The sequence below is a fragment of the Apium graveolens genome, chromosome 8, assembly GCF_009905375.1.
Source record: "Apium graveolens cultivar Ventura chromosome 8, ASM990537v1, whole genome shotgun sequence".
NCBI lineage: Eukaryota > Viridiplantae > Streptophyta > Magnoliopsida > Apiales > Apiaceae > Apium > Apium graveolens.
In genome coordinates, this window is record NC_133654.1 from 92,149,793 (window position 1) to 92,221,881 (window position 72,089).

Below are 72,089 nucleotides of genomic sequence, written 5' to 3' on the forward strand. Positions count from 1 at the left end.
AATACATTTTAAACACGTAACACGTATCATATTGGATCATATCGGATCAAAAAATAGGTTACTTAGCCGCTAAGTAACTGATATAACGATATAATTCAATACCAGAGTTGGATAATTAACAAAACCGAGCTTTTTATAAAACACTATATACGAAAATAATATAACAATATATCGTCTTTCGAGAATACGAGTTTTGTTGATGTATCGAAATGCGTATCGTATCGTAAATATTGCGCCGGGCCGCGCACGGGTCAAACCGTAATCCGGATCGAGTTTTGTTGAAGGAGTTTTCGGAAGAGTTTCGGGTTGTAAAAACGCAAAAACGGTTGAAGTCGGACGATTCCCGGCTTTATAAAATAATTTTGGTAATTATTCAGAAAATAATTAATAATTTATAAATCATTATAAAATCATCTAACAGTCCAAAAATTACCAGAAAAATATCACAATTATCTATATTTTATTCTGGACATATAAAAATTCAAATACTCAAATAATATCACATCTAAACACCCAAACATCAATTCCACTTATCAGATAATTCACTAAAATTCACATAAAATCACACAAATAATTCCAAATAATTATTATAATAATATTTGAAAATATGGGATATTACAACAGAGCCGGATCCCTCAGGTTTTGAGCGAGTATTTAAATCCCCTTCGAAAGGAGGATCTTAAATATAAAAATGAGTTTTGGGATCCGCTCTAACTTTTAAAATCATTTTGAAGACTCGCAAAACATTTTTAAGAATGTTTGGAGTGATGCTGATTTAATAAAATAAACCAGTCCCAATATATTAGAAAATATCTGAATATTATTATTTAAATAATATTCCCATAAAGAATAATCTTTATAAAAAAATAATTGAAGTAGAAGTTTTAAAACTTATACTTGCAATGAATATTAAATAACCAAAGATATACTTAAACGAAAGTACTATCTTTATTTTAGAATAATCAAAAGTAAGTTTGATTATCGACACATTATTCCTTAATAAAATAAAGAATAATAATTAGTAATTAATCGGAGTCATAAGTCCTCGAATGAATATTCAAAATAATATTCAATAATAAACTAAACGGGGTCATAAACCCTCGAATGAATATTCAAAATAATATTCAATAATAAAATAAACGGGGTCATAAACCCTCGAATGAATATTCAAAATAATATTCATTAATAAAATAAACGGAGTCATAAGCCCTCGAATGAATATTCAAAATAATATTCATTAATGAAATAAAGTTATCGAATAAACCTTATTTGATTCATAGTTTTAAAAACTATTCATATATATATATAAATATATATATATATATTATACTCGGAAGCATCGACTCCCGGTTTTAGAAAAATGTTCACCTTTGGGTCCCCTATACTAAGGGTATATGCAAATTACTGCTTATCTCTAGCATAGGTATTATCAACATATATATGTATCAAGAATACGAAACAGGCATGCATATATACCATATCACATGCTACAATATATCGCAAGAATTTGCTAAATAACCATTATACATCTATCACAAGATAATGCATGTACATATGTATACATCACAACAACAGTATAACGGGTAGAAAACTTGCCTGAGCGACTCGGGGTTATAAATGGCTTGGGACGAGTCTGGTAACCTATAAACAACATATAAGTTGGAATTAAACCAAAGTCACTTATAAATCTATACTTTAACCCATTTAGACTCTAACACTCGCTTTGCGCTTACTGATTCTCTTAAGTCGCTCGAGTACCCTCGGCTCCACCATTTTTAATAAATTAACCATTACGAGTTTTAAGGCGATTCTTTCGCGAGTGTCTTACCAACTGCCTAACACACTTTACACAAATGTTTCATACTCCAATTAGTCCTTTTAGGTCTTTAACCTAAGTTTCAAAGTAAGGCGAGGGGTAATGGTTCGGTCGCGAAACGCCATTACTTAAAACGGCCGTTTCTCCTAAACCGTACATCGGAATCAAACGAACTACATATCAAAACGAAGATCGTAACATGAACTATCTAATCATGGCAATGGTCAAAACCTAGCAGTGAGTTCACGGGTCCTAATGTTAAGAACAAAAACAGCCTAAAGTAAATCGGACATTACGACGGCTATGTTTACGCGATTACCCAAATTTAAACCACTCCAAATCATCTCACAATCAACTCACAATCAATCATCCCAACCAAACTCCATCCATATTTCATCATAACAGCCCCAACAACTCCATATTATCAATTTATACTATTCTTATACATGAATTAAACTACACTTAAGTTCATTAATCAATAATCCAAGAATTACCACTCCATAAACTTCACAAAACCAACTAATCTCTACATTCACAACAAACAAGCCTCTCATGAATTATAACAACAAAACTAAACCTAATTACTCAAATAAAGTTAGGGTTTGGAGGGGTTATACCTTCCTTGGAGAGTGGAGAATCAAGTAACTAGCTTGGAACCACCCTTAAAGTCCTTATCCAAGCTTAATCTAAACAAAATTTCAAGAACAAAAATTTTAGTTCTTGAAAAACACTATTCACCATCTTCTTCCATGATTTTTAGGAAGAGATTGTGAATGATTTAGGAGCTCAAACTTATAGGATATCCATAACTATGCATAAGGAGTCTTAGATAATTACCTTGCAATTTAACAAAGCTTGGAACTAGGATTTTGATTTTTCTTTCTTTGGAAAAGAAGAAAAGCCGAGAGCTTTGATGAAGGAGATGAAAAATTTTGTGTTTTTGGTGAAAATGAAATGTTTTGGCTTGGTTGGTTGACAATTTGATTTGTTTTGTTTTCTTACCTTTTTACCATGGTAACTTTTGTGTGGTTCTAATTCAACCAACCACACACTTTGCTTGGTCATGCTTATGTCACCATGTGATGTCACCCTCCCTCCTTTGTCCTCTTCTTATTGGTTTGATGACATCATCCCCACTAATCTCTTTGATTAGCTTTTAATTATTTGGCTAATGACCGCTGATCTGTTATACGGTTCGCTTAACTTTCGTTTTCGTTTATCGTTTGAGGGATCATACCCGAGATCTTATTACTTGGGTTCCCTTAAACTTTCTCAATACATTATATTCCTTTTATGATCCTCTCTTAAAATCCTTGAATTTAAATCCTTTTTATCCTGTCACCTTATACTCAATTCTTTCGATATCTGGTGGATTTTCGGAAAAAATCAAAGTGTTCGGATTTGGATTCTGACGATCTTTACATACACTTATATACCACATAGAGTACTAATAATATCCCAGAAGATCAATAAAAGAACCCCTACATAGTGTGGCATGAAAAGTTTTCTTATTCATCATAATCAGCAAAACACTATTCATAAGGGTTTCAAAAATTCCAAAAATTGGGGTTATTACAGTCTCCCCTCCTTAAAAGGATTCTGTCCCGGAATCAGATAGAAAATGAGTAGGGATAATTTCTTAGCATTGCACTTTCTAACTCTTACGTAATTTTCCCACATTGTGGCTCTACCATCAAAATCTGACTAGTTTGATAACTCTTCTCCTAAGCATTTGTCCATTTTTGATCTATAACCCTTCCTGGTTGCTCCATGTAGGTTACGTCTGGTTGCATGTCTATGCGCTCATATGCCCCTATTTATCTGGCATCCGAATTACACTTCCTTAACATTGATACGTGAAACATATTATGACTTACTACATGTTCGGGGGTAGGGCTAGCTCGTATGCTAACTTCCCAATACGTCTTAATACCTCAAAGGGTCCAACAATTCGTAGGCTTAGCTTTCCTTTCTTTTTGAACCTCATCAATCATTTCCAAGGGATACCTTTAACATTACTAGGTCCCCTATTTCCTATTCTTTATCCTTTCGTGTCAAATCAAATACTTTTTATGTCCATCTTGGACTACTACCAGCCGTCCTCTGATTAGATCTATTATATCCTTGGTCCTTTGGACCACTACTGGTCTTAGCATCTTGCGCTCTGCAACATCATCCTAACATAAGGGAGATCGACATTGTCTTCCCTCAAGGATCTCATAAGGCAATACCTCGATACTGACATACGATCGATTATCGTGAGATAACTTAATCCGCGTTAAGTGATCATTCCAAATTCTTTCCAAGTCTATTGAACAGACTCTCATTATAACTTTTAGCATTAGAGCTTTTGCTTCTCAATACCCATTCTTTTCCAGTTCGTAATCGCTACTACCTTACGTTCCTAATATTATACTGGTTATACTTTTGCTCGTTAGCGTTCTATAACCTTTTAATAACCACGTCAACCTTAGTATCACTAACGCGTTAGAATCGGAATACCACCGTACTGATACTACTTCCTTTAGCTGCTTCCATCTTCGAAAGCTTGATCCATCATATAGAAGTAAAGGAATTTGTTGAGAGATCACTATGATCATGAACACTTGTTCTATTGCATAGTTAGTACAGAAGGTGGCCAGCCTTTAGTACTTGACAAGCAATTAAACAACATGTGGTATCCTACTAGGCTTCTATCACACAGATAGATAGTCATTCGGCAATACCTCCCCTTCTGGAAGGGTTGTTCTTCTCAGCTTATATGAAATGAAAAGAAGAGAAAAGAACGAATTGAAGAGAATTGTATATATGAAAAAAGTACTGCCACAAAATATCTGGCTTGGAACCTACCTCTGAACTATAGAGGTTTGTCATAGGAGAACAAAACATATGTGTATATATATCAACATCAAGTATTATCGCATCACATTTCGCATGCCTAAATATTTTTGCTATTCCGTCCATCATTCTATGGACCCATGCTCTTCCTCAAGCTTATACTCAATCACCTTTGAAACTCCCTCGACATCAAAAATCTAATCTGGAATCTCATTTTATACATCATCGTTACTAGAATTCTATGCTTGTATCGCAACCTTCCTCGTATAGTAATACGACTCTCTATTAATAAGAAGGAATAAATATTTAATAGGTAGATAATCTACTTAATTAGTCTATCAATGATAACTTATACACCACCACGACCCTATTAGTGGTACTCAATCCCAACATCCATTCCAATACAACTCTCCCGGTTGTAATCGACTCATTACTCACAGAATCATTGTTGCATTACTGTGGTCCATCGCTGACCTACTGTAGTTATTCATTTTCTATGAAATCTTAATAGCTAACCATACGGAGTCCATACATGTCGTATCCAATTCTTCTAAGGAGTTAACATAATCACCATTCATAATTCATGAAGAACACTCCAAATTCTGACGTACTTTCATGACATGAAGCATATACAATTGCAGAAGAGTTTCAATCAAAGCAACGATAGCAGGTTAATACCATTCTCAATCATATGCCTTAAATAGAAGACTTAACTCAAAGGTTCTTCTAGTCCTTTTTAAAACATGGTCCTGGATTTTCTCAAGATAGTACCTTCTGAGATAGATAGCCCGCTCATGGCGATTACACGAATTAAACCTTTACCAACTACTATTACGGTTGGGTATTGCACAATCATCAGAAGGAATGTCAATCTTCTAACCCATAATACAACCATCACAGCTTTAACCATCATCACTGTATTCCTTTGGCACAAGAGCCTATAATTATCCTCTTACCTTTAAAGTGTCAGCCACCTCTTTGGCCTTTCCTGATAGTAAAATTTCCTTACAGTCAATGTCATTTTAACCACCTCCAAATAAATTTTTCTACCTCATTTCAATCACTACTTGTGTGAAGATGTTTTCCTTAAAATTTGATGGGTAAAAAAAATATCACCATTTTTCCATAAGTTATTGCCTCAGTCTTTAGAGGTTAATCACTGTCACGACTGACTCTCAATCATACTTAGAACATCTTTTATCTTAGGCCCTAATTGCCCTGAACAATTTCAACCTTTACTGGTTCGATCCATACTTTCTCGTGGTTTAACACGTGCCCCACTTGGCATCATTATAATTATGTCATATTTCCTTTATCAACATTTTTACTCTTGAGAATTTTGAATATTACCTTTCTCCTTGTAAAACCTCTAGGGTTATCCTTGAATCGTATTCCCTAGATACAGGGCATATCAAGATACCATTTATTAATACCAGAATCATTGTCTATATATTTCTGAAAAATTTCTTTACTGATCTTTAAAGGTTGTTGCTACCTTGATCCTTTCCAATTCATACTGTCAAAACTCATGCTGTCCCTATTAAGGGTGAAATGCCAACCTTTATGCATTCCCCTAGGATTCGTCTCAAGTTATCGAAGTTATATCCGTAATCCCACCTTTAAAAGGTACTTGCATCCTTCCATGGATGAATCAAGTCATATATCCTTGATAGATTATCTTATTCATCATTCCCACCTCGATAGTCTATACCTAATTTCATAATAGCATCCTTATTCAAATTGAGGTCAATCCATATGGCCTCCAAAAGATAACAATGGTCATCCGCTTTTCGTTTCTGATTTGGTAATGATAACATGGGTGTTCTGGAAGATATTGGTCGTGTTCAACGTGAACATCTTCTTAATAAATCCTCATTTTCTTTTGTTGTTTATCTCAACAGTCATCTCAATGTTGGGATATCTTTCATACCTGGCGTCTCCCTTTCTGGGTATCATGCCACCGGTCTTACACTTCACATTCTTGAAGGTCACTTCCTTCATCCAATTTTCCTAATTTCTTACTTTCTTGTCTCCTCAGTCTATCCGCGTCTCATAATTTATCCTTCGAACTATCTCAAGGTTTCCTTGAATCCTCCCAACTTACAGGGGATAAAATATATGTATCTCTTATTCCTTCAATCATCATCTTTAACTCATGGTGAATCACCCTCATCATGATGATTACATACTTTTCTATTTCTATTGCTACGAGTCTTTAGGGTTTCCTCATACCCAACTCCCTTATCATTCCTCAAACTCTATTGCCTTTATATTCCTTTCCACTTCAGTTTCTTTTTTTTTTATTTTCTTTTCTATTACAATCATTTCATGAACCCACTACTCATTGACTTCAAACATCACGTCGTTCTGGGATTCTTGTCATCAGAACAAATCTTGACAACTTTTACAACTTAGCTTCATAATTCATCATACTCGTCCGCCTTTGTTCTGGCTCTAAAGCTTTTACACTATCTCCATAACCTTGGGAATTACTTTCCCGAAAACAATTGACTGAACTTTAATCATTTTATTGTAACCTCCGGCTCCGTGCCTTCCTTGGACTTTCACCAGCGGGTGGCCTCTCTCTTAGGAAGGTAAGTGACAAAAATAGTCTTTTGTGATTCGTCAATCATTTAGAATCTCAAATGATTCCTATATTTCCTTTAGCCAGGCTCTCGCCTCTACTGGGTTCGCTTGTTCCTGGGAATTCTGAGAGCTTAGCGACTTAAAGGTCCTGAAAGAATTTCCCACCGCACTGTATCCTCAGGGTGGTGGTTGGGGATAATAGTCTAAGTTCTTTTTAGACAGGTCCATGAATTGCCGTATAGGAGTACCGTCTCGGGTTTACTTTCCTTACTTGACCTTCTGTTTCCTTAGTATGAAATGTTTCATCCTTCTCCCATACTTGGAGTTATCTTATACGTTAAAATCCTTGTTTTCCACTTCATTATGTTCTGGGTTCCTTATATCTTAATTGCGACCTCCCTGATTATCACATTCAAGGTTTGCCCCTAATCTTATTCCTTGTGGGGGCATAATACTTGGAAATTTTTTGAGAATCTCTGGATATTTGTCTTACTTACTTTGCTTAAGTCTTTCCCTCGTTCAGTCCTTGCATGATTACAAATTATGAATTCTCAAGTTCTATAAACTTCATGACACTCTCTTAAGTGTTAATAGTACAATTAACAATATGAACTTATCACAAACAAACTGATCTGAACTGAAATTAACGAATATATACATAACCATTTGTTCGAGGGTACAACAACTGAACACATTAAAGAGAATTACATCATTTGATCCGATCGCTTCTATCCCAAAAGTACTACCATAGATAATCATCTAGTCATTAAAACTAATCATTCATAACTTAGGCTAATCCTCCAAAAGCGGTGCTACATGAAATTCTTGTCAGATTGCTCAGACTCTGCACACTATTATGGATCAAGAAATGCGGGCACGCACGACATCCCTAACCTGCTCCATTAAAGCGGTGATGAGGTCTAGGATAGTTGCAAGTATAGCTGGATCAATCTGACCCTCAAGATGGCCTCTAGCTGTAACACGGGTAGTAGCCTCAATCCTTTCCATGCTATAAGCTAATCCTGCCGGAAGTACCCCACCCTCAATCCTCGGTGCAGTAAGTCGATCCAACAGATCACTCCTAACATTACGGGCCTCATACAGGCCACCCAAAGTCATATAATAATTGGCGATAAGAGAAGCCTGAGTGGTAGCATCTAGCAGTCCATGGGGTGCAGGTGGTGCAGGCCCAAGGGATCCAAATGGATAACCAAGCACGGTATCAGGTGACAATGGTGCAGGAGATAAAGGTGGCATTTCCTCAGTAGGTGCTGGGCTCTGTACAGGGGAGGGAACAGGAATTTGTGGAACCTCATGGATGTCTACAGGAGCCTCTGGGAGAGGGTCTGATACTGGTATGATTGGTGCTGTGGAAGGCCCCACTCCTTCTGCCCTCATTATCCTCTGTGCCCTTGGTAACTCTTCATCGTCTAGTGCCACCCTCGCGGCCATCCTAGCTCTGGTAGTCACCCTGACTACGGTCATCAATTTCTCAACGGTCCTGTCTTCATTCTCATCAGGATCCTCCACGAGATCCTCCTCAGCAATAATCGCTTCTGGGATAACATCCTCAACCGCAACATTCTCAACATGAATCTCATCTGGTCCCTCATTAGGGTACTCTATTGGATTCACAATTTGATCCCCAACATGTAGTAAAACATCCTCAGGCTGATGCTCCTGAACCTCAGGGTTCGGTGCCCCGCTGCCCTATACAAGAACGAACTATGTTACTACCATGATATTTATAAGGGTTCCCGTAAGGGTTTTAACTGTCAGTACTATGTTAGGTAGCCCAACTATGAACTTGGCAAGAGTTCTTATTATCTTTGTGAACTTATTATCTTAACGTCACTTCATCTCCGAGGTTTATAACGCTTAGTTCTGATACCATTTCTGTAACACCCCCAGATCCGGGGTCGGGGATCCGGGTCGTCACGAGTTCCATTTCCCTTAATAATACTTAATCTTAACAATCAACCAACTGCTGCGAACTGTGACCCCATAATATACACACACACACCACAAGTTATAGTCCCAGAGATGACTACCAAAAATAACACAAGTCATTTTATTCCACAATTATAAGCCATTACACCTCAAAAAGGTTTCTGAATAAATTTACATTTCTTTGCCATTATTACAATTCATATTATACATAAGTCTGGTTCATCAATAGTTGAAAACCTAGCCTATTGGTAGCTCCTACCTCAGCTACGGCGGCATCAATGCTTCCAGAAAACTGCGGAACGTTTTCTAACCGCTTGCGAATTGGAAGCTTGGTCTTGTTCATCTTTTCTATCTGTTGTTGTGTGATAAAAGAAGAAAGCAAGGGTGAGCAACAAGCCCACCAAAATAATGTGTATAATGATTAATAATATATGAGCATTCTCATAGTACTCAAGAAAGTCTTGGTCAAGTAGAAATGAACCAAGTTTGATATCTTAACGCGACCAAGTCGCAAAATATTCAGTATATATATATACATATACTTTTCACAATATTTGAAATCCTCTGACAGGTATAACATCCACAGAGTTCCAGTTTATAACTTTATAAAAATATCGTTGCAAGGTGATCTCATATATTTAACCTTGTCTCAACGTTTTTCTGAAACCTTTGTCATTCATAAGACAATCATTAACTAGATATAAGTTTAAAAAATGAAGTTACAAGATACTCCAATATACTTATATCTTTTCCGGATACTACTTGAACTACCACCGTTCAATGTATAAATAGTTCATCCCATAGATTAAGCTACAAGACAAAACTTGTATAGAATCAATCTTTAAAATATCATCAAAATAAAATGAAGTTATGAGATACTTCATTTGATGCAAACATCATTTTGAAAACTTGACCCTGCCAACACTCAACAATCGCCCAACCGTAGCCTTTCTATCGAAGTGCTCTGGGTAGTGTTGCAGAAATATCCAATTGGATGATGAACTCATTACGAGAGTTTGCCGCGCCAGGAAGACCACTTACGATGATCAGTCGTAGTAGTACAACCCCACCATTTTCTACATGTAGAGGGGAACCTGTCGGATTTACTTGTCAACCGAACACTGGACTCCTAAGGAATGGACCGTCTTAGCGGAACTTCCAGGCCATTTTGGGCCAATATAATAAGTCTGGGCCGGCGCCACTCGACCACTTACGCCACTCCTAGTTCAGATGAAATCCATGACTCTGAAACGTAAAGCTCGTCCCCCTTTCCCCAAGTAGAAACTTGTTGATACGGCTCCACCAAGAAGTCGTATCTAGTTGGAAAGGAGAACTCACCGATATTTCCCAGGCGATGCCTGTTAATGGATTAACTTGTTCCAAGAATTTTACTTCCCGAGTGTTGGGTAAGTAATCAAAAATTCTTTTATCAAAATAGCAACCTTGTTGCGAATATACAATACACCACAGAGCCGGATCCCTCAGGTTTTGAGCGAGTATTTAAATCCCCTTCGAAAGGAGGATCTTAAATATAAAAATGAGTTTTGGGATCCGCTCTAACTTTTAAAATCATTTTGAAGACTCGCAAAACATTTTTAAGAATGTTTGGAGTGATGCTGATTTAATAAAATAAACCAGTCCCAATATATTAGAAAATATCTGAATATTATTATTTAAATAATATTCCCATAAAGAATAATCTTTTTAAAAAAATAATTGAAGTAGAAGTTTTAAAACTTGTACTTGCAATGAATATTAAATAACCAAAGATATACTTAAACGAAAGTACTATCTTTATTTGAATAATCAAAAGTAAGTTTGATTATCGACACATTATTCCTTAATAAAATAAAGAATAATAATTAGTAATTAATCGGAGTCATAAGTCCTCGAATGAATATTCAAAATAATATTCAATAATAAACTAAACGGGGTCATAAGCCCTCGAATGAATATTCAAAATAATATTTAATAATAAAATAAACGGGGTCATAAGCCCTCGAATGAATATTCAAAATAATATTCATTAATAAAATAAACGGAGTCATAAGCCCTCGAATGAATATTCAAAATAATATTCATTAATGAAATAAAGTTATCGAATAAACCTTATTTGATTCATAGTTTTAAAAATTATTCATATATATATATAAATAAATATATATATATATATATTATCCTCGGAAGCATCGACTCCCGGTTTTAGAAAAATGTTCACCTTTGGGTCCCCTATACTAAGGGTATATGCAAATTACCGCTTATCTCTAGCATAGGTATTATCAACTGAATCAACATATATATGTATCAAGAATACGAAACAGGCATGCATATATACCATATCACATGCTACAATATATCGGAAGAATTTGCTAAATAACCATTATGCATCTATCACAAGATAATGCATGTACATATGTATACATCACAACAACAGTATAACGGGTAGAATACTTGCCTGAGCGACTGGGGTTATAAATGGCTTGGGACGAGTCTGGTAACCTATAAACAACATATAAGTTGGAATTAAACCAAAGTCACTTATAAATCTATACTTTAACCCATTTAGACTCTAACGCTCGCTTTGCGCTTACTGATTCTCTTAAGTCGCTCGAGTACCCTCGGCTCCACCATTTTTAATAAATTAACCATTACGAGTTTTAAGGCGATTCTTTCGCGAGTGTCTTACCAACTGCCTAACACACTTTACACAAATGTTTCATACTCCAATTAGTCCTTTTAGGTCTTTAACCTAAGTTTCAAAGTAAGGCGAGGGGTAATGGTTCGGTCGCTAAATGCCGTTACTTAAAACGGCCGTTTCTCCTAAACCGTACATCGGAATCAAACGAACTACATATCAAAACGAAGCTCGTAACATGAAATATCTAATCATGGAAATGGTAAAAGCCTAGCAGTGAGTTCAAGGGTCCTAATGTTAAGAACAAAATAGCCTAAAGTAAATCGGACATTACGACGGCTATGTTTACACGATTACCCAAATTTAAACCACTCCAAATCATCTCACAATCAACTCACAATCAATCATCCCAACCAAACTCCATCCATATTTCATCATAACAGCCCCAACAACTCCACATTATCAATTTATACTATTCTTAAACATGAATTTAAACTACACTTAAGTTCATTAATCAACAATCCAAGAATTACCACTCCAAAAACTTCACAAAACCAACTAATCTCTACATTCACAACAAACAAGCCTCTCATGAATTATAATAACAAAACTAAACCTAATTACTCAAATAAAGTTAGGGTTTGGAGGGGTTATACCTTCCTTGGAGAGTGGAGAATCAAGTAACTAGCTTGGAATCACCCTTAAAGTCCTTATCCAAGCTTAATCTAAACAAAACTTCAAGAACAAAAATTTTAGTTCTTGAAAAACACTATTCACCATCTTCTTCCATGATTTTTAGGAAGAGATTGTGAATGATTTAGGAGCTCAAACTTATAGGATATCCATAACTATGCATAAGGAGTCTTAGATAATTATCTTGTAATTTAACAAAGCTTGGAACTAGGATTTTGATTTTTCTTTCTTTGGAAAAGAAGAAAAGCCGAGAGATTTGATGAAGGAGATGAAATTTTTTTCTGTTTTTTGGTGAAAATGAAATGTTTTGGCTTGGTTGGTTGACAATTTGATTTGTTTTGTTTTCTTACCTTTTTACCATGGTAACTTTTGTGTGGTTCTAATTCAACCAACCACACACTTTGCTTGGTCATGCTTATGTCACCATGTGATGTCACCCTCCCTCCTTTGTCCTCTTCTTATTGGTTTGATGACATCATTCCCACTAATCTCTTTGATTAGCTTTTAATTATTTGGCTAATGACCGCTGATCTGTTATACGGTTCGCTTAACTTTTGTTTTCGTTTATCGTTTGAGGGATCATACCCGAGATCTTATTACTTGGGTTCCCTTAACCTTTCTCAATACATTATATTCCTTTTATGATCCTCTCTTAAAATTCTTGAATTTAAATCCTTTTTATCCTGTCACCTTATACTCAATTCTTTCGATATTTGGTGGATTTTCGGGAAAAATCAAAGTGTTCGGATTTGGATTCTGACGATCTTTACATACATTTATATACCACATAGAGTACTAATAATATCCCAGAAGATCAATAAAAGAACCCCTACATAGTGTGGCATGAAAAGTTTTCTTATTCAGCATAATCAGCAAAACACTATTCATAAGGGTTTCAAAAATTCCAAAAATTGGGGTTATTACATTATGTGTCGGAGTGCAATCCAGAAAATCCAGGATATACTTGTTACAATTGTGGGAAGGTTGAGCATATTGCGAGGAGTTGTGGAACGGTTACTCAAGGTACTACATCCCAAGGGCCAACATCCAGCACAGCTAGAGGCAGAATTTAGAGTGATCAAGAGATCGAACGCCTAGGACTCGGACGTAGTTGCAGGTGCGTTTTCTCCAAACTCCATACATGTTAAAGTTTTATTTGATTCAGAAGTGTCTGATCCTTTATACCAAATAAATGTGTGAGTAAAGCGAATTTGATATTGAAAGATTTAGCCGAGCCTTTAATCATAAAAGTGGTCAATCAAGATGGACTTTCAGTGAGTCACTTCTGTCATAACTGTGGCACCCTCCAAACCAGGGTCAGAAGTTTGGGGTCCACACACACACACACTATTTATAACCTGCTTATAACAATAATAAGGATAATAATAATAATATGTAGTGACCCTACTTACCAACTATCACGGACCGCAACAGGTTAAAGTATGCACACAAGCCAAACATACTTACTTATATTACAAACATTCGAATCCCAACTATTCCAACTCAGAACTAAGTATTAAACACTATTACAAACTTTTACAAACTTAAATTATTCCAAAAGAAGCTTACTAGCTCAACTTGATCAACCTGAACCCCTAGCTCTCGCGCTGGACTGGGGATCCTCGCTACCAACTGGTTCCTTTTTAACTGGAAAAGAACATAAACAACATCACACAAATGAGCTAACTAGCTCAGCAAGTCATAATGACAAAACTGAGAATAATGATCATCAGGTGAAAATGGTTATGGTATCAAGAGAACAACAGATTATGATTTAGAATTGGATATTATATTTTCATTTTAAAAACCAAGGTTAGGCTGCTGATCACTCATGCACTAACCCCGAGCAAAGCACACAACACTGCTCTAACTACTGGATCCAAGGCACACACTGGCCTAACTTGACCATTATATGGTCTGACCATGAATCTGGTCCAAAATTTTATAAAAATAATCCAATTCTAACATAATAACAGAATAGTCAGTAATAAACAATAAACAGGATCATTACCAACATTGGACATTCAATAATGAAATGGTTTCAATCTGCATAGGGATCAATATGGCATTTTCAAAGCATGGATGCTAGGTAATGAAAGAATTGGATAGCAAAGGAAATAATGTTTCAAGGTTTCAAGGATTTGGCCTTTCAAAGCATAAGATACAATGGTTTGAGTGTGTAAACAATCTGGTTCAGTGTTTGATATTTAGTTTGTATGTATTTGTGGAGTAGTATCATATATTTGAGGTTCGTATTTGGGTATACAACAATCAATGGTCTAGAAAGAATCATATTTACGGCTCAAGATCAATAACTGGAATCATGGTTTAGGGTTCAGTGCTTCAAAGCACTTGCAATATCAAACAGGACTATCAATCACTACAATATCTCGAGAAAGTTCAGAACACTTGCCTGGTACTAGCTTATTATACTGCACTCGCTTTCAATCACGACTGTCTTACTCCTCGACTACATGTTTCCCTTTCCTACGCCTTGCCTCTTCTACTCACATATCATAAGCATCTATCAATATTCAACTTATACGATTCTATTCGACACATACTTCTATCTACCCTTCATTTCACCCAAATCCGATTAACGGATTGAAAGTTACGCAATAAACAAGTAAACATCGAATATATAGACCGACAGTTAACCAACAAGTCACATACAACACATAACACATCACATAATCAATGATATAACATTTATAAAGAAGTCTCGGGTCATAAACAGGCTTTCAGATATTTAAAATGATTTTTAAAACATTTTTTGGAATTAAAACGGATCGTTGGATCAATTTTAGAGTAATAAACAGGGTTCGGTTGGCCAATTCTGGCTTCAAATCAATTTTATAATAATTATCGGGCCTTAAAACAATTTAAAATAATATTTTAAAGCTCGAAACTATTTTTCGGAATTTTTAAATCATTTTTAAATAATTAAATCTAATTAAATAATTAATTAAAATCAATTAATAATTAATTAAATCAATTAATCAATTAACTTTTGAATTAATTGACTAATTAATCAATTAAAAATTAACTGAAATTAATTAACTAATTAATTCAGATTTATTTTTCAATTAAAAATAATTTTTGGAATTAAAATAATAATTTTTGGAATTTTCAGAAATTAAAACAAATTTTTATAATAAAAATAAATAGGGAATATGATTTTTGAATATTTTTAAAACAGGAATCATATTTTTAAAAACTCTGGAAAGTTCAGGGACTGAACTTCATCGTTTTCAAAAGTCAGGGTACTAAACTGCAATTATTTACACCCCCGTCGCCGGAAAATACAGGGGTGGCCGGAGAACTCGATTTCGGCACCCTCACCTCACCATCTGCTCCAGATTTACACTACACAACACCAGGAATCTATTCGTGCAATCAAAACACATCAATCATACCTGTCCTGGCCGGAAATTGGCCAAGAACATCACCGGTTTTCGGCGAACATCGTAAATCTTCAAAATACAACTCCCTTCGATTCACTAATCCTCTTTTAACGAGCTATATACCGAGCGATTGTAAATTTCATAAGGAACACAACCCACTATAAATCAACAGCTAATAACCCCTAAGTCAAAAAGCCCCAAATTTCAATTGAAAACATTCATACGGGTTATAAACCCTAATTTTAAAATTCGAGAATTAAATTCAATTTTGAACATGTTATTGAACTCCAAATCAGACATATGACATATGAAAATCATCAGGAAAACAAGCTCTACAACATGCAATCATCAAATCATACAAACAATCATCCGAACAAAAATTCATATTTTTAATAAAAATAATTTGAAATTAAATAAAAATATAGAAAAATAACCTTGATTTCTGCAGGTGTATGGATAACAGAATCTGATAGAGCTCTTCAAGACCTTCAAATTGGTTACTCGAGCTTTCCAAACAAAGATCAATAACACCTCCAAAAGTTGGTTTGATTTTCAGAAGATTATATGAATATAAGGTTTTTCTCTGGAAAATTATATTTTTAGCAGACTGCAAATGATTTTGATACGAAACAAAGATTAGGCTTGCAAACTCTAATCTCCAATTCTAGCTTTTGAAATTCCTTATATATCTCTTCAGGTACTAATAACACATTTAACTTTTCCTTCCGACTTAACGCGTCTGCTACAACATTCGCTTTACCGGGATGATAATTAATCGAGCATTCGTAATCCTTGATCAATTCTAACCATCTCCTTTGCCTCATATTAAGCTCCTTCTGTGTGAATATGTACTTCAAAATTTTGTGATCCGTGTAAATCTCACACTTTTCTCCATTCAGATAATGTCTCCAAATTTTCAAAGCAAAAACTATGGCTGCTAGCTCCAAATCATGAGTAGGATATTTCTGTTCGTGTGGTTTCAATTGCCTTGACGCATACGCAATCACCTTATCGTGCTGCATCAGAACACATCCGAGTCCTTTATGAGAAGCATCGCTACAAATTACGAAATTCCCTTGATCGTCTGGAAGTGACAAAATAGGTGCCGTAATTAATCTTCGCTTTAATTCCTGAAAACTTTCTTCGCATTTATCGTTCCATATAAACTTTTCATTCTTCCGTGTAAGCTTTGTCAATGGTGTTGCAATCCTTGAGAAATTTTGAACGAATCGACGATAATATCCCGCTAATCCCAAGAAACTTCTTACCTCAGTGATGTTCTCGGTCTTTCCCAATTTGTAATGGCCTCAATCTTTGGTGGGTCCACCTTGATCCCTTCATTACTGACTATATGTCCTAAGAACTGAACCTCCTGTAACCAAAACTCACACTTTGAGAATTTAGCATATAACTTCTTTTTCCTTAAAATCTTCAAAGCTGTTCTCAATTGTTCCACATGATCCTCTTCCTTCTTTGAATAAATCAAAATATCGTCTATAAACACAATAACGAACTTGTCCAAGTATTCCTTGAAAATTCTATTCATTAAATCCATAAACGCTGCCAGAGCATTGGTCAATCCAAAAGACATCACTAAAAATTCATAATGTCCATACCTTGTTTTAAAAGCTGTCTTCGGTATATCTTCTGGCTTAATCTTTAGTTGATGATATCCGGATCTCAAATCGATCTTGGAGAAGTACTTGGCTCCTTTCAATTTGTCAAACAAATCATCAATTCTGGGTAACGGGTACTTGTTCTTGATTGTAAGCTTGTTGAGCTCCCTATAGTCAATGCATAGTCTCATGCTTCCATCTTTCTTCTTGACAAATAATACCGGTGCACCCCACGGGGATACACTGGGTCTGATTACTCCATTCTCTAACAACTCCTGCAATTGCTTCGCTAGCTCTTTCATCTCAACGGGCGCCATTCTGTACGGGGCCTTGGATATTGGTTCTGTTCCAGGTGCTAAGTCGATTGCAAACTCAATTTCTCTATCTGGAGGAAGTCCTGGTAACTCATCGGGAAACACGTCTGGAAATTCATTCACTACTGGAATATCTTTAAGTTTTTCTGGCTCCTGACTTCTGTCAATCACATATGCCACGAAATGCTCACATCCTTGTCGTAGTAACTTCTTGGCTTGAATCATCGTTAAGAACTTCTTTACTTGTTTCTGGCCCTTGAACATTACTATTCTTTCATCTGGCATTTTCACCATTACCTTCTTATTTTGACAATCTATCTGGGCATCGTGCTTAGATAACCAATTCATTCCTATGATAACGTCAAATTCTCCTAACTTAAATGGTATCAAATCTACACAAAATTTACTACCAGAAATCTCAATCTCACAATTCCCACAAACTTGATTAACAGATACTCGTTCTTGATTTGCTAATTCCACAGTCATTATTTCTTTAAATACTCAACTGGACAATTTAACTTACTAACAAAATCTTGTGAAACAAATGATCGAGTTGCTCCCGAATCTATTAACACTTTGGCACATAAAGAATTCACATTAAGCGTACCTGCCACGACATCAGTATCCTGGATAGCGTTCTTCACAGATATGTCAAAAACTTTAGCCCTTGGAGTCTCATTCACTGCTGGGGTAGATCCCATAATCCTCAATGCATTACTGATTGGGGCTGGTGTCTTGCAATCTCATGCAATATGTCCTGGCTTTCCACATTTAAAGCACGTAAATCCAATGGCTGAAACCTTCACTGCTGGATTCCGGATAGGCTGATTCTTACTTGCTGGCTCTCTTGCTGGCTGATTTCGGCACTCCCTCGAATAGTGCCCTTTCTGGTTACACTTGAAACAAACTACATTCAATTTATTACAAACTCCTCCATGTTTCTTTCCATATACCTGACAATCTGGAAAAGTTAACCTCAACTGATTCAGTTGATTCGCATTAACTGGACGGTTGCCCTGGCCTCCGTCACCTGCACTCTGTCTCTTGAAATTAAAATTCCTCCCCGGCTGAAACTTGCCCTTCTTAAAATTTGGAAACTTCCCTGGTTGTGACTGACCTTCATTCCCTTCAAAAATCCTTTTCTTGTTTTCTTTCTCCTTCTGTGACATCTCACTCTCTATCTCTGCGATCATAACCTTCTGTACAACTCCTGCATAGGTATCCAATTCAAAAATGGCTACCTTCCCTCTGATCCATGCCTTCAAACCTTGCTGGAATCTCTTAGCCTTCTTCCTGTCAGTATCCACATACGACGGCACATACCTTGACAATTCCTCAAACTTACTCTCATAATCTGCCACCGACATATTTCTTGCTTTAATTCTAAAAAATTCAACTCCATCTGATCCTGAACAAACTGAGGAAAATACTTTTGTAAAAACAATTCCTTAAACCTCTCCCAAGTAATTACATTCGTACCTTCCAATGTCTTCACCATTTCCCACCAATAGGTGGCCTCATTCTTCAAATAGTAACTTGCAAACTCAACCTTCTGTTCCTCTTTCACTTTCACTAAGGTGAATGCCTTCTCTATTTCCTTTAACCAAACATTTGCTTCAATCGGTTCTAAGGAACCCTTGAATTCCGGTGGGTTTCCCGCCTGAAAAGTTTTGAAAGTTACCTGGGGATTGGTCTGTCTTTGTTGTTGTTGTGCCAGGTGAACTATTTGTTGGGCCAAGATTTGGAGAATCTGGGCTATTGCTAGGTCTATGGGTCCTGGGTTTGCATTCTAGTTTGTATCATCTTGGTTTTTATTGTTGTTGTTGTTGTTGGTTTCTTCATTTTGGGTGTTGGTGCGAGTATTTCTTCTGGGAGGCATTTTTCTGTAAAGAATCAAACAACTTATTTAGCTTTTAAATCAAATCCTTTGCATAAAAAAAAGTTTTGCAAAACAAATCTCTTTTTGAAAACGGTTGTAACAGTGAACTAAGTAAATTGCATGCTTCTTTACAGAATATAAACAGTTATGGAAAACAGGGTACATGGTATCACAGGGGTATAACTGGTGCAATAAATAAGGTAAAGTAATACAGGTGCAATAAAGTAATTGACAGTGCTGGAAAAGAAAAGGTACTGATATATATAGATCAAAAGTTTTGGGTAGTACAAGCGTAAAAATGCTTCAGAAGTAAAAGCAAAAGGGTACAACAACCTACTCACTAGTCATCATATCTAATCTATAAATACAACTCAAAAGTCTACTGATACACACTACACACTACTGTACATACTACACAACCATAATAACACTGCTCAGCATCTCTGTCTCTGGATCTCTGACTCATGGCAAGTCTGGACCTCCAATCTCCTCAAGCTCCTCTAGAACCCACTAAGCCCACTCCACTAGGAAATCAGGGGTGATGTCCTCATGTGTAGCCTCAGCAATCCTCACAGAAGCTGCTCTACGAAACACCTGGAGCCTCTCTCTAAATCACCTCTCACCACTCCCAACCTCTCTGGTACGCATGATATGTAGTAACTCCTGAATCTGACCCTGTAGGAATCGCTGCTCCATAAGGCAAGCCTCAAACTGATGATATGGGACAGGATAAGAAGAGAACTGGAAAGGTACTCCTGTAACTGAATGACCAGTAAAGCCTGAATCAGCAGGTAGGGGTCCTCTAATAGGTGGCTTCATGCCTGGGGGTGGAATAGCCTGCAATGGTACGGGCTGCAACACCGGTGGAGGTAGAATAGCTAATGCTGGTGGAACAACAGGACGTGGATCTGATAATGGTACTCCAACTGAAGGCTCTGAGTGATCAGCTGATACGGGGATGAAAGAGTCGGCCATCGCTGCTATCTGAAATCATATCGCAATATAAGAATCTCGAACCACGACGCGAATTATACTAATACCTGTTATACTGTAGCATTCAACCTCTCAACGTTCTATCTTTCTATTCCCTACTTCTAATCCTAACCCTCTACCCATTCCCGTCAACCTAGGCTTGTGTCAGTGACTTATAACCTGTAGCTCTGATACCAAACCTGTGGCACCCTCCAAACCCGGGTCAGAAGTTTGGGGTCCACACACACACACACTATTTATAACTTGCTTATAACAATAATTAGGATAATAATAATAATATGCAGTGACCCTACTTACCAACTACCACGGACCGCAACAGGGTAAAGTATGCACACAAGCCAAACATACTTACTTATATTACAAACATTCAAATCCCAACTATTCCAACTCAGAACTGAGTATTAAACAATATTACAAACTTTTACAAACTTAAATTATTCCAAAAGAAGCCTACTAGCTCAACTTGATCAACCTGAACCCCTAGCTCTCGCGCTGGACTGGGGATCCTCGCTACCAACTGGTTCCTTTTTAACTGGAAAAGAACATAAACAACATCGCACAAATGAGCTAACTAGCTCAGCAAGTCACAATGACAAAACTGAGAATAATGATCATCAGGTGAAAATTGTTATGGTATCAAGTGAACAATAGATTATGATTTAGAATTGGATATTATATTTTCATTTTAAAAACCAAGGTTAGGCTGCTGATCAGTCATGCACTAACCCCGAGCAAAGCATACAGCACTGCTCTAACTACTGGATCCAAGGCACACATTGGCCTAACTTGACCATTATATGGTCTGACCACGAATCTGGTCCACAATTTTATAAAAACAATCAAATTCTAACATAATAATAGAATAAGCAGTAATAAACAATAAACAGAATCATTAACAACATTGGACATTCAATAATGAAATGGTTTCAATCTGCATAAGGATCAATATGGCATTTTCAAAGCGTGGATGCTAGGTAATGAAAGAATTGGGTAGCAAAGGAAATAATGTTTCAAGGTTTCAAGGATTTGGCCTTTCAAACATAAGATACAATGGTTTGAGTGTGTAAACAATCTGGTTCAGTGTTTGATATTTAGTTTGTATATATTTGTGGAGTAGTATCGTATATTTGAGGTTCGTATTTGGGTATACAACAATCAATGGTCTAGAAAGAATCAGGTTTTCGGCTCAAGATCAATAACTGGAATCATGGTTTAGGGTTCAGTTCTTCAAAGCACTTGCAATATCAAACAGGACTATCAATCACTACAATATCTCGAGAAAGTTCAGAACACTTGCCTGGTACTAGCTTATTATACTGCACTCGCTTTCAGTCACGACTGTCTTATTCCTCGACTACATGTTTCCCTTTCCTACGCCTTGCCTCTTCTGCTCACATATCATAAACATCTATCAATATTCAACTTATACGATTCTATTCGACACATACTTCTATCTACCCTTCGTTTCACCCAAATCCGATTAACGGATTGAAAGTTACGCAATAAACAAGTAAACATCGAATATATAGACCGACAGTTAACCAACAAGTCACATACAGCACATAACACGTCACATAATCAATGATATAACGTTTATAAAGAAGTCTCGGGTCATAAACATGCTTTCAAATATTTAAAATGATTTTTAAAACATTTTTCAGAATTAAAACGAATCGTTGGATCGATTTTGGAGTAATAAATAGGGTTCGGTTGGCCAATTCTGGCTTCAAAATAATTTTATAATAATTATCGGGCCTTAAAACAATTTAAAATAATATTTTAAAGCTCAAAACTATTTTTCGGAATTTTTAAATCATTTTTAAATAATTAAATCTAATTAAATAATTAATTCAAATCAATTAATAATTAATTAAATCAATTAATCAATTAATTTTTGAATTAATTAACTAATTAATCAATTAAAAATTAACTGAAATTAATTAACTAATTAATTCAGATTTATATTTGAATTAAAAATAATTTTTGGAATTAAAATAATAATTTTTGGAATTTTCAGAAATTAAAAACAAATTTTTATAATAAAAATAAATAGGGAATATGATTTTTGAATATTTTTAAAATAGGAATCCTATTTTTGAAAACTCTGGAAAGTTCAAGGACTGAACTTCATCGTTTTCAAAAGTCAGGGTACTAAACTGCAATTATTTACACCCCCGTCGCCGGAAAATATAGGGGTGGCCGGAGAACTCGATTCAGGCACCCTCACCTCACCATTTGCTCCAGATTTACACTACACAACACCAAGAATCTATTCGTGCAATCAAAACACGTCAATCATTCCTGTCCTGGCCGGAAATTGGCCAAGAACATCGCCGGTTTCCGGTGAACATCGTAAATCTTCAAAACACAACTCCCTTCGATTCACTAATCCTCTGTTAACGAGCTATATACCAATCGATTGCAAATTTCATAAGGAACACAACCCACTATAAATCAACAGCTAATAACCCCTAAGTCAAAAAGCCCCAAATTTCAGTTGAAAACATTCATACAGGTTATAAACCCTAATTTTAAAATTCGAGAATTAAACTCAATTTTGAACATGTTATTGAACTCCAAATCAGACGTATGACATATGAAAATTATCAGGAAAACAAGCTTTACAACATGCAATCATCAAATTATACAAACAATCATCCGAACAGAAACTCATATTTTTAATTAAAATAATTCGAAATTAAATAAAAATATAGAAAAATAAACTTGATTTCTGCAGGTGTATGGATCACAGAATCTGATAGAGCTCTTCAAGACCAAATTGGTTACTCGAGCTTTCCAAACAAAGATCAATAACACCTCCAAAAGTTGGTTTGATTTTCAGAAGATTATATGAATATAAGGTTTTTCTCTGGAAAATTATATTTTTAGCTGACTGCAAATGATTTTGATACGAAATAAAATACGGTAAAAGGCTATTTATAATTACGGAAAATTAGTATCTCGTTGGATCATTCCGGATATAAAACGGTACGTTTATTTGTAAAAACTGATCCAAACGGTATCGGTTTTCGGGATAATTATCCAAATCAGTACAATTTGTACTGCGGTCTTGGTCTCAGCGCCTGGTTACACGTACTACGAGGTGATAATTATGATAGTTTAATAAAAAGCTCATGTTTATCGAAAATACGAGTTTTATTGATTTACCGAAATGAATATTGTATCGAAAATGTTGCGCCGGGACCCGCGTAGGACAAACCGTACGCCGGATCGAAAAAGTCGAAATATAGAAAATGCTCGGAATATTACAATTAGGTTATGAAGGAGTTCTCGGAAGAGTTTCGGGTTCTAAAAATGTAACAACGGATGACGTCGGTTGGTTCCCGTTTTATAAAATAGATTTTAAATACCCGAAAAAAGATTTGATAAAATTCATATGATTCCTATAAATTCATAAATCATCATAAAAATAATTAGGAAGATATGACAATTATCTATATTTTATTTTGGACATATAAAAATTAAAATACTCAATTAATATTATTTTTAATATCCAAACACAGATAACACTTAACAAATAATTCACAGAATATATAATGAACACATATAATAATTATTTATTAGTAAAATAATTATACGATATATCTAGGATATTACAGTAACTGTCAGTTAGAATCCATGAGTATTATTTTCACCTAAGCTGACACCCTTTGAGTTAAAAGAGTTCGATGTGATTTTAGTAAAGGATTTGTTGTCATGTCATAAGGCAAAAGTTGATTTTCAGAAGAAGCGAACTGTAAAGTGTACGGAAGCCAATAGTAAGGTAAGTTTGTAGGGGCAAGAGCAAAATAAGAGGTTCTTCCGAACATGCGAGAAAAAGATTTAATAAGCCAGGAATATAAGGTAGATCCACCATATGTAAAGATACGAAGAAGAAAGTACCTAAGCTGGAAGAAGTTCAGGTAATAAATGAATGCCCTGGAGTCTCTCCAGCGGCCAGTAGGAATGGAGTACTTACAGAAGTTATTAGAAAAGAGGCGATCATACCAAAAATATCCCCGTGGGGCGCACCAGTGATGCCATGAGAGAAGAGAAATGAACTTATGAGATTTTGTATTGTTTATCAAGAGATTAACAAAATGACGAATAAGAATAAGCCACCCTTATCTAAAACTGATTACTTTTGTGACCTAATTTAAAGAGCGTGTTATTCCTCGAGGGTTGACTTAAGATCCAGCCTGAGGACGTATCAAAGATGGTGATTAGAATGAGTTATGAGCATTGTAAGTTCTGGTGATATTATATGGAGTAGCAAGTGTATCCATTGTCTATAAGGAATTGAGGAACATGGTGTATAAGGAGTACTTGGATAAGCGAATTGTATTTATTGATAACATCCTCGGCTATTTAAAGATTAAGAAAGTCTATGTAGAACGCTCAAAGATTTCCCTATGAAGATTAGAAGGGAAGAAACTATACGCTAAAATTTCCAGAATGAAATGTAGCTGAGATAAACAAGGGATTTCGATCATTTCATCAAAGATCACCTGAGCAAAGTCAGTGTAGTAACAGATGCCCTGCATAAAAGGAAAGGATTGAATGTGATTAAGATCACTGAGGAGTTAACAAAAGAATTGGAAAGAGTGGAATGTGAAGTTCAAATACCTAAAGGTGAGAAGAAGTGAAGATATGAAATTATTTTCTAGTCTTAATGGATGGAAATGAGTAAGAAGTGTTCGAATGTTTGAAAATTAAGTTGAACGTGAGTACCATCTATTATCCGTAGACGAAGGGCCAAAGTGAAAAGATGATTCAGACAATATAAGATATATTGAGGATATATATTTTGGATCTAAAAGGAAGCTAAGGTAATCACCTACCACTAATTAAGCTTTCTATGTTAATAGTTATCATGCTAGTAAGGAAATGCTACCTTGTGAAACCCTATATAAACATAAGTGTGGGTACCCCTCTATTACGAGAAAGTAGGAGTAGGAATGTTGTTAAATCCTGAGTTAATTTAGCGCACCAAGGATGCAGTGGTGTTGATTCGGAAAGAGCTGGAACAACTCGGGATAAATAAAGAAAGAAGACGGATTTGCATCGAAAGAGTATGGATATAGAAATAGAATCATAAGTATTGACAAAAGTTTCACTTTGAAGGAGATTGGTTAGGTTTAATTAGAAGGGGCGAGTTGCGTCATAAATATATGAAACCATTCGAGGTATCAAGGAAGATAGAAAAAGTCGCTCATGAGTTAGTGTTGCTGCAGCAGTTGTAGCAAATTTATAGTGTGTTTCACGTGTCTATGCTAAAGCAATATGTTTCTAATTCGAACCAAGTCGTTAATTAGGGGCCAATGGGCTCTCATCCAAATTTTTCTGTGGAGAATGATCGATTCAAATCCTAGATTGTTAAGAGCGAGTCCTTAGGATTGAGTTCATGTCTATAGTGAGCATGCTTTGAATGAATCCTCGAGCTGAAGAGTCTACTTGGGAGTTAAAGTCAGATATGCTTGACAAATATCCTCACTTGTTTGGTTAAAAATCAGATTCTGAAGACAAAATCTTTTTAAGGGGGGAAGATTATAAGAACTCGTATATTTTTATATTGTTTAAATGTGTAATTAATAAATAATTAAATAAATAAACTATGTGTATGGGTTCTGTCAGCTGAAGAATATCTTGTTATTAATTATGTGTGATCGTTGGTGTTCATGGATTATCTGTATAATAGTTTATTGAGCTACATTGTCTCGTTATTACTTTTAAAGGTGGATTTAATGCAAATTTATTTGCATAAATATTTGAATTGTCTCTAAAATTGTTTTTATGATTTTATAATTACAATAATTATTTTTGGGATTAATTTCACCCGCGCGTTGATTCTTTTAATTGATAAAAGCGGGTATAAATTGCATTTAAGAAATTATTTTAAAATTATGAAATTTAAGTTTTTATAAACTTCGGGGTATTTATAACATTTTAAGACTAATTTCGTGATTTTTTGAGTTTGATTTAAGTGCAGCTCGGTTTGTTAATTCTGAAATGCGGGCACGAGTTACGTTTTAAATGTACTTTAAAAAAATTTTGAACAATTTATTTTTAATAATTTTGAATTTTCGTGACACTTTAAAATTTTATTTGAAATTTATTTGGTTATTTTTGGGTGTTATTTACCGGCGCATTTAGTCATTAAATTGTGAAGTACGGTCGTCTCTCAGAATTGTGGACACGTGTTAATCTTTCGTGCTTTTGTTGAAATGTGTCAATTGCAGAACATTTATATAGAAATAAATAATAAACAACAAAAACCAACCCCATCCCTGTTGTCTCTCTCTCGTCTCTAACCTCTCTCTCGATCTATCTCTCTCTATCCCTCATCTCTCTCTCGATTCTTCTCTCTCTCTCTCTATCAATCTCTTCCTCCTTTTTCTCTTCTTCCCTTCTCTGTTCCCGTTTCCCCTGTTATATTTGTTCTTCGGTGGAATTATTTCTGCCACATGTTATCTCCGGTCATTTTATTGGTGTTGTTCCGGTCTTCTCCTGTATTGGTGCGTGTATATGCATATGGTTGTATACATATATTCGCTATGTTGTGTGGTTACTATGTGTGCGGTGCATCTGTTGTGCCCCGTAGATGCGCCTGTAGGTTTGTTTTTCCCGGCTTGTTGTTATCTTTTCGATTGGTTCTCTGTTGTTGCGCAGTTACTAATTTTAACTTTATATATTTCTGCAGAAAAATTATTTGATTCACTTTCGTAAAAAAAATTTAATTGCATACGGAAAATTTTTATTTAACGGTGAAACCCGTGATTGGAAATCCGATTCGGGTACCTCCGGGTTTTGCCGTCGTCAGCAATGAAATTCGATGAGCTGACGGTGGACTGTGATGAATTAATTCTGAGTCCTACCATTATAAAACAATATTTAATTAGTGTTGAGAATTTGTGAATTGACGTCGTTGATTGAAATCAGTAGTTGGGAATTGGATTGTGATTGATTGGGTTATTTGTTGATTGTGACTTCGAATTATTTCGACGGATAGTCCGATAAACAAAAGAGGCGCTGCCCGATTTCCGGGAAATCGAACTACGGAAATACGGGAACGTAGCTGGCAATTATCGGGATGTCGAACGAATATGTATAAATATATATAAATATTTTATGTGAAACCTGATTGTATGTTGTGATGAAATGTTTCGCCAAAACTAATAACCCTATTTTCGTAAAATGATGAGTATGCGTATTTTCTGAAAACAAACATCGAACCGACTTTCAAGAACATGAACCCTAATTGATACGGGTATTATTATATGAAGTATGTTACGAGTCGGGTTTTGTTAACGTTCGGGTAGATTGTTAGCGAGGATATGTCAAGCATAATCGAACGTCTAAGTTAGGGTGTTTCAACTTTGTAGGTTCTAGTCGGAAAGCCCAAGAGTTGGCATTGGTGTAAAGATAGCCTAGTGGACAGTCGACGAGCTCAGTAAGGTTCCAATCAAAGGACTCCGTGTCAGCTCAAGGTCAATCGATAATATTTGTAGAGCTCTGCAAGGCAAGTACCCCTGAACAAATCTTTTACGGTTCAGTATATATGAATAATTGTTAATTTAAATTACGTACTGGAACAAAATGATTTAAGTTACGTATTCCCTGGGTTTCAAATTGTTTTGTTAGCTTGTGTTTTGGGGGAAAGGTAACTTCTGAGAATACCTATCTCTAAATTTTGAATAAAATGAAAATGTTTTGGAAGTGTGTTGTGCTATAATTGTTTTGACTAGAGATAGGTAAGTGATTTGGAAAACTGGATAAAAATTATCAGATAATTGGATGAGTGTGCGCAGGAGGCCCGTAACGGCCTAGAAGATAGCGTAAGAGGCGAAGTGTTTGCGCACCCTATTATAACCACCAGCCCAACGTGACAGGGACCTAGCTAGTCTCTTAGTTCCGAAACAAGTTTTCATAGGATAGCCAAGATAGAGTTATCCTATGGAGATAGCCTGATCAGTTGTCTCACCAGGGATCATCCAATACTTTTATATCTGAGGACGAAAGATTTGAAAATGAAAGTAGCATGCTAAAATTGAACTCTGGTATTTATGCACAGCATACAACTGTTGATTTGGTTTTACAGAGCATGCTAGTTTTGATATCCAGTTCAAAAATGTTTTACTTGTTTTCTAGCAAGTTATTAATTTTGTTCCTATAACTGTTTATCATAAACTATTTTTGGTTATTATTCATATATTGGTACTGCTGAGCAATTGATTGTTCACCCTTGCAAAAATATTTTATATATGTATTGCAGATGCCTAGGAGATTCTTCCGTGTTAGTTGGGGCAGAGTTCCAGTTCCTTCCGTGTCAGGCTTCTTTGAGATAGTTGTGTCAGACCAGAAGTGGTCTACTGAGTTGCTGTATTAAGATAGTATTGTCAAGGTGGTTGTAATAAATTAGTTTTCTGGTAAATTATGACCTAAGTCATACTTAAACCTGGAAAAGATCTTGGTAAGAGGGGTCCTGATTATGTTTTATCAGTGAAATGAATTTTATTATGTTATTTGTTGTGTTGGGGATGACGTCAACTCCTGACCCCGGGGTTGAGGCCGTCACAACACCACTGCCGCGACTCCTTCACCTCTTCGAGTCTTACGTACACCAATAAATATAGTACTTCTCTTTAAGGAAGACCATTAATAAAAAAATGTATGTTCTCAACGATAAAGCAAAATTTGAGTTTTGTACACTAAAACAAATTAAAAAACACAAATTTAAAACACATAAAATTAAAAAAAATACAAACCAAATAACATCCGTGTACGACACCACTGCCCCGACTCCTTCACCTCTTCGAGTCTTACGTACACCAATAAATATAGTACTTCTCTTTAAGGAAGAACATTAATAAAAAAATGTATGTTCTCAAAGAAAAAGGAAAATTTGAATTTGAGTTTTGTACCCTAAAATTTTAGTTATAAAATATAGATTTTAAGGTGTAAGTATGGAAAGTCCTTCTAAAGTATAATAATTTAAAACTCTTTTGAATAATCAAAACTTTAATACCTATTTATTTGGGTAATAACTATATTTTTCAAAACTTATAAGGTCCGGGTTTTTAACTTTATTATAGAGGCGTGCATTCAGTTCGGTTAGGTGACAACCGAACCGAATAATCGAAATAAATTCGATACGGTTAACCAAATTTGATATTACGGTCCGATTTCCAGTAGCAAAATTTGTTAAAGTTTAATTTTTGGGTAATTCGGTTTTTAACCGCGATTAACGAAAAACAGGGTTAATAACCGAATATTAACAAAAATATAAAACATTTATTATTTATTAGTAATACGTTAATAACTTATATACTCTCTGCTCTAATTTCTTGACTATCTTATTACTTACAAGTTACAGGCGACAATCAGATAATGCACACAACCAGACAACTTAAAATTTACTTCGATTATATATCATCATCTAGTATCCTGTCACTTCGATTCACCATCAGTTTGCCTAGATCTGATAATCATCTACACGCTTGGATTCGATTGATTATCTTAAGGTAATCCACTTTAACTCTCTTTGGAAGTTTGGAAGTTTTAAATGCAAACTTATGAAACACTAGTACATTTCTTAAACCTAAACTTATATTTCTTTTCTGATTTTCTTTTGCAATTTTAACATTATTTTCTTAAATTTCGGTTTTACATTGCAGTGTTTGGTAATAACCAAATTATTTATTTCAGTTTCGGTTTAAAACCGAACACAATTCGGTTCAATTTTTATTAGGGTTTTTTCAATAATTTGTTTTCGATTAACCGATAAAGTTCGGTTCGGATCGGTTGTAAATGAATGCACATCCATACTTTTATATTTAAAACCTATTTTAATGGTTTTATTTATTTTAAAAAATCATTAATTGATCGGTTAGTTACCACCTTCTTAAAAAATAGTTAACATACATATTCCAAAAAAATATTAATATTAAAAATATGTATTCTTTGACTTCTAAATTATTCATGTTATAATTCTCACCGAGTCGGATTCCTAATAAATATTCATAATCTCATAATCAATTAATTCTTAGTTAATACATATCAAATGAACACAAATACTATATTAAATAAATAAATTAAAAACACCTGAAATTAAAAAAATGCAAAACAAACAATACCCCATTATACCATAGATAGGATTTCGCAACCATATTTGTAAAAATTATCTAAAAAAGCTGCTATTAAAAGATGAGTTTAAGTTTATTACAAGGGATTTTAAAAATATTGCAATGTAATCAACAAAATTTGAAGATTGTTACAAAATGCATGCCATTGCACTGCATAACATAACATAATTGTTGTAATAGATAGCAGATTTGGGCCAAATATCTAGGCGAGATTTTTGAAAATTTTAAGCGGCCTACCAAATTTTAAACAGACATTTTTTTCCTCGCTAAATATAAAAAGCAATTAAACAATAAAAACACAGACACTCAGCCACAATACTCTACTCCCTCAACAGACACAGGAATACATACACTACTCGAACACAATTGAGAAGACAAACACAACGGGGAGGATGAGGGAGATTTAAAGAAGAGAGAAGTTTAAAGCTCGAAAAGGTATGTAGTTTTCCCCCCAAAAAAAATTCATAAATATATTCGATTATTGTTAGATGGGTGTGCGATTATTGTTAAATATGTGTTAATTCTTGCTTCTTTGTTTATGTTTTCACTTAATTGAGTGTCAATTTGTACGTTGTGTTAATTAGGGTTTATTTTTTATTCTTCTTTAGTTTTTAGATGCATGTGTTAATTTAAGTTCATTTGTTAAATCTTGTGTATGTGTAATGATTTGTTAAATCTTTTGTGTTAAGTTGTATTTATTTGTGTCTCCTTTCTTTTTATGTTTGTTAGCTCTCGTAAGTATTTGTAAGTGTAAATTAATTGAAATTTAAATATTATTAGCCAAGCGCTTACAAGGAATATACAAAGGTGTTAAACTTACTTTCCGGCCTAATTAAGAAGGTGAGAAGGTTGGATGACAAGTTTTCACTTGTGGATATTGATCTTCTAGAGAGCAAAATTCATTTCTCAATGAGAAACCTTCCGAAAGCGAAAGATGTCATCACAATATCAAGCTAATGCCATTTATGTGCCTCATTTAGGCTGGTAAGAACATGAATGTTTTTAAGCTTCATTTATAGTCGAGATCACTCATATAGCAGAATTAATTGAATTACTTGAAGACCATGTAGAGAAGAAATTGTCGTAAATGATTTTGGATAAAAAAATTGCAGGGACTTTAGATCGGACGCCGGATGCCTGAGGATATTTGATAATCCTAAATCAGATACAATATACCACAAAACACTAGAAACCATTTCAAATATTGGCAATATTGTTGACAACCTCTTCACAAGGTTTGCCAAAATTATGGCATTATATTACTGCATTATTCTTCTTTCACTTTTTGTTTTAATTTTTGTTCTTCACTAGACTCATACCTCAGGCTTGCTGACAAATTTTAGCTTAGTTAACTTATTATTAATTTTTTTTCCATAATTCGATGCTATATTTAAATATTTAATATGTAGTTGGAAATTTTATTCTATCACACCTTACAAATATATCTTCTCTATGTTATTATCTGCACCAAACAAGCATTACAATTTACAAACTGGTATATACTAGAATAGTTAAAGATAAAATAGATGACATCATTTAAAAATCTTATGCTACGCAATGACACCTTCTGTGTTCATATACTAATTACAAAACTACAATCTCTTAACCGCCAAGATTTCAAAGGAGATACTCAAAATAGTTAAATTATGTACTTTATTTTATTAAAAAAAATAAGCAAGTACAAACTAAATTTACCGCAATCATTTTTTAATTTACTGGTGCTTTAATTATATACTAAAATATTTCCTTGACAGGCTTTCAGGTATTCAACTCTTTCAAAGACAAATTTATATATGTCCAAGACCCCACATGCCATGTACTTTTTGAAGGCATCTATTATTTGGAATAAAATTTTATCGTATTGTTATAATTTGTTGCATTTTATTTTTGTGTTTAATACTTATGTGCATAATAGATAAAATAAAGTGAATAATATATGAATTTTTTAAGTATGAAGCATTGACGTTTATTAGACAGTTTTTTCTCAACTTTTGTAACACTTACATTCTATTTGATGTACAAGAAGTTTCTGATCCTGAGATAATGGTTACTTTCCGAATTGTTGATGATTCAGATGGTGCCACCTTTGTGGCATGGACGACTACACCATAGATGCTTCCCTAGTGAACTTTCCCTTCGTGTAGATGCCAATTTTGTGTAAATGAAGGTGAGGCTCCTATTACCAATTGATAGATATACACTATGGAAATATGCTGACATCAGAGTTACCATTTTATATTAAATATTTAACCATCATGTTATGTATATAAATAATATAGAGAACTTACCAAAAGTATAGACTAAAGTAATGCGGTGAAAATGAACGCACCCTTTAGAACTGAAAAGAAAATTTCTAGCTATATAGAAGGTAATTTGTGACTTTATGTTCTCATGATAGAACTGTCCCCACAAAATCTATTGATGTAGGTATGTTATTATTTAATTTTTTATATTCTGCTTTTTATAAATTTTATTGATAAGTATTTGTCTTCATGTTGCTTATTTTATAAACTTGATTGCAGATCTTACAAAGTGCAGATGACATATATATTGAGAATTGATGTTGTTGACCATGAACCAAATCAAAAAGAAATATAAGATTCGAGTAAAATTGGTCGAGAAAAAATCATCACTGGATATAAATATTAAAGAGTTGTGTGTTGCCACTTTCATCAATGATAGAAACCATACAAATGCAGATGGAGAGGAAGCAATAGTATAAGAAGATGATTAACTTAGAATTTGGTCTATGTATAATTAATTTTTAATTAAGTTAGATCTTGTACGACACAAAAATTGTTATTTTTCTAGAACTTTGTTATTTTGCTTTGACTTAAATTATGTGATGATGTTGGAACAACAATAAAATATATTGCTTGTTAGATTGTGTTGTTGATATACCAATGAAATTTTGTGGATGTCAAAAGCTAAAGGTCATGCCCAATATTTTTAAAAAATATTGTGTTGTAGTAGGGGGTAAAATGGTTGCCTTATATTTCAAATTTGTTAATACAATTTGTTGCAATTAACTCGAAATATTTTACAAAAGTCCATGACTTGTAACAATTATCACAAAAAATTTCTCAAAACAATGTTTCCATAGAGAGCCTCATGTATTGCAATACTTTTATATGCATTACTATAAATATAAAAATGTTGCTTTAAACCTAATTTACAACTTTTTTACTCTGTTGTAATATGGTCCTAAATTCATTACCATAAAACCTTATGGCAACAAGACCAAATGTTACCCTATTTTTTCAAAATACATTTTCATAGACCCAATTGTAATGGATTTATGCCATATAGTAACAATTTTTTAGGGCTGCTATAGGCAATCTATGGTGTACTGTCCACATAAATCACCATTGCGTGCCCTGAACTCCTTTATGCCTATTATAGTATTAAGTATACCAACTAATATAGTACTTCGCCTTAAGCAATATTGATAATAAAAAAAGGTTGATTTCAAATATTTTTTGCTTTTAGAGTTTTGTACATAATAATTATAATGATAAAAAAAGAGTTTAAGATGTAAGTATTAAAATATAAGTAATACGCTATATAATTTTAATATCTTACGATTTTAATATTATAGTAGAGATATAGGATAATATATTTTAAAATAAAATATATGAAAATTCTTAGTTTCAATATAAACGATATTCTAAAATTTAATATTTTAACTATCGAAATTTGAATCTATCAATTGAATAAAATAAAAACTATTTGTATCATTAATTTAAATAATACATATTTATTATACTATATTTTATTGTCTTTTACAATTTATTTATTTTTAATGAATAAGAATTATTATATAGACAATAATATTAAAATTGCTATAATCGACCGGTGCATCACACGAGTTACAGGCTAATATAATCTTAATTTCGAAACAAAGAAAAATATCTTGGGTTACCCGTGTTTAAAAGGGAAAAACCTACGCTCTTTTTACAAAGAAAAAAAATACATTTTATAATATGACCAATATTCAAGTAAATATCCAATTTTTATAATTGGATCCCAAATTCTAATCGGGTTTTAACCACATCAGATTAACAAAAAAATAATACATTTTTTTACCCGACTCGGCGACTCATGGTAACTACATATTTTTTTAAAAAATGTACGCAGGTCGAGCATTCTAATATTTTTTATCTAGTAATAAAGTTTAACATTATCTTTTTTGCAGGTTTTCGGTCTATCATATTTTACCGACTTAATGAATACTAATTTTAGGTTTAATTAGTTGTTGACGATTCAAATCTTGATCCTCATATTTTATATATTCATGTTTTCATTTTGTATTTTGCAGATTGATGGGTGTTTACATTTTTATATTTTTACATTGTTCTAGTACTCATACGCAAAATGTTTTACATGTTCACAATACGAATAATGTTAAGCAACTAAACATGACATTACTATAACCACAATCAAAGTACTAAAAAAATATTGGTCACGCGATATTAGATAATTGTATGCAAATATTAAAATTTAAAATACGATATTAATTTTTCACACAAATTTGGAGAGAGACAGAGGCTGAGAGTGAGAAAGAGAAAGACAGAGAAAGAGAGAGGGAAATAGAGAGAAAGAGATATAAAGATAGATAGATAGAGAGATATAGAGAGAGAGTGTGCGGAGATGAACACATGCATACTTCAATACACAGAATATACACACAAACATACATGAATACACAAAACTCTATCAAAACCCTAATTTGAATAACTAGTACGAGCTCAATTTAAGAATAATACCTGATGAAATAAGAAAATGCTAGTTCAACTCAATCGAAAACTAAAACTTGAAGAACTTCAACTCCAATTAGAGAATCCCTAAACTGGAACCCCGAATCGAAACCCTAGTTAACACCAATCGAAATCCTGATTAGCCCCGCTCGAAACACCTAAATCTTGAAGCGAGCGCGAAATGAACAACTTGAAAACCCCAAATATTCAATAGAGAGTGTGTGAGATTTAGGTTTTTGAGTTTGAAATGTGAGTGTATGAGATTTAGGTTTATTTTAACATTTAATTATTAAATAATAAATTAATTCATCAATATATTATAAATTACAAAAGGGTATTAATTCATCAATATATTGTAAGTCACTCCACTAATGATTTGTTAATTTTTAGAACTTTCAATTCATTAATATATTATAAATTACCCCACTAAAATAATTAAATTTAAAAAATAAATAATATATTTCACTTAATGTAAATAAATATTAATTAATTAAAATAAAAAAAATATCTTTGTATGATATGGTACCATATTGTAACTATATGGCAACATTAAAAAGTGGTGTTGAAATAGGCATTTATTTTAAAGCATACTATAACGTTTTATTTACAACACCAGGATGAAGTGTTGGAGTAGGCCATCTATGGTGTAGTGGTCTTAGCTTGCTGAGAAGGAGTTAATCAACTATTAATTAAGCCCTGGAAAATAGAGTTTAGAAAACACACAAATAACTAGCTATATAATACAGTTACAATATTATCAGCTTGATGACAGAGTCATCAGAAACACTATAGAGTTATCAATCTCCCCCATTTTGATGATTACTCAAAAATTTATAGGAGAGTGAAACTCCTTTTAAATCCATGCTTACTTAAAAAAAGATAAGATAATAAAGTATGAAATGTTCATAAGCAACATTTGTATTCATCATCAAAACATCATTACTAAAAATCTCTCATTTTTTGATGATGACATACTTAAATACATTGAAGAGATTATGTTGCTTCCCTAAAATAATTCTCCCCATGATTAACATAATATCTTAACATATAATCAGATTAACATTTATCATCATATGCAATAAGATATAAACGTTATTCATCCCAGCATGAAACGGTAGTTGGTAACCTAAACATGTATAAATATAACATTATAGCCCTTTTTATCTCATGTATTCATGTTCTTCTCCCTCATGACATCATTAGGAAAGGGTTTAACAAGATAAATAATATAATCATAAAACATGTCATAAAACATTGAATAAGAAAGAGGATGGTAATAACAATTCTTCCATTGAATTGTATCACAACTTGCTGATTAGAAGATACACATTCCAAATGATCATAAATATCACTTCATCCCTTTTCACCAATCAATCGGGCACATCAATATTTTCTTTTTCTATATCCTGCATAATACAATGTATATATATACATATATTTGTCCCATCTATTTATTAGAGGAATCTTGTTAATACCCCATTAATAATACAATCATATTCAAAGAAATGTGCACGGAAAAATATTATATTTACTGCTTTGGTACCCAATTTTGGTTGGAGCCACCATGATTTTGTAGATTGAACATAAAGAACATGTAAATCAGATTTCCTGATGTTTTTTTGGATCACTTTTTGTTCTCTTTATTTTGCCAGCTTGTTGTTTGTAAGCTGTTTGTCTATTCCAGCTTGTTGGGTCTAAATTTTGGAATTTGCAATGCTTTGACAAATGACCCTTCTTTCCACATTTGTAACAAATTCTCCATGACATAACATAGTCATATAGAATACCAGATGTCCCATCATATTTGAGAACATTTTCCTTTAAAGTTAAAGCTATTCTGAGTCCTTCCTTGTCGAGAAGAGCTTTAGTTTGCTTCAACAAAGATTTAAGCACTTTTATCCTTTGGAAATATTTTTTTATTCCTTTCTAGAGATTTGCAACCTCTTCATCCAATAATTTATCATTTCAGCTTGCTGAGATGATTCATTTATTACAAATTCTTTATGTTTAAATGTATCAATTTATGATTTCAAGGCTTAGATTTTCTCTAAATGTTGGGAAAACTCATGTAAAGTAGATTGCCCAATCTTGAATGTCTCAAGACATACATCTTTTGCTTTAGCTCGCTCATTTATTTGTGCAAAATAACATTTCTTTTAAGCATGACCATATTGAGTCCTTCCAGTTAAATAACTTTAGTGTTATGATCAAAAAATTCACCATGTGTATATTCTGGAACATTTTTAGCCATAAGATCTGAAACCACCTTTTTAAGATGCGCATTCTTTTCATTTAGCTTGATATTCTCAACTTTTAGTGCTAAGAAATTCTCCATTGACACATTACTATGTTCCTACATAGTTAGCTCATCTATTATAGGACTACTAGAAGATAAAATATAACTAAATGAGTTTACCTCACAACTATTGTTATTAAATCGAATACATAATGTGACGGTCTCAACCCCGGGGTCAGGAGTTGACGTCACTAACAATGTCAACTACAAATTTAATACAATCAACTCATTTTTATTTCAATATAAACAACCCCTTCACAAAATCTTTTCCTGGTTCAAGTATAATTTAGGTTACATATTTGCTACAAACCAACTTATTTAAAATAACCTGATGTTTCTAACTTTCTACAGCAACTCACAGACCACACCTGGTCTGAAACAACACACTCACAGGAGCTCAACACGAGAGGAACTGGAAACTGGCCCTTCCTAGGACAACACAATCTCCTAGGCATCTGCAATATGAAAATATACAAAATATTTTGCAAGAGTGAGCGATCAATCGCTTAGCAGTACCACTATCTGAATAATAATCAAACATAGTTTATGATAAACAATTATAGGAACAGAAATCATAACTTGTTATTAGAAAATAAGTAAAACAGGTGAAAACAGATGAAAACCGAAGAAAACTGGATATCAATAACTAACATGCTCTATAAAACATCTTATTAATTGTGTTGTGTAAATACCAGAGTTTAATTTTAGCATGCTACTTTCATTTTTAAATCTTCCATTCCATTACAGGAACCATAAAACCATTTGTCCCGTTACGGGGACCCAAAATAATTTGTTCTGTTACGGGAACCATAAAATCTCGCTCAGATATAAAAGTATTGGATGATCCCGGGTGAGACAGCTGATTAGGCTATCTCCATAGGACAACTCTCTTGGCCATCCTATGAAACTCGTTCCGGAACTCAGAGTCTAGCTAGGTCCCTATCACGCTGGGCTGGTGGTTATAATAGGGTGCGCAACCACTTCGCCTCTTGCGCTATCTTCCTGGCCGTTATGGGCCCTTGCGCACATTCATCCAATTATCTGATCAACTTTATCCAGTTTTCCAAACCACTTACCTATCTCTTTTCAAAACAATTCTATCACAACACACTTTCCAAAACATTTTTATTTTATTTAAAGTTTAGAGATAGGTACTTTCAGAAGTTACTTTTCCCCCAAAACACAAGTAAACAAAGCAATTTGAACACATGTGATACGTAACTTAAAACGTTATGTTCCTGTACATAAATTTAAATCAAAAACTATTTATATATTACTGAACCATAAAGATATGGTCAGGGGTACTTGCCTCAATAAGCTTTAACAACTATTACTGGCTAGCTTTGTACCGACCGGGATGCTCGGGATTTCGACTGGAACCTACAAAATCGAAATACCCTAAATTAGACGTCCGAATATGCTTGACTTATCCTCACTAACAGTCTGCCCGTACGTTAACAAAACCCGACTAGTAACATACTTCATATTATAATATACGTATCAATTAGGGTTCACGTCCTCGAAAGTTAGTTCGGTGTTTATTTTCAGAAAATATGTATATTTGTCCTTTTATGAAATTAGGGTTATTATTTTTGGCAAAACATTTCACCACAACATACAATTAGGTTCGCATGAAATATTTACATATAATCGCTCGACGTCCCGATAATTACTGGATACGCCCCCGTATTTCCGTAATTTGATTTTTTGGAAATCGGGCAGCACCTCCTTTATTTATCGGACTATCCCGTCGAACAACTCGACGTCAAACCAATTCACAACAACAACTACAAACCAATCACAATCCAATTGTATAAATCCCAATCACCGATTCATACCAATTATTAATTATTATTATCCTTATTTTATAATTTTATTCGTATTTTATATATTAATCCGTAGGACTCAGATTATATCATCACTGTCCACCGTCGGCTCGCCGAAGCTCATCACCGACGGCGATAAAATTTATTGGTGCCCGACACTTGTCGGGTTTCCAAATAAATTCTATCGATTAAAATATCCTTGCAATTAATTAATTCAAATAATTACGGGAATTTATTCGAAAGATAATACCAATTAATTCGAGTAAATACCTTAAATATTTACTTCGAATCTATAGGAATTAATCGAATAATAACCAAATAACCATTCAAATTTCATCACTTAATTCATCAGAAAAATCAAAGATGATAAAAAAACAGGGAATCGGAACAAGAACGGAAGAAACGAAGCAGCCTGCCGGAAAAGAAGGCTAGAAGAACAGAGAAATCAGGTAGCAACCTTAACAGTCACCAGCCTAACTTCATACTCTTGCATATATATACATATATAAGGACGTATATATACATACAAAACCGCACAAAACCACCGCCATTCCTTGCCGGAAAAACGGAAAGGCGGCAACGGAAAGAAAACTCACCAGAACAGGGGAAATCGGGGAAAGTATCACAGGGAATAGGGAGATAGAGACAAGAGAGGAATTAGATAGAAAGAATCGAGAGTTTTGACAGAGAGAGAGACGATCGATAGACACAGGGAATAGAGAGACAATATCGAGGTAATAAAAGGGTAATGATTAGAGTAATAATCTGATTATTTTATCCTAGAACCCAAAATTTGGTATCAGAATTTATTAGTTTAACGAGAAATTAGTGGGTAAAATAACTCTAAAATTTACCCAAACAATTCTAAAATTCTCAAAATATTTAAAAATTAATAAAATGAAATTTCCATGATTTAATACTCATTTCTTAAACGTACCAAATGTCCGTATTTAACAAATTACCGAATAAAGATGCGGTTGAATAAAAGTCATAAAGTTCCCGAAATAATTTTAAAATTCTCAGAATATTATAAACTACATAAAATATGAATTTCGTAATTTTTGAAGAATTCCGGAATTAAATACGGATTTTACTATTAAATACAATCAGAAAATTATTTAAAGATAAATAATCAATAAAATATTGATTTCTAAATTTTATAAACTCCTAAAAATAATAACTGTGATTATAAAGCAATAAAAAATGATTTTTGAGATAATCCAAGTATTTATGGAATTAATTCTTTAATAAAATTACTTTTAAACATAAAAACAAAAAACACAGTTCACAAATAATTACTCAAATGAATCTCGAACACCAATAATCACTTATAACTCATCACAAGATAATATCCAGCTGACAGAACCCACACACATATTTTATTTATTTAATTACTTAATAATTATACATTTAAATAATATAAAAAATACACGAGTCATTATATCCTTCCCCCTTACAAAAATTATGTCCTCAGAATCTGATTTAATTAAACAAGTGAGGATATTCGTCAAGCATATCTAACTTTAACCCCCACGTGGACTCTTACACTCAAGGATTCCTCCATAGTACTTTAACTATGGGAATAGACTTATTTCTAAGGACTCGCTCTTTGTGATCTAGGATTTGGATCGGCCATTCCACATAGGACAAATCTGGTTGAAGATCGACTGGTTCATACTCAAAACCTGATTCGAATCGGGAATATGATGCTTTAACATAGATACGTGGAACACGTTATGGATATGCTGCAACTGCGGCGATAATGCCAAATCATAGGCCACTTTACCAACTTTTCTCAATTCTTCAAAGGGTCCGATATACCTAGGACTCAACTTGCCTTTCTGTCCAAATCTAACCAATCCTTTCCAGGGCGATACTTTCAGCAATACCAACGACCCTATTTCCATATCCATGTCTTTTCCATGAAGGTCCGCGTTCTTATTCTGTCTATCTTGAGCTGCTTCTAACCTTTTTCAAATCAATATAATTGTGTCCTTGGTCTGTTGAACTAACTCAGGGCCTAATAACTTCTTTTCTCCTACCTCATCCCAATAGAGAGGGGATCTTCACTTACGTCCATATAAAGCTTCGTAGGGCGGTATTCCTATGCTGGCATGGTAACTGTTATTATAGGAAAACTCAATCAACGACAAGTGATCATCCCAGTTTCCTTTAAAATCCAAAGCACAAACCCTTAACATATCTTCTATTGTCTGAATTGTTCTTTCACCTTGGCCATCTGTCTGGGGATGGTAAGCGGTACTCATTTTCAACTTAGTCCCTAAACATTCCTGAAACTTTGTCCAAAATCTTGAAGTAAATCTTGGACCTCGATCTGACACAATTGACACAGGGACTCCATGCTTGGTCATAATTTCATCCAAATACAGCTTGACTAGCTTATCCAAGGAATACCTTTCATTGATCGGAAGAAAATGTGTAGAATTCGTTAATCTATCAATAATTACCCAAATAGCATCATGGTTCGACTTCGTCTATGGTAGTCCTACTACAAAATCCATTGCAATTTCTTCTCATTTCCACTGTGGAATCTCCAAAGGTTGCAACAATCCACTTGGTCTTTGATTATCTGCCTTCACTGTTTGACATACATGGCATTTGCTAACCCAATTTGCAATTTCCTTCTTCAATCCTGGCCACCAAAATTTCTTCTTCAAATCTTGATACATCTTAGTGCTTCCCGGGTGAATGGAAAACCTAGAATTATAAGCTTCCAGTAAAATCTCGTTCTTCAGTTCAGTCACATTAGGGATCCATATTCTTGAGGAAAACTTGAACATACCCTTGCTATCCTTTTGAGTACAAAGTTCTTCTCCAGTCAAACTATCTAGTCCTTGATCCATAATTTCTTCCTGACATTTCTTAATCTTGTCCATCAATTCTGACTGAAAAGTGATCTCATACAATTGCTCTTTATTCTCCTCTAGCACTCGTACTTCAATTTCTAGCTTTTCCAATTCTTTTGCGAGTTTCTCAGAAACTTTGATCGCATTCAATCTTTCCTTCCTGCTCAGGGTGTCTGCCACTACATTAGCTTTTCCTGGGTGGTACTTAATAGAACAATCATAATCCTTAATCAGTTCTAGCCATCTCTGTTGTCTCATGTTTAGATCCTTCTGGGTGAATATATATTTTAAGCTCTTATGATCTATGTAAATCTCGCATTTTTCTCCGTACAAGTAATGTCTCCACAGCTTCAACGCGAACACGATCGCTGCTAACTACAAATCATGCACTGGATACTTTTGCTCATGAGGTTTTAACTGTCTAGAGGCATAATCAATAACTTTATCATGTTGCATCAACACACAACCCAAACCTTTCAAAAAAGCATTATTGTAGATTACGAAGTTTCCCGTCTCATCTGGAAATGCTAGCACTGGAGCTGTTACTAACCTCTTTTTCAATTCTTGGAAGCTTTCCTCACATTTCTCTGTCCAGATAAACTTCTCGTTCTTCTTGGTCAGCTTGGTTAATGGAGTCGCAATCTTAGCAAAATCCTTTACAAATCTTCGGTTATAACCTACTAACCCAAGAAAACTTCTAACTTCCGTCGGTGTCTTTGGTTGTTCCCACTTGGATACAGCCTCAATCTTTATAGGATCCACCTTAATTCCATCATTTCCTACTACATGACCTAAGAATTGGACTTCACCTAACCAAAATTTGTACTTCGAAAACTTAGCATACAACTGCTTCTTTCTTAGCCTTTGCAGGGCAATCCTTATATGTTCTACATGATCTTCTTTAGTCTTCGAGTATATGAGGATGTCATCAATAAATACAATCACAAATTTATCCAAGTACTCCTTGTACACCCAGTTCATTAGATCCATGAAAGCAGTTGGTGTATTGGTCAATCCAAACGACATCACTAAGAACTCATAATGTCCATATCTGCATCTGAATGCAGTCTTTGGTATGTCTTAAAGCTTAATCTTCAACTGATGGTAGCCCGATCTCAAGTCAATCTTCAAAAAATAGCACACTCCTTTTAGCTGGTCAAACAAGTCGTCTATTCTTGGTAGGGGATACTTATTCTTAATGGTCAACTTATTTAACTCCCGATAATCAATACACAACCTCATACTTCCATCCTTCTTTTTCACAAATAGCATTGGTGCACCCCACGGGGACACACTTGGCCTAATCATACCTTTATCCAATAATTCCTGAATTTGCTTAGCTAGTTCTTTCATTTCTAATGGAGCCATGCGATAAGGAGCCTTTGAAATTGGTTCTGTTCCGGGAACTAAATCAATAGAAAACTCAATCTCACGATCTGGTGGCAATCCTGACAACTTGTCTGGGAAAACATCTAGAAATTCTCTTACAATTGGAATCTTGTCCAGATTAGGTACTTTTTTCTAAGTGTCTATTACATATGCTGGGTAAGCTTCGCATCCTTGTCTTAATAATATCTTTGCCTTTAATATCGAGATGAATTTCTTTTCTTGTCTTTGTCCTTGATAAGTCACCTTAATGTTATCCTCGGTAACCATCACAATCTTCTTCTTTTTACAGTCAATATTTACCTTATACTGGGACAACCAATCCATACCTAAAACCACGTCAAACTCTCCTAGCTCGAAGGGTATTAGGTCAGCCAAAAAAGAATGCCCGTGGATTTCTAATTGACACTTAGGGCAAAACTGACTCACTGAAACTCTATCCTAATTGGCTACTTCTATAGTCAAAGATTCAGCCAAATCTTCTAACATTAAGTCCATTTTAATCACACAATCCTTTGATATAAAAGACTTAGATGCTCCCGAATCAAATAAAACTTTGACAGGTACAGAGTTGAGAGAGAGCCTACCTGCCACTACGTCCGAGTCCTGAGCATTGGACCTTTTAGTCATCTTGAAGGTTCTGGCTTTAGCTGTGCTGGATGCCGGTCCTTGAGATGCAATACCTTGAGTAGCTGTCTTATAATTCCGAGCAAGATGCCCCACCTTTCCACAGGTATAACAAGTAACTGCGGGTTTCTCTGAATTCCATTCCGATGCATAATGACCCTTTTGATAACATTTGAAACACTGAACATCCCTTTTGCATGAGCCACTATGGCTTTTCCCACATACCTTACAATCCATCACTGAGTTTGCTGACTAGGCTGGAGTGGAGGCAACTGAGGTGGTAGTGGGTCTGGCCTGAGAGAAATTATGTATTATGAATCTTTTATTCCTGTTTTGGCCAAACCGCTTCTGAAACCTCTAACTAGACCCCCCTGGATTCGTTTCACCAGTAATACCTTCAGACTTCCTCTTCTTATCACCTTTTTCCTTGGCAGCCAATTTCTGATCACTTTCGATTACTAGGGCGGCCTGAACTACAGAGGGATATGTCTTGAGCTGTAAGGCTACAACCTCACTACGGATTTCTGGCTTCAATCCCAGCTGGAACCTTTTCACTTTCTAAGCTTTAGTACTCACATACACGGGTACCAATCGGGCCAATTCCGTAAACTTGGCCTCGTACTCGGCCACACTTTTTTCATCCTGCTTCAATTCTAAAAACTACATCTCTAACTGGTTTTGCAAACAATCCGGAAAATACTTTTCCAAAAACAATTCTGTAAACCTGGTCCATGGAACAGGACCTTCTCCTTCCAAGGAACGAGTGGATTCCCACCAATAATTTGCCTCACCCTTCAGAAAATAACTTGCATAGTCTGATATGAGATTATCACTTACTTGCGTGAGGGTGAAAGCTTTCTCCATTTCTTTTAGCCAAGTTCTGGCAGCAACTGGGTCCACCTCGCCCTTAAACTCTAGTGGATTTACCAAATAAAAAGATTTAAAACTCACAGTTTAATTCCCTTCTCTTTGTTGAGGTTGCTGCTGAAATTGCAGCTGTTGCTATTGAATTTGTTGCTGTTGCTGTTATATGAACTGTCGTTGTTGCAGTTGTTGCTATTGAATTTGTTACTGTTGCTGTTATATGAACTGTCGTTGTTGTTGCTGTTGTTATAGAAATTGTTGCTCCTGCTGAGATTGTTCTTGCTACTGAGCCATTTGATTAGACTGTTGGCACAACAAATCTATCCACTTACCCATAACTGGGCCCCCTTCAGAAGCTCTACTAGAGGAATTGGACGGGATATTCTTCTTGGGTGACATTCTCCTGAAACATAACAAATGAATTTAGTTTAAAAGAATTGCCCCTGGGTAGCAACATTTTTATGTGCCAAGAGAATGATGCCGCAATAAAATATTCTCACCCTCATTTAGTTGGGGTCCGACTGTAATGAGTGGGTAAATTTAACAAAATCAACAACAAATGCAATAATAAAAGTAACAACAAAATAACAGTGCATTACTAACAGCACAAGCCAATACTCCTAACAACGCTGACTATTATAGCAACTTACTAACTAAACTCACATGGTCCGCCTCGTTCTCGTAAGAGGGATAACTAAGAATCTCTATTGGCCATTGCCAATAACACCTATACCAGGGAGACACATTACAGATCAGGGCAATGCCAGGATCCTCAGTATGCCAGGGTTACACCTTCGAACCCTCAACTAAACTCTTAAACTTGCTCCTCTAGATGTGAGTTGCTGATTCACACCCTATACACCAATTCTACACCTTTCCAACTCTATTCCTAACCTAAATCAGGGACTTAAACCTATAGCTCTGATACCAACCTGTGACGGCCTCAACCCCCGGGTCTGGAGTTGACGTCACTAACATTGTCAACTACAAATTTAATATAATCAACTCATTTTTATTTCAATATAAACAACCCCTTCACAAGATCTTTTCCAGGTTCAAGTATAATTTAGGTTATTTATTTTCTACAAACCAACTTATTTAAAATAACATGACATTTCTAACTTTCTACAGCAACTCACAGACCACACCTGGTCTGACACAACACACTCAGAGGAGCTCAACATGAGAGGAACTGGAAACTGACCCTTCCTAGGACAGGACAGTCTCCTAGGCATCTACAATATGAGAATATACAAAATATTTTGCAAGAGTGAGTGATCAATCACTCAGCAGTATCACTATATGAATAATAATCAAAAACAGTTTATGATAAACAATTATAGGAACAGAAATCATAACTTGTTATTAGAAAACAAGTAAAACAGGTAAAAACAGATGAAAACCGAAGAAAACTGGATATGAATAACTAGAATGATCTATAAAACATCTCATTAATTGTGCTGTGTAAATACCAGAGTTCAATTTTAGCATATGCTACTTTCATTTTCGAATCTTCAGTTCCATTACAGGAACCATAAAACCATTTGTCCCGTTACAGGGACCCAAAACTATTTGTTCCGTTACGGGAACCATAAAATGTCGCTCAGATATAAAAGTATTGGATGATCCCTGGTGAGAAAGCTGATCTTGCTATATCCATAGGACGACTCTTTTGGCTATCCCATGAAACTCGTTCCGGAACTCAGAGACTAGCTAGGTGTAATATTCCATATTTGCAGATATTATTATTATTATTGTTATTTGGAATTGTTTATGTGATTTTATGTGAATTTTGGTGAATTATCCGATAATTGGAATTGATGTTTGGGTGTTTATATGTGATATTATTTGAGTATTTGAATTTTTATATGTGCAGAATAAAATATAGATAATTGTGATATTTTTCTAGTAATTTTTGGATTGTTAGATGATTTTATAATAATTTATGGATTTATTAATTATTTTCTGAGTAATTATAAAACTATTTTATAAAGCCGGGAATCGTCCAACCTCAACTGTTTTTGCGTTTTTACAACCGAAACTCTTTCGAAAACTCCTTCCTAACCTAATCTGGTAATTCCGGACATTTTCCGTGTTTTGACTTTTTCGATCCGGATTACGGTTTGACTCGTGCGCGGCCCGGCGCAAGATTTTCAATACAATAGTTATTTCGATAAATCAACAAAACCCGTATTATTGAGAGACGGGATATTATTACATTATCTTCATATAAAGTATTTTGTAGGAAGCCCAGTTTTGATAATTATCAAAATCTGATATTAAATTGTATCATTTTATAGTTAGCGGCTAAGTAATGTATTTACGGATCCGATATGATCCAATGGGATACTCGTTACTTGTTTAAATTGCATCTATATGAATCGATCCGTAATTTGGACGCGTATTTATTTGCGTTACTCGCTTTATCTCGTTTTATGTGCGTTTAAATATATTTCATGTGTTTTCGGGATTTTCAGTTAATTTAGAAATCTTTCTGTTTTTCAAAAATCAACGGATCGGGACCCCACCGGGACGTCAAAGCCCACAAATTTCACGTTTGTATTTTTATAGAATCATTCGTATTTCAAATATTCAGTATTTTTTTATATTTTTGAATTATTCTCAATTTTTGGGGAATTTTAATATAAATTTTATATTTTATTATTTTTAAAATTATTCCCCGTAATTATTTTTTTGGGGCCTAATTATTTTAATTAGGGGATAAAAACACCCTTATGTAATTTTGGGGTATTTAATTTATGATAATATAAATAGCAGCAGTTTTTTTTTGTTGTTTTATTTATTTTATTAAAATTTCAGAAAATTCAAGAACTTGACTTTGGGGGTAAAATTTCATTCTTGTTCTTCAATCAATGATTCCAGAAGTTATATTGATCTATTGTCGACACTCGAATATCCAAATTAAATCTCTCATCGAGCTTTTCATGTTGATATCAGTTTCATTAGCTAAAGGTAACCGAATCTTAAATTCGATTTTTCATGCTCATGAACATGAATTCGATTTTTTGGGATTTCTGGGGGTTTATGGTTGTTTTTTATGCTTTGGTTAGCTTCACCATGTTCCGTAGAATCGATTTATATGATTATTATGTTCGTTCGACTGTTAGATTACTTAATCGAGTTTTCAAGTTTTATGTCATTTTTTATTTTTGATTTCGAATCATAGAACCTATGGGGGTGGATGATGATTGTGTGAATAGATTGTATGCGTTCATAGCTGTGTTTTGGTATATAAAGGATACGATTTCGTTAAGGAATGAATGATATCTGTTTTTTCCGGAAAAACTTCGAATGCTCGCCGGTTTTATTGGCATATCGCCGGCAATTGATTTCCCGGGTTCGTCTCTACCAGTTGAGACTAAAACTGACCTGTAGGAGTGGTTTGGGATCCATTAGGGTAGAGAGCAGGGTCAACCAGAGCGTTGCGGGTTGAGTGGGCGGTTCGTTGGAGATACGGGGACGCCGCCGAAATCTGGGTTGTCCAGAAACCAGCTGGCTTCAACCCGACCCGGGGACTATTCCTCCCTGACCCGTTTTCAAACAAATATGACCTGGGTTTGATCATATTCTTCCCTAAAACAAAACCTGGAACATGTTTTTGGATTTTACTTTTTATAAATAATTCAAAAATCCTATTTTTTTAATTTCTAAATATTCATTTTTATTTTGAAAATCATTATTTTAATTCTGAAAATTTATTTTTAATTCAAAAATAAATCCAAATTATTTAATCAATTAATTTTAGTTGATAATTAATTATTTAATTAGTCAATTAATTTAAATATTAATTGATTAATTAATTTAATTATTTATTAATTAATTTCAATTGATTATTTAATTAAATTTAATTATTTATTCTTGATTTAAAAATTCCGAAAAATAGTTTCGAGTTTTAAAATATTATTTTAAATTATTTTCCAGGCTCGATAATTCTTATAAAATTATTTTCGGGTGTTCGAGCCCTATTATTTAATTATTAAATAATTCGGAGACCCGTTTTAATTCCGAAAAATGTTCAAAAATTTGTAATAAATTAACCGTTCGTCTGTTTAATACGAAATAAAAGCAGACTCAGAAAAATATTCCGCTTTCAATAAAAATACTTTCGAGACCTAAACCCTTTTGTTTCAAAAGGTCGCTTGTTTTACAAGTAATTTTGAGTCTATTTTTGATGGATAAATCATATTTTTGACCCGATTTCAGTTTTAAACGTACCAAATCGAACCTTTTGATGAACCGAGTCATATGTGATATGAATTATGTGATACATGAGTTATGTGCTTATTAATTTATGGATTTATTAATTATTTTCTGAGTTTTATAAAACTATTTTATATAGCCGGGAATCGTCCAACCACAACCGTTTATGCATTTTTTAGAACCCGAAACTCTTTCGAAAACTCCTTCCTAACCTAATCTGGTAATTCCGGACATTTTCCGTATTTTGACTTTTTCGATCCGGATTACGGTTTGACTCGTGCGCGACCCGGCGCAAGATTTTCAATACAATAGTTATTTTGATAAATCAACAAAACCCGTATTATTGAGAGACGGGATATTATTACATTATCTTCGTATAAAGTATTTTGTAGGAAGCCCAGTTTTAATAATTATCCAAATCTGATATTAAATTGTATCATTTTATAGTTACTTAGCGGCTAAGTAATGAATTTTCGGATCCGATATGATCCAATGTGATACTCGTTACTTGTTTAAATTGCATCTATATGAATCGATCCGTAATTTGGACGTGTGTTTATTTGTGTTACTCGCATTATCTCGTTTTATGTGTGTTTAAATATATTTCATGTGTTTTCGGGATTTTCCGTTAATTTAGAAATCTTTCCGTTTTTCAAAAATCAACGGACTGGGACCCCACTGGGAAGTCAAAGCCCACAAATTTCACGTTTGTATTTTTATAGAATCATTTGTATTTCAAATAATCATTATTTTTTTATATTTTTAAATTATTCTCAATTTTTGGGGAATTTTAATATAAATTTTATATTTTATTATTTTTAAAATTATTCCCCGTAATTATTATTTTGGGGCCTAATTATTTTAATTAGGGGATAGAAACACCCTTATGTAATTTTGGGGTATTTAATTTATGATAATATAAATAGAAGCAGATTTTTTTTTTGTTATTTTATTTATTTTATTAAAATTTCAGAAAATTCAAGAACTTGAATTTGGGGGTAAAATTTCATTCTTGTTCTTCAATCAATGATTCCAGAAGTTTTATTGATATGTTGTCGATACTCGAATATCCAAATTAAAGCTCTCATCGAGCTCTTCATGTTGATATCAGTTTCATTAGCTAAAGGTAACCGAATCTTAAATTCGATTTTTCATGCTCATGAACTTGAATTCAAATTTTTGGGATTTCTGGGGGTTTATGGTTGTTTTTGATGCTTTGGTTAGCTTCACCATGTTCCGTAGAATCAATTTATATGATTATTATGTTCGTTCGACTGCTAGATTACTTAATCGAGTTTTCAAGTTTTATGTCATTTTTTATTTTTGATTTTTTGAATCATAGAAGTTATGGGGGTGGATGATGATTGTGTGAATAGATTGTATGTGTTCATAGCTGTGTTTTGGTATATAAATGATACAATTTCGTTAAGGAATGAATGATATCTGTTTTTTACGGAAAAACTTTGAATGCTCGCCGGTTTTAATGGCATCTCTCCGGCGATTGATTTCCCGGGTTCGTCTCTACCAGTTGAGACTAAAACTGACCTGTAGGAGTGGTTTGGGATCGATTAGGGTAGAGAGCAGGGTCAACCAGAGCGTTGCGGGTTGAGTGGGGGGTTCGCCGGAGGTACGGGGACGCCGCCGGAATCTGGGTTCGTCCAGAAACCGGTTGGCTTCAACCCGACCCGGGGACTATTCCTCCCTGACCCGTTTTCAAACAAATCAGACCCGGGTTTGATCCTATCCTTCCCTAAAAAAACCCGGAATATGTTTTTGGATTTTACTTTTTACAAATAATTCAAAAATCCTATTTTTTTAATTTCTAAAAATTCATTTTTATTTTGAAAATCATTATTTTAATTCTGAAAATTTATTTTTAATTCAAAAATAAATCCAAATTATTTAATTAATTAATTTTAGTTGATAATTAATTATTTAATTAGTCAATAAATTTAAATATTAATTGATTAATTAATTTAATTAGTTATTAATTAATTTTAATTAATTATTTAATTAGATTTAATTATTTATTCTAGATTTAAAAATTCCGAAAAATAGTTTCGAGTTTTAAAATATTATTTTAAATTATTTTCCAGGCTCGATAATTCTTATAAAATTATTTTCGGGTGTTGCCCTATTATTTAAATATTAAATGATTCGGAGAACCGTTTTAATTCCGAAAAATGTTCAAAAATTTGTAATAAATCAACCATTCCTCCGTTTAATACGAAACGAAAGCCTTTATACTCAGAAAAATATTCCGCTTTTAATAAAAATACTTTCGAGACCTAAAATCTTTTGTTTCAAAAGGTCACTTGTTTTACAAGTCATTTTGAGTCAATTTTTGATCGATAAATCATATTTTTGACCCGATTTCAGTTTTGAACGTACCGAGTCGAACCTTTTGATGAACCGAGTCGTATGTGATATGAATTATTTGATACATGAGTTATGTGCTTATTCGTGTATATGGATCAAGAGTCTTGTGTTTGTCTGTTATATTTATGTGTAGGCTATCGTATGGGTAGACGATAGGCTTTTGACGCGCAGTTCGTCGAGTAATTATCGTTTAGACGATTAAAACTGTATATTTTAATTATAGATGTGGATTATTCGAGTTGATCAGGACAAGACGTTGGATAATGAATGAGATGGAATGGTATTGGATATCTGGCTTCTAGCAATCGCAAGAGCAGCATATCAGTAAAGTGTTGAAAAGCAGGACGGTGATGCTTTGAGACAGAATGTCAGAATAGATGCGTCTTTACGAGTGTGACTAACTACTAAAACCCAAAGGCAAGTATCCCTATCATCACTTATTATTCAAGTGATATTTATTTTGAATCTTATCATGCAAGTATTGCTTTCCCTATTCTTAGTGAGAATTGATAAATATTTTACATATCGCTGAATTAAATGATTCTGTTTATGCAAGTATCCTTCTGCTATTCTATGTTCAGAATAGCTAAGTGATTTTACTTATCAAATTACTGGATTTATAAATGTTTTGGATTTGAGAAAGATGATTTTGTTGTGAGTATGTTCTGCCCAAGTGAATGGGGGAATAAAATTATTTAGGATGTCGAAGGATTCGACTCCTTTTTCAATAGAAAGGTTTTTAAGATTGGAATGGTTACTGGTTATTGGTTACAGCGTTTGTGATCGAGATATCGGTCCAGCTGTAATATCTTTCAAGGCTAGTTATATCTTTTCTGGCGTCCTATAGGTACCCTATGTCTTCGGGATACGGGTAGTACCTATATTTACGGTATGGCTGCGGGATACCGGTGTTGTTTCGTGACTGATCATCGGGAACAGCATGAAATGTTATTGGTTCCAATCTAAATTGATATCTAAATTTCTTTATTATTTTGAGAATCATAGAATAAATGATTTATCAACTGATTCTGATTTGGATTAAAAGTGAATTACGGTTTTGATTCAGTTTCTGATTTATGCTGATACTTATATTGTTGTTAAATATCAAAGGTGGTATTAGTATAGATAATTGATGTTGACTTCAGTATGGAATGTTGTAAGCATCAAAGTTCGTATTGATATCTAATTTGATATGATAACAAAATAAGTATTAATTTCAAGAGTTCGGTTTTGAGTAAATTTTATGATTTAATCCATAATCATTGCTTCTTGTTATTGATGTTTACGATATTTTCGTAAACACTGTTTTACGAGCTTTGCTCTTGTCAAGATTCAAAGTATTGCTGAAGCCTTTCGCTTGAAAATATCAAAAAGAGTTTTATGATTCAGCAATTATGATTTTAAATGTTCTGCTCTGATGCAGATGTCGGTTTTATATCAAAATGACCCTATATATGTCATAATGATCTTGCTGAGCATTTCTTTCGCGCATACTTGCCTATTTTCAAATTTAACCTCCAGTGAGGATTAGCTTGCGCTGTTTAGGTACGTAATTCGAGGAAGCAAAGAAGAAGCTTCTGGAAGGTAGTTGGTCCAGGGTTTGCGAATTAATGTAAGTTCTTTTCTGTAAAGTTGTTTATATTATATTATATTATATTATAGTTGTGTATTTTATTTGGGCCTAGTATACTTTATTTTGAAGTTATACTAGTGGGTTTAGTTCTGAATTGGATTTTGTTAAAAAGAGTTTTAAAAGAAAGTGAAAAATTATTGGTGGAATTTGGATTTCTTGTTTCTTGAACTGTAACCTTAAAATATCTTGGAGTAGATTGGGGTCATAAATAATAATTATCTTCCGCTGGCATTATTTATTGATTTAACAGGTTAATTTGGATTGAAGTTTTATAGTGACGACCAAATCCTCTGACCCCTGATTTGGGGGCGTTACACTAGGTCCCTTTCACGCTGGGTTGGTGGTTATAATAGGGTGCACAACCACTTCACTTCTTACGCTATCTTCCTGGCAGTTACGGGCCCTTGCGCACACTCATCCAATTATCTGATTAACTTTATCCAGTTTTCCAAACCACTTACCTATCTCTTTTCAAAACAATTCTATCACAACACACTTTCCAAAACATTTTTATTCAAAGTTTAGAGATAGGTACTTTCAGAAGTTACTTTTCCCCCAAAACACAAGTTAACAAAGCAATTTGAACACAGGGGATACGTAAATTAAAACATTCTGTTCTAGTACGTAAATTTAAATCAACAACTATTCATATATTACTGGACCATAAAGATATGGTCAGGGGTACTTGCATCAATAAGCTTTAACAACTATTACTGGCTAGCTTTGTACCGACCGGGATGCTCAGGATTTTGACTGGAACCTAAAGAACCGAAATACCCTAAATTACACGTCCGAATATGCTTGACTTATCCTCACTAACAATCTACCCGTACATTAACAAAACCCAAATCGTAACATACTTCATATTATAATACATGTATCAATTGGGGTTCACGTCCTCGAAAGTCAGTTCGGTTCATTTTCAGAAAATATGTATATTTCTCCTTTTATGAAATTATGGTTATTATTTTTGGCAAAACATTTCACCATAACATATAATCAGGTTCGCATGAAATATTTATATATAATCGCTCGATGTCCCGAAAATTACGGTATATGCCCCCGTATTTTGGTAATTTGATTTTTCGAAAATCGGGCAGCACCTCCTTTATTTATCGGACTATCCCGTCGAATAACTCGACGTCAAACCAATTCACAACAACAACTACAATGACAACCCAATCACAATCCAATTGCATAAATCCCAATCACTGATTCATACCAATTATTAATTATTATTATTCGTATTTTATAATTTTATTCATATTTTATATATTAATCCGTAGGACTCAGATTATATCATCACCATCCACCGTCGGCTCGCCGAAGCTTATCGCCGACGACGATAAAATTTATTGGTGCCCGACACTTGTCGGGTTTCCAAATAAATTCTACCGATTAAAATATCCTTGCAATTAATTAATTTAAATAATTACAGGAATTTATTCGAAAGATAATACCAATTAATTCGAGTAAATACCTTAAATATTTACTTCGAATCTATAGGAATTAATCGAATAAATCACCAAATAACCATTTGAAGTTCATCACTTAATTCATCAGAAAAATCAGAGATGATAAATAAATTAATCATCACAATAGCGCATGCTCACGCGTGTATTGCCAACACAGGGAACCGGAACAAGAACGGAAGAAACGAAGCAGCCGGCCGGAAAAGAAGGCCGGAAAAATAGAGAACTCATGTAGCAACCTTAACAGTCACCATCCTCACTTCATGCTCTTGCGTATATACATATATAAGGATGTATATACATACAGAACCGCACAAAACCACTGCCACTCCTTTCCGGAAAAACGGAAAGGCGGCAACGGAAAGAAAACTCACCAGGACAGGGGAAATCAGGGAAAGTATCACAGGGGACAGGGAGATAGAGAGAGGAGAGGAATTAGAGAGAAAGAATCGAGAGTTTTTATAGAGAGAGAGATGATCGATAGAAACAGGGAAGAGAGAGACAATATAGAGGTAATAAAAGGGTAAGGATGAGAGTAATAATATGATTATTTATCTTATAACCCGAAATTTGGTATCGCAATTTATTAGTTTAACCAGAAATTAGCGGGTAAAATAACTCTAAAATTAACCAACAATTCTAAAATTCCCAAAATATTTAAAAATTAATAAAATAAAATTTCCATGATTTAATACTTATTTCTTAAACGCACCAAGTGTCCGCATTTAACGAATTACCGAATAAAGATGCGGTTGAATAAAAGCCAGAAAGTTCCCGAAATAATTTTAAAATTCTCAGAATATTATAAACTACATAAAATATGAATTTTGTAATTTTTGAAGAATTTCAGAATTAAATACGGATTTTACAATTAAATGCAATCAGAAAATCATTTAAAGATAAATAATCAATAAAATATTAATTTCTAAATTTTATAAACTCCTAAAAATAATTATTGAGATTATAAAGTAATAAAAAAATGATTTTAGAGATAATCCAAGTATTTATGGAATTAATTCTTTAATAAAATCACTTTTAAACATAAAAACAAAACAACACAGTTCACAAATAATTACTCAACTGAATCTCGAACACCAATAATTACTTATAACTCATCACAAGATAATATCCAGCTGACAAAAACCACACACATATTTTATTTATTTAATTACTTAATAATTATACATTTAAATAATATAAAAAATACACGAGTCGTTGTACATAACTATCGGCAAAAACTTCTTCCGTGTTCCCTTGTACGTGTCTTCATCATTAAGTCCAATAAGTGCTAGATTCATCATCTTATCACTTGATTCATCATCAGAAGCCAATTCACCATCACTCCAAGTTATGAGTGTGTCAGATTTCTTTTGTCCTTCGAGGAAACTTGCTGCCCAGGCTTATTTTTTAGTTTGTAGCAATCTCTTATATAGTGTTCTTTTTTGCCACACTCAAAATGTTCAGCATCTCTAGAATCCTTTGCATCTCTTCTTGTTCTAGAAGTCTTTTCCTTTTATTTCTTTAATCTAATTTTCTTTTCTATCATTTTCTTGATCTTTCTTGAAAATAAGCCAATTCTTCATCTGATTCTAAATCTTCATCTGCTTCCAGCTTGTTGTATGAGAGTGTAAAGAATGATTCTTTATCTTATCAACCAGAACTTTGACATTTTCAGCAACACCCCAGTCCCACATCGATAAGATTTGGGACTTCTTTTCAGCAGGGGAGATTGACATAGTGTTAAGCTCTTTGTAAACTCAAGATTTTAGTTTGTCTTCTATATGTGACAGCTTCCTGTAGGCGCTTTCTTGTCATCTTTGCAAACTAAACAATCTACATCTAGATAACCTGTTAGATCAAACTCAGAGTCTTCAGGATACCAATTTCCAAGAATTGGTTATCCCTTTAGATATTTGAAGGACTTCTTTAAGGCTTCCGTGTAAGAATTTACTGGAAATATACTGAGATATAAGCATAAGAACTTCTGGTAAATATATTCCTTAGTCCACTAATTGTTAAATATAAAGGAGAACCAACTCAGCTTCTGTACCATGAGATGTCCATACTAGTACTCATTTCATGCATGGAAATAGTTGCATGAGTGATTTTATAGATATACAATCACTTAAGTCAAATTTCTAAATAAAACAAACATAACTTATGTTTGACTTAAGAAGATTTCATCACTCACTTGATTTACTTGGGTCTCAAGAAAGCAAGTGAGTTCACTCATTAAAATCATTTTATATTTATTAAGCACTATCTGACACAGCCCATAATTAACAAAAGAAACTATACAAATGATCACAATAGTTATCAAAAGGAAAGAAATACATCTGAAACCAAGATCTTTACAGTTTAGGGTTTGGAACAACCCAACACTATTAACTATTACAACCTGATTTCAATATCGAGTCCTCATACAAAACGATCACTATACTACCTGAGCTCGAACATATGAATCAGCATCACAAGTCTTACGGGCGTTCTGATTGAATCTAACCATATCTGCTAGCTGAAATATCAGGGTGAATGCAAGTAGTGAGCCAAATGCTCAACAAGTGCTATATAATACATAAACAAGAATGAAAGAATAACAATGGAAGTAAATGATTCAACAATATAGTAACAAGAGTTAAACTTTTAGGGTGATGGCATCATTTATTTGTAAAAAAAATAATTAAAAACCATTTCTTTATCAAAAACCATTTTATGACACTACGGATTACAGCTGGTGATCAGCCGCGAAGTAATCCTGAATCTCGCTGGGTTCTAGAACATTAATGGGATCCCTAGGAAACTTTTAAGCCTGTAAATTAAGAGTGGAAAGGACTTGCATCTCAGCGCAGATCCACTATTTAAAGAAAACATTCGTCCCCCTTTGGGACTGAAAATCCACTTTTTAACTCTTCATTTTAATAACTGATGCCACGTGACGGTTAAATTTTTAAATAGTGAACATCTTTATCAAGGGTTTTAGATCAACTTAGAGGAACATGAAATAGGTTCAATAAATTTTAAGGTCGTGGTCAACTAGACTGATATCTTATCAAATGGGATTGCAAAGTTTCTATTCACAAGGGATTTGATCACTAAACATAAGGATATTAACCAAGTAATCAGGGTTAGATTGAGTTCGTGACATTAACTCAGGATGCAAGAACTAAAGTTGTTAGTTGTAACTATATAGGGTTGGGCTTTAGATAGATCAACAAATTAATGTTTAAAGAGATTACAATAATAAACATGATTTTTAAGGATTTGGTAATGAAGTTTAACAGGGTTATTGAATAGTATAAAAGAACTAGGTCAAAATAGGTTCAATGTAGTGATTCCAGATAAGACATAGGTATTAAAATATAAAGAAGTTAAACATCAGTTAAAACTATAACAGGGTATCATGGTTTAGGGGTAAGAATAGAGTTATCAAGCAATCATGAACAACTTTAAGGAATAACAGACTTTTATGTGTTAAAATAAAGTTACTGAGTATAACTTATACAGGGTTCGACATCACAATTACTTTGGTATACTATCATGGTATGAGTTTTGAGTTACTTACATAGCAATCTTCAAGTAAAGTTAAACTACTTGCAATGGATACTTGAGGGTTCATGGCACTTGCATATAATACAAAAGATAGATTTGAAAACACTTGGATCATGTATATATGTATATCAAAGTGAATTATAATACTTGCATCATATATAAAAGCCGGGTTAGCACACACTTACAGTGTAAACAAAAAAAAGTAGGTTGAAACACTTGCCTTGAGAAAGGCTTGACTTGACTGGCAGGTGGGAGCAACTGGGAGCTTTACTCGACTTTAATGGCAAGTTTACCCTCGTCTCATGAGCCTACACAAAAATAATAATAACCTCATTATAATATATTATCACCAACTCAACCTAATTATAAACCGAAATTAAGCACATTGGCACTTAGGCCTATATACACATATATGCTTACAATTACCTTATAGGCATAATAGTTCACATAGCCACATATACTCACATAACACATTTAAGTACATAATAATATATCAACACATTATCTTGCATCACTAAGCTTGGATGATCTCACTCCACTTACTCAAGTCACTTAGTTATGCCAAACTAGTCAAAACTTCTAATATTGACCTCATTACTCGAAGTGCCTTTCCTAAACCATCAAGTTCCTATTGACCCTGACCTAGCCCTTACACTCTACTGACCTCATACTATCTTACAACTATGATGGTCAACCTAGGCCTCACTCATAAGTACTCTAAAACTAAATGTTAAGTGAATGTGCTCATTATAGTGATTTCAGGATGACATCAATGGGTTCTTGAGTACAGTTGACACCCTTACACCTCAAGTTTACCTCCCAAACTTCTATACTAGACTCTTCTGATCATAAGATAACTCTGAAACTTGGTGTGACTCAAAGGCCTAGCTTGGGCCTCCTTAGGCCTAAGCTTAAAGTCCATGGTTCCCCTGTTTTCCAGACAGAAAAGTATCATGTCTTGCACTAACTTGTGACACATGATTCTAGCTCAATTCCTATGAACTATGGCTGGAAAAACACCTCCGACACTCTCTCTAACTAGGGCCAACCAAGGCCTAGTGAGGGCCTACCCATGACATGGTCAAAACTCCTCATTTCTAAGTTGCAGTCAAATTGTCCCCTGCTGGATGGATTTAGCGTTTTCACTCGTGCATCTAACCAAAAAACCTATAAACTTCTAACTAGCATCTAAAATATGAAATATACTCCTAGCACTAGATTCTGGTGGCTTGGGCCTCAAAATTCATTACAATGACAAGGTCATATCTCATCCTAAACCTTATGTTACCAAACTGAAAATCTGCAGAATTTAGTTACTCCCTTTCACCATGATTTTCATTGACCAACTAAACCAACCATCAACCACAACCAATCCTAATCATAGACCACGGTTACTACTGACCTAGTACTCCTAAAAACACTCTCAATCAGTGGAGATCATCCTTACCTAGGTGCATTATAACCATGAAATACAAAAACACAATCCTTAGTAATTCATATCAAACTTTCGAATATAACCTTGATAATTACTCAAAAATTCGAAATATAAATGCATAAAACCTCATTAGTTCATCAAATATATCCATTATACTTATCATATCAAATCAAATAACGAAATACTAACTCATCAGAAGCATTATAACTTGAATAAACCAAATTTAGCAAATAAATGTGTAGTTTCGAATATATAAAATCATGACAACCTTTATAGTACCAAAATCCAGAGATAAAACTTACATGCATTAATGAAACCTTACTATTCAAGTTCATAAGTTAACATGCAATGACTCATACAAAATGTTTATTCTAGATTTCAAGTATCAAGCATTTAACAAGTGAAATACAACCAAGTCACCATTAGAAACCATTCATTCGGCTCCCTTATGGTTATGGCTGAATGAAATGGAAGGGAGATGACCATATAAACAAGAGTTTCACTCTCATGACTTGGCATTTCACCATTCCTTGTAGTTTCCTCAATAATACAACCTTAGATCCATAAGAATCAAGATTATACTTTGAGATCTAGTTAAAATTATGACATGCAAGTAGAAACATTAATCGACTTATGAAAAAAAACTATATGTAGGTGTTTGTCTTGAGGTGGGGAGTGTATTTACTTAGTAAAATAATGGAATTGATGGAGGAAAAGTGGGGGTATGGTGGTGGTGCTAGGGCAGCCGAGAGAGAGAGAGAGATAGGGAGGGTAGAAGAGAGAGAAAACTTGGAGTGATGTGTTGGTGGTAGGAAGAGTGTGGAAGTAAGTCAAAAATTGGATTTTGTTTATGCTATTTTAGTTAGTGGATGATGAAATGACAAGCTTATCCTTCTATTATTAACTTGTAAAATTTGCATGCAAGGCTAGTTGGGTCATTTGCTTATTAAAAATGAGTTAATGGGGTTGGAATTTCCAAATTTGCCCTTATCTTGTGTTGGGAGTAAAATGCATGCATGGGCAACTAAGTAAATTGCAAATTAAAAATTAACTAATCTATATAAAACAATTTCTATAAATATAAATACACTTCCATAAATCACAAAATATATATCCGAAAATAGCTTATGATTTTAGAAATTTAATGATATATAATTTGAAAATTTTTGTTAAAAGATTTTTAAAAATCAATTTTTCATATAGAATGAAATACTTTTGATTATCATTTAAAAATACTAAATAATAAGATTTTCCTTTCAAATTTTCTTATATAAACTAATACATTAAACACTTAATTTATAGGCACTCAACATATAGATCACCCACATTTATAATTCCACATAATTTAAATCCCCATTATAAACACACAATTATAGATAAGATTTAGAGATACTGGTTGTAACATCCTCTCCCCTTAATAAGTAAGGATACCGTCTATGCATATCTGACTCTAGTTCCCATGTTGACTCTTCAACATTGAGATTTCTCCAAAGTACTCTCACCAACTTGACCAACTTATTTCTAAGACTCTTTTCTTGCCAGTCGAGTATTTTGACAGGTTGCTCCACATATGATAGGTCTGCCTAAATCTCTCTAGGTTCATACTCTATCACATGGTTGACATCAGGATTATACTTCTTAAGCAATGACAGATGAAACACATTATGCACATGTTGGTACTGAGGCGGAAAAACTAATTCATAGGCCACTTTCCCTACTTGACTCAGAATTTCAAAAGGACCAATATATCTAGGCGCTAACTTCCCTTTCTTTCCAAATCTAGACAATCCTTTCCACGGTGATACCTTCAGCAATACGGATTCACCTACTTGGAATCTGATATCCTTACGTGCCGGGTCCGCATACTTTCTTTGCCTATCTTGAGCAGCAAGTAATCTCTTCTGAATAAATTTGACTGTCTCATACATTTGTTGCACCAGTTCCGGGCCTAGAATCTTTCCTTCTCCCACTTCATCCCAGCTGGTTGGTGATCTGCACTTCCATCTGTATAAAGCTTCATATGGTGGCATGCCAATACTGGAGTGATAGCTGTGGTTATAGGAGAATTCTACCAATGGCAAGTGGTCGTCCCATCTTCCCGCAAAATCAATCGCACAACTACGCAACATGTCTTCAATTGTTTGAATTGTCCTTTCACTTTGACCATCAGTCTGCGGATGATACGCCGTACTCATGTTTAACTTTGTGCCAGGACTTTCTTGAAATTGCTTCCAGAATCTCGAGTTAAATCATGGATCTCTATCCAAAACTATCGATACCGGCACGCCATGTCGTAATACAATTTCATGCACATATAGTGGACCAATCTGTCCAATGAAGACTTCTCATTAATTAAAAGAAAATGTGCCAACTTCGTAAGGCGATCAACTAAAACCCATATAGTGTCATGTCCGGATTTCGTTCGTGATAATCCTACTATAAAGTCCATGGCAATGTTTTCCCACTTCTATTTTGGAATCTTTAAGGGCTGAATTAATCCGCTTGGTCTTTGATGTTCTGCCTTCACTTTCTGACAAGTATAATACTTCGCAACCTATTCTGCAACTTCTCGCTTCATATTTGGCCACCAAAAGTTCTGCTTCAAGTCCTGGTACATCTTGGTGCTTCCCGAATGGATTGAAAATCTAGAATTGTGAGCTTCTTGCAATATCTCATTCTTCAATTCAGTCATGTGAGGAATCCAATTTCTTGAGGAAAACCTTAGTATACCTTGCTCATCCCTTTGAGTACAAATCTTTTCTCCGGTTAGTTGATTATTCTCCTGTTTCATTACTTCTTCCTGAAATTTCTTTATATTTTGCAACAATGTTGGCTAAAAAGTCATAGTATGACAAATCTCTTCAACTTTTCTGTAAACACAAAGTTCTAATTCAAATCTCTTAATTTCTTTAGATAATTCCTTTAGTATTGCTACCACATTCAACCTCTCTTTCCTACTCAAAGCATCAGCTGCCACGTTCGCCTTTCCCGGATGATAATTTATCGAGCAATCATAGTCCTTAATCAATTCCAACCATCTTCTTTCCTCATGTTGAGCTTTTTCTGAGTGAAAATATACTTTAAACTCTTTTGATCCATGTAGATCTCACACCTTTCTCCGTAAAGGTAATGTCTTCAAATCTTAAGTGCAAATACTATAGCTGCTAATTCCAAGTCATGTGTAGGATACTTCAATTTATGTGGTTTTAGCTATCTTGATACATACACAATTACCTTGGTGTGTTGCATTAGCACACAACCCAGACCTTTATGTGAAGCATCACTGAAAATCACAAAGCCTCCTTGATTTTCTGGTAGTACTAACACCGGAGCTGTAACCAACCTCTGTTTCAATTCTTGAAAACTATCTTCACATTCTGCATTCCATTCAAATTGAACTTCTAGTCAACTTAGTCAATGGCATGGCAATTTTTGAGAAATCTTTAACAAATCTTCTATAATATCCCGCCGATCCTAGAAAACTTCGCACTTTCGTAGGTATCTTTGGTCTCTCCCAACTCATAATTGCCTCAATATTTGCCGGATCCACTTTAACTCCTTCACTTCCAATAACATGTCCCAAAAATTGAACATCCTTTAACCATAACTCACATTTAGAAAACTTGGCATACAACTTCTCTTGTCGGAGTATCTCCAATGTTATCCATAGATGCTGCATATGTTCATCTTCTGACTTTGAATATATAAGAATATCAATGAATACCACTACAAACTTGTCCAAATACTTTTTAAATACCCGATTCATCAGATCCATAAATGCTGCAGGGGCATTAGTCAACCCAAAAGGCATCACTAAGAATTCATAATGTCCGTATCTTGTCAAGAATATTATCTTCGGGATATCGTCTGCTTTGATTTTCAATTGATGTTATCCTGATCTTAAGTCAATCTTGGAAAATCACTTAGCTCCTTTCAGCTGATCAAACAAATCATCTATCCTTGGTAGTGGGTAACGGTTCTTAATCGTCATCTTATTCAACTCCCGATAGTCTATACATAAGCTCATGCTTCCATCTTTTTTCTTTACAAATAGAACAGGTGCTCCCCATGGCGACGTACTTGGTCGTATCACTCCTTTGTCCAATAATTATTGTAGTTGGCTCAACAACACTTTCATTTCTGTTGGTGCCATCCTATAAGGTGCCTTTAAAACTGGTTCCGTGCCTGGAGCAAGGTTGATCTCAAACTCAATTTGTCGATCTGGCGGTAAACCTGGTAGTTCCTCTGGAAACACATCTGGAAATTCGTTGACTACGGGAATATCTTCTATGCTAGGGTTCTCTCTTTCTGAATCTACTAAATAGGCTAGGAACGATTCGCAACCTTTCCAAAGCAATATCTTAGCCTGGACGATTGTAAGAAACAATCGCTCTTGCCTCTGACCCTTAAATACCACCTTCTCTCCATTCTCCGTCTTTAAATACACTTTCTTAGATTTACAATTTATCTGAGTGTTATTCTCTCCTAACCAATCCATGCCTAAGATTATATCAAACTCCTTTAACTTGAAAAGTATGTCTGCTGAAAATTTATGTCCCGAAATATCAATCTCACACGTAGGACATAATTGACTCACATAAATCTTCTCTTGATTCACAATTACCACATTTAGTACCTCGTTCAAAGTCATTTTATCACATTGAAGTTTATGAACAAAAGTTTCTGATATTAAAGACTCGTAGCTCCAGAATCAGTTAATACCTTAGCTTCAACATTATTCATTAAAAGTTTACCTGCTATCACCTCAAAATTCTGAACAGCGTCCTTCATCTTTAAATCAAATATCCATGTTGTTGCTTGTGGAGTTGTTGTAGATGGTGGAGGTAATGCCAATACTTCAGCTAGCATGTTTGCACTAGTACTTGCCACATTCATCAAAGTCTTGACTAGTCCAGTTGACTTGCATTCCCTAGCTATATGTCCAGTCTTTTTACACTTATAGCATGTAACTCCCGGCTTCAGTACCTTACACTCATTAGCCAAATGTCCCTTCTGGTTGCATCTATAGCATATCATGTTCAACTTATTACACACTCCTAGGTGTCTTTTTCCATAATATTTGCACTCTGACCTCTGAAATCTATTTTCTCCAACTTGTCCTGGGTTTGACTGGTTGTTCCCCTTAGGATCTTGTCTCTTATTCAAATTTCCCTTCTTCTGAAAATTTCCACCTTTGTGGTATCCAATCCTTTTCACACTTCTTTTTTGTGAGCTTCCAGCTTCAGACTTCTCTCCATGAAATGGAACCTTTCTCTTCTTGTTATCCTTTTCTTTCCTTGACTACATCCCATTACTCTCAATCAGAGCAGCTTTCTATACTACTCCAGCATAAGTATCAAGCTGAAACATAGCCACCCTATCTCTGATCCAAGTCTTTAATCCTTGTTGGAATCTCTTTGCTTTCTCCTCATCAGTGTCCACATACTTAGTCACAAACCTTGACAGCTCTGTAAACTTCTTCTCATACTCCAATACAGATATACTTCCTTGCTTCAATTCAAGAAATTTAAGCTCCATCTGATTCTGCATGTACTTAGGGTAATACTTTTCCAGAAATAACCTCTTAAACCTTTCCCAAGAAACCGGCTGATTTGCCTCCATAGCTTTCACTGAATCCCACCAATAGATGACTTCACCTTTCAGAAAATAAGTAGCATATGGCGTCTTCTGATCTTCTCCTAGCTGAACCAATTCAAAAGCTCTTTCCATTTCCTTAATCCATGTATTAGCTATTACTGGATCAGTGGTATCATGAAATGCAGGTGGATTCACATTCTGAGAAGCTTTGAAAGTGACAACTTGTCGAGGTGGTGGTACTGGTGGATTAGGTGGTTGGTGTGGTTTACGGTTATCTTGGTTTTCAAATTGTTGTTGAAGAGTTCTTTGTTATTGAGCTATAGCATTTGTTTGCTGTTATAAGGTTTCCAGCAACCGAAGAATATTAGGATCTGTGGTAGAAGTTGTTTTCGGGTTCTTCCTTTTAGGTGGCATGATACTGAAATAAAAGTTATATCAAAACAGGTATGAACAATACAAATAATTCAAGGTTAGAGTGTCAAAAGTCATTATATTCACATATACGACCGGGTTTCAAATTAAACAATAATGGTGATGCATATAAAGGCGTAAGAACAATTGAAAGCAAATAGAATGATAGTACATAATTATCGAAATTAAGGTCAAGGTACATCAAGATCAAAATAGAGTCTGAATCTAGGGATAACATGCTGAATTAAAGAAAAACAACAGGGAATTCTACAAAGTCCAACAACACAACAACATAAAAAGTAGATAATGGAAAGAACTAAGGCTCCACTCCATCAGAACGGGGTTTGGTATTCTCCTCCTCACGAAGCTTCTTCACAATACACTGGAGTTCGTCCGCAATCATCTCGATAGTATACTGGTTAGTACGGTCTCGGTGCAGTGGCATCTCATCAAACTTAGTGTTAACGTACTGAACCAAAGTCTCAAGCCTTGCAGTCATCTGCTCCTTAGGCTTTCCTCAAAAACTTCGACTGTCCGGATACATGTTCTTAATCAATCTAACAGTCGATCGTACTTGCCCTAAAGCCTATCGAACTCACGCCTCAACTCGGCATACATGAAAAAAGCAATTGTGTCAGACGGTTCAGAGGATGATGAGGAATGCGCCCTTTGCTGCCAAACATTGCATAAATAGAAGAGGATTATTAATGATGGATTCGCTTAACCTATACTCACACTCTCGCATAATATTCTATAACCTATATATATCCTATAACCTATTTGGGTTGTCCAGGGACTCTAAACCGTGGCTCTGATACCAAACCTGACACACCACATAATTAACAAAAGAAACTATACGAATAATCACAATAGTTATCAAAAGGAAATAAATACATCTGAAACCAAGATCTTTACAGTTTAGGGTTTGGAACAACCCAACACTATTAACTATTACAACATGATTTCAATATCGAGTCCTCACACAAAACGATCACTATACTACCTGAGCTCGAACATACGAATCGGAATCACAAGTCTTACGGGCGGTCTGCTTGAATCTAACCATATCTGCTAGCTGAAATATCAGGGTGAAAGCAAGTAGTGAGCCAAATGTTCAACAAGTGCTATATAATACATAAAAAAGAATGAAAGAATAACAATGGAAGTGAAGGATTCAACAATATAGTAACAAGAGATAAACTTTCAGGGTGATGGCATCATTTATTTGTAACAAAATAATTAAAAACCATTTCTTCATCAAAAACCATTTTATAACGCTACGGATTACATCCGGTGATCAGCCGCGAAGTAATCCCGAACCTCGCTGAGTTCTAGAACATTAATGGGATCCCTAGGAAACTTTTAAGCCTGTAAATTAAGAGTGGAAAGGACTTGCGTCTCATCCCAGATCCACTATTTAAAGAAAATATTCGTGCCCCTTTGGGACTGAAAATCCACTTTTTAACTTTTCATTTTAATAACTGATGCCAATTGACGGTTAAATTCTTAAATAGTGAACATCTTTATCAAGGGTACTATATCAACTTCGAGGCACATGGAATAGGTTCAATAAATTTTAAGGTCGTGGTCAACTAGACTGATATCTTATCAAATGGGATTGTAAAGTTTCTATTCACAAGGGATTTGATCACTAAACATATGGGTATTAACCAAATAATCAGGGTTACATTAAGTTCGTGACATTAACTCAGGGTGCAAGAACTAAAGTTGTTAGTTGTAACTACATAGGGTTGGGCTTTAGATAGATCAACAATTTAATGTTTAAAGAGATTACAATAATAAACAGGATTTTTAAGGATTTGGTAATGAAGTTTAACAGGGTTATTGAATAGTATAAAAGAACTAGGTCAAAATAGGTTCAATGTAGTGATTCCAGATAAGACATAGGTATTAAAATATAAAGAAGGTAAGCATCAGTTCAAAGTATAACAGGGTATCATGGTTTAGGGGTAAGAATAGAGTTATCAAGCAATCATGAACAACTTTAACGAATAACTGACTTTTATGTGTTATGATAAGGTTACTGAGTATAACTTATACAGGGTTCAGCATCACAATTACTTTGGTATACTAGCATGGTATGAGTTTTGAGTTACTTACATAGCAATCTTCAAGTAAAGTTAAACTACTTCCAATAGATACTTGAGGGTTCATGGAACTTGCATATAATACAAAAGATAGATTTGAAAAGATTTGGATCATGTATATATGTATATCAAAGTGAATTAGAATACTTGCATTATATATAAAAGCTGGGTTAGCACACACTTGCAGTGTAAACGAAAAAAAGTAGGTTGAAACACTTGCCTTGAGAAAGGCTTGACTTGACTGGCAGGTAGGAGCAACTGAGAGCTTTACTTGACTTTAATGGCAAGTTTACCCTCGTATCGTGAGCCTACATAAAAATAATAATAACCTCATTATAATATATTCTCACCAACTTAACCTAATTATAAACCAAAATTAAGCACATTGGCACTTAGGCCTATATACACATACATGCTTACAATTACCTTATAAGCATAATAGTTCACATAGCCACATATACTCACATAACACATTTAAGTACATAATAATATAACACATTATCTTGCATCACTAAACTTGGATAATCGCACTCCACTTACTCAAGTCACTTAGTTATGCTAAACTAGTCAAAACTCATAATATTGACCTCATTACTCGAAGTACCTTTCCTAAACCATCAAGTTCCTATTGACCATGACCTAGGCCCTAAACTCTGATGACCTCATACTATCTTACAACTATGATGGTCAACCTAGGACACACTCATAAGTGCTCTAAAACTAAATGTAAAGTGAATGTGCTCCATATAGTGATTTCAGGATGACATCAATGGGTTCTTGAGTACAGTTACACCCTTACACCTCAGGTTTACCTCCCAAACTTCTACACTAGACTCTTCCGATCATAAGGTAACTCCAAAACGTGGTGTGACTAAAAGGCCTAGCTTGGGCCTCTCTAGGCCTAAGCTTAAAGTCCATGGTTCCCCTGTTTTCTAGACAGAAAAGTGTCCTGTCTTGCACTAGCTTGTGACACATGATTTTAACTCAATTCCTATGAACTATGGCTGGAAAAAAACCTCTGACACTCTCTCTAAATTGGGCCAACCAAGGCCTAGTGAGGGCCTACCCATGATATGGTCAAAACTCCTCATTTCTATGTTTTAGTCAAACTGTCCCCTGCTGGACAGATTTAGCATTTTCACTCGTGCACCTATCCAGACAACCCACAAACTTCTAACTAGCATCTAAAATATGAAATATACTCCTAGAACTAGCTTCTGGTGGCTTGGGACTTAAAATGCATTACAATGACAAGGTCATATCTCACCCTAAACCTCATGTTACCAAACTAAAAATCTGCAGAATTTAGTTACTCCCTTCCACCATGATTTTCATTGACCAACTAAACCAACCATCAACCACAACCAATCCTAATAATAGACCAATGTTACTAATGACCTAATACTCCTAAACACACTCTCAATCAGTGGAGATCATCCTTACCTACGTGCATTATAACCATGAAATACCAAAATACAACCCTTCGTAATTCATATTAAACTTTCGAATATAACCTTGATAATTACTCAAAAATTCGAAATATAAATGCATAAAACCTCATTAGTTCATCAAATATGTTACGACCAGCATTTTGTGTAATATTATTTGTGGACTTGGTATAATATTAGAGCCGAATGTAAATATGCCTAATGAATGTACGTTTGTATGAATGAAAATTCTGCATTATAAATTTGCTTTATGTAGTATATGATTTTTCAAAACAAGAGTTTATTTATTTCCCTTATTTTTGATTTATAAGGAATATTATAAACCTTGGAGAAATTTTCTTTTAAAAGTTATTTCGTTCACAAATTTCAAAAGTGATTTTATAAAATTTCTAAAAATCCAAGTTATTTTATGGTATAAATTTTATAATTTTTGAACTTGTATTTTAATTTATAAAAATAATTCTTTAAAAATTTTATTTGTTATAATTAGAAAATTACATGGAAGCCCCTGCATGCATGCAAATCACTCTTCTATTCTCTTAAAGGGCAAATGAGACCTTTCCAACCCCACTAACTCATTTGTTGATTACCAAATTACCACACTAACCTTGCATGCAAAATGGTCTAACTCTACCTAGAGGTCATTTTTGTACATTCTCATTTCCACTCATTCTTTTTTCCAATAAAACCAAAAACAAAGTGGGAGAAGTCATATTTCCACTCATTCCACACTCCAACACCCCTCATTTTTTTTCTCTCCTCCCCTCCCTCCCTTTTGCTCTCGGCCGAAGCCCCCATTCCCCCACTCCCTTCCATTTTTCATTCCATTTCTCATCTTCCCTAGTGTAAATTTTCCACCTACATTTATTTTATATACTTCCCAAGAGTTTTGTGACTTGGGAGATGAAGTTTCATGGTTGCATGTGTAGTTCTTGTGTGATCTCCAAAGAGAAACTCTTGATTCTTGTGAATTCAAGAGCTCTCTATGAGATACATTTTATATATATGTTAACTAAGTGTTTTATGGAGAAACCATGCTTTAAAATCCTTTGCATGCTACTGAAATTTCATTATATAATCATGTTTAGCCATGCATGCTAGTTTTAAGATGTTAAAATGATGATCAACCATGTTGTACATGCTGCTCTTTTCGAAATCATGTTTTTATGTTTAAAAATTTATAAATTTGAAATATTTGTACTTGAGATAGATTGTTTCCATGATATATTTCTTATTAATAGATAATAGAAGATATATTTCATGATTATTAAGGATGAGCAATAGGTATAAGTCGAATTTGCAAGAATTTAAACTTTATGCCTTAGCCGAAATCTTGTTAAGTATTTTTCATGAGTTGCATGTTATATTTTTAGTTGCATGTTGATGTTCTTGGGAATGGATGATCTCCCCCCATGTTGAGGCACTATTTTAGGATATTGATGCACTAGGTTTGCTTTGGTAAAGATTGGATGCTTGGTTATTAAGCGGGAGTCAAGGTGGAAGGGGATTAGTTAGTGTTTGCATTTTTCCAGATTTGATGCACTAGTTATGAGGAAGTTTTGAGTGAGAACTTGTTGTGCACTTTGAGGTCCAAGCCACCAGAAGCTAGAACTAGGAGTATATAAAAGGTTTTAGGTGTTTGTTGGAGGTTTGTAAGTCGTTTGGTTAGGTGCACGAGTGAAATGACAAAATTTATCCAGCAGGGGACAGTTTTGTTACAACTTAGAAATAGGAAGTTTTGACCATGTCATGGGTAGGCCCTCATTAGGCCCTGTTGAGCCTTAGTTAGAGGGAGTGTCAGAGGAGTTTTTCGAGCCATAGTTCATAGGATTTGAGTTAGAATCATGTGTCACAAGTTAGTTCAAGTCAGGGCATTTTCTGCCCAGAAAAATAGGGGAACCATGGACTTTAAGCTTAGGCCCAAGGAGGCCCAAGCTAGGCCCTTGAGCCACATCAAGTTCGGGAGATGCCTTATGATCAGAAGAGTCTAGTGTAGAAGTTTTGGAGGTAAACTTGTAGTGTAAGAGTGTCTAATGTACTCAAGAAACCATAGATGTCATTCTAAAATTTACCTTAGTAAGTACTTTCACTTACCACATAGTTTTAGAGCACTTATGAGTGAGACCTAGGTAGACCGCTATAGTTGCAAGATAGCATAAAGCCTGTATTGTGAAAGGCCCAAGTGAGGGTCAATAGGTTTTGGATAGTTTAGTAAAGCCACATCGAGTTAGGATACCAAAGTTGAAGACTTTGTCTAGTTTAGCGATCAAGTGACTTAAAGTTGTGGATCGAGATCATCCAAGCCTAGTGTTGCATTATGGTGTGTGTATGATATTATTTGGTATT

The 72,089-nt window shown here is 34.4% G+C and overlaps 1 long non-coding RNA gene across 1 annotated transcript; it reads left to right on the forward strand.

Moving 5' to 3' along the window:
- The first annotated feature begins 31,128 nt into the window (after positions 1-31,128).
- On the forward strand, positions 31,129-33,729 carry LOC141678569 (uncharacterized). The gene is made up of 5 exons (XR_012557799.1): positions 31,129-31,301; positions 31,647-31,850; positions 31,979-32,101; positions 32,941-33,033; positions 33,389-33,729. It is a non-coding gene; the product is annotated as an uncharacterized LOC141678569 (long non-coding RNA).
- The last annotated feature ends 38,360 nt before the right edge of the window (positions 33,730-72,089 follow it).